The 72,089-nt window shown below is 48.1% G+C and overlaps 2 protein-coding genes and 1 long non-coding RNA gene across 3 annotated transcripts; 1 reads left to right on the forward strand and 2 right to left on the reverse strand.

The window, feature by feature from the left end:
• Positions 1-7,287: 7,287 nt before the first annotated feature.
• LOC142570670 (uncharacterized) lies at positions 7,288-52,515 on the forward strand. Its single transcript, XM_075679024.1, has 4 exons — positions 7,288-7,617; positions 15,571-15,699; positions 51,041-51,187; positions 51,809-52,515. The coding sequence occupies exons 1-4, from the start codon at positions 7,288-7,290 to the stop codon at positions 52,397-52,399; spliced, it is 1,197 nt and encodes a 398-aa protein (XP_075535139.1). The 3' UTR covers positions 52,400-52,515.
• Positions 52,516-54,993: 2,478 nt separating this feature from the next.
• Positions 54,994-57,413, reverse strand: LOC142573074 (uncharacterized). The gene has a single exon (XM_075682589.1). It carries the CDS (start codon positions 57,134-57,136, stop codon positions 55,019-55,021), a length of 2,118 nt encoding a protein of 705 aa, XP_075538704.1. The 5' UTR covers positions 57,137-57,413; the 3' UTR covers positions 54,994-55,018.
• Positions 57,414-70,026: 12,613 nt separating this feature from the next.
• LOC142571169 (uncharacterized) lies at positions 70,027-71,186 on the reverse strand. Its single transcript, XR_012825786.1, has 3 exons — positions 71,075-71,186; positions 70,473-70,602; positions 70,027-70,152 (listed from the first exon to the last, which is right to left on the reverse strand). It is a non-coding gene; the product is annotated as an uncharacterized LOC142571169 (long non-coding RNA).
• Between the last annotated feature and the right edge of the window lie 903 nt (positions 71,187-72,089).

A 72,089-nucleotide genomic window follows, 5' to 3' on the forward strand; every position in this document is an offset into this window, starting at 1 on the left:
AAATATCTTAAAGAAAAATGTCTAAGGACAATGAACTTACTTAAAATTCTATCCCGCTCAACATGGAGTAGCGACAGGAAGTGCCTGATGAATGTTTATAAGAGCCTAATTCGATCACGATTGGACTATGGCGCCGTCGTATATAGCTCTGCCGCTCCGAGCGCACTAAAGATCCTAGATCCTGTCCACCATCTAGGTATCCGCTTAGCCACTGGCGCTTTCAGAACAAGCCCCATTGAAAGCTTATACGCGGAATCAAATGAATGGTCCCTCCATCTACAGAGAACTTACATCAGCCTTACATATTTCCTAAATATACACTCCAATCATCAGCATCCATGTTTTAACACTGTTAACGATATGACCTGCACTACACTTTTCCATAATCGCCCCTCTGTAAGAAAGCCTTTCTCGCTTCGAGTGAGGGAGCTTAGTGATGAAATCCGTGTCCCACTCCTCGAGCTTCGCCTAATGCATCCAACGAAGTTGTTACCGCCTTGGGAGTGGCAGGTCATAGAATGTGACATATCCTTTTTAGAAGTAACAAAACACGCACCAGAGATCGAAATCCCAAAGCATTTCCTGGAACTCCAGCACAAGCACAGACGCTTCGAAGTCAAATGCCGGGGTGTCTTACGCTGCCGTCGGCCCATCCTTCTCAGAATCCGATGTACTACATCCGGAAACAAGTATCTTTACGGCCGAGGCCTACGCATTAGTGTCTCCTGTGAAGCATATAAGAAAATCAAAACTTCAAAAGTCAGCAATATATACAGACTCCCTAAGTGCCGTGAAGGCCCTTATGTCACTCTATACACACAAAAATCCAGTACTTAATTAACTATATTCTGTCTTCCGTAAAGCGTAGATATCTAACCAGCATATCATTATATGCTGGGTGCCTGGCCATAGGAGCATTGAGGGTAACGTTCTGGCGGACGAGATGGCCACGTCAATCGCCTCGCAAACTGTTAACCCTACCGTTGAGGTGCATGTCACAGATCTGAGGCCTTCCTTGCGAAGGAGGCTGCGAGACCACTGGCAATGCATGTGGGATGCGGAAACAGATAATAGGCTCCACCTGATAAAGCCACAGTTAGGATTCTGGCCCTCTACTACAAAATGGCGCCGAACAGATGTCCTATTCTGTCGTCTCAGAATAGGACACACATTTGGCACCCATAATTTTCTATTCACCGGAAGTGAGCCTCCATTGTGTGGTAGATGTGGGGAGAGGCTGACCGTGCTCCACGTCCTCCTGGAGTGTCGGGAAGCCGAATCCGAGAGAAAGAGACATTTGTTTAGCATACCGGCAGCACATTCCCCTTCATCCTGCAATGTTTCTCGGTCCAGAAACGCTTTTTAATACAGACACAGTCCTGGGTTTTTTCAGGGATGTGGTCTTACATGTTATTAGTCCCATGCATTCGTAGCGCCTCGTCTCTTTAGAAGATGCCGCTGGGATAGTTGTACTGTATAGCACATGCCTCCAGGCCCTTGTGTTCCAAAGGCTCTGGTGAGGCAGTTGTGCTGTAGCTAATTTTTGCATCTTACATGTTCTGCATATCATACCATTCTTCCGCAATGCATTGTAAGGCTCATAGTACTGATCATTAGTCATCCCCATAATCTTATTGCAGGTAGAATTTTCGCACTTTACAGGGACTATTTTAGGCTCCTCTACAGCCACATCACATCAACTTCACAGAACTCATCGTTCCTCCGCGAAATCGATAACACTGTCTTGGCGCTCGTTGGCCATAGCTGGCCCTTGCGCCACTAAACAATACACATTCATTCATTGAACAACCCTCTTCTGAAGTTGTTGAATACCATTCTCATTTTCATTTCACTTACCACATTACTTTTCGTTCGCCTTTCTGAAAGCTTCCCTATCTTCTGTGGCATATCTAAGCCTCTTTTTCACGTCCTCAAATTCATCGCTCATAAATTTAACACTGTCCGTGAGAGACTTCATTTCAGCACGAAGTTCTCGGACTTCGCATCGGCTTTTTCTTTCAGTTGTAGATTTGGCCATGTCTTTGCAAAGGAGGAGCAGTAGCAGTGGAAAGAAGATCTAATAAATATACAGTAGATACACAGCAATGCAGAAAGGCAGCAGCGACAGCATAAACTATCTAGTTACAAAGCATGTATAATTTTCATGCCAACCTGCAGTACAGGGATCAAGTGTTCAGCGTTGCGCCGATCAGCTGTAACTGCTTCCAAGTGTCGATCCAGCGAAGGCAGCCGGCTTTTGTAGCGCTTGTCCTGATGACGTCCTCAGCGGAAGAACCGTCAAGGAAGCGACGCAACCTGATTAATGACATGGATGTGATTCATTGTAGAGTATCCCTTCCTGAAGCCAGCCTGTTACCTTGAATGACTAAAGTCCAGTGTTGCCCTTATTTTATTGGAGGTTATTTTAGTAAATAATTGATATAATAGTGGGAGTAAGCTAATGGGCCTATAATTTTTCAATTCTTTAACGTCACCCTTTTTGAGGATGAGTACAACGTTTGCATTCTTCCAGTTTTCTGGGACCCTTGCAGTCGATAGACACTTCGTATAAAGAGCCGCCAGTTTTCCAAGCATTATGTCTCCTCCATCTTTGATTACATCGACTGTTATTCCATCTTCTCCTGCCGCTTTTCCCCGTTTTGTGTCTTGCAAGGCCCTTTTGACCTCATCTCTAGTTACAGGAGGAGTTTCTGTATCCTGTTCATTATCGTTCAGAATGGAGTTCTCCTGGGTCCTCTGGGTACTGTACAGGTCAGTATCGAATTCTTCCGCTTGATTTAATATTGGCGCCGAGGAGTTACGGAGTCGCCATCTATCGGAAGCGCCTCGCTGGCGTAGTATGAGGGATCGCGCGGCGTGCTCTTCATAGGTTTTGCTGTCATCGCTCACTGAAAACACCACGCGGGAGTTCTCCCGGACATTTCTGTAAGTACTTTCGAAACGAGAGAAGTTTTTTACTGTCTAAACAATAATCTTGGGCAAACTGAAAGCACAGAATCGTTTACAGACGCTCTCTCTTTACCGAATACGTACAGTCAACGCCGCTGCGCGCGGTCGCCGCGATAGAGTCTCCCGAAACGGCTTCTTGCGTGAAAGGTAGGTAAACGCTGAGAGCAAACTATGTGAAATATGTTCTTATAGTGTTTGTATAACTAAATTGAGCGTAATCGAATGAAGCCTCAATGCAGCGATCGCACATATTCGCAGCGACCGACTGCGCGTGTGCATGCTTGTCCGCGAACTGTTTCGCTTTCGCCGCGTGCGCGTTTTCGCACCGTGCCATGAACTTTAGGCCGCAGAATATGAGCATTTGACAGTATACAAGTAACCATTGTTGCGTGGGCGCTATCACAGCTCTTCAAAAATGATTTAATTGTAGAGACTTCGACGCCTACGGGGACTGTGATGTGCCGTCGCGACGATTGAATCTTTTTTTTTCTTCTAAATTCTTGGACGTTTCAATATTATTTCTGCACTTCCGTCGCACTGTATTTATCGGTGTTCTCAGCCTGCGATTTACCGCTGCTTCTTTCTTGTAATCCAGTGCATTAATTCATAACAGAAACATGACCATATGCCATGCTTTGTTTTAATGTGCTTCTTACCGCTCCATTTCCACTCCAGTGAACTTGCCAGTATCTATAGCATCGACAAGTTCATAGACCAAGCCGTCATGACGTTAGTCGGGCAGCGGACTCGGGCGAGCGTCTCAGTGCGCGTTTTCCGAACATCGCAGACCCGGCGCCGTGGCAGAAATCTTCCTCGCGCATCTCACACAGACGCCACGGCATGCGAGAGGAGGACACACTCAAGCTGGTCAGAAGCTTGGTCGTCAGCCGAGTGGCATACACCCTTCCATACTACAATCCCATCAAGAGTGAGGTACAACAGGCGGACGCGATTCTACGCAAAGCCTACAAAACCGCACTCCACCTTCCCCACAACACCTCAACCGAAAAGCTCCTAGCCTTAGGTCTACACAACACCTTCGACGAATTGAAAGAGGCGCAACTAGTCTCCCAACAACGCAGACTACAGCAGACCCCATCTGGCAGGGAGCTCCTGAAGAAACTAGGCTGCGCCGATCAACTTCAAGAGATACAGAGGACCGAAAAAATTCCGGACGAGTATCGCAACACACTGAAAGTAGCACCCATACCCCGGAACATGGATCCCAACCTACACAAAGCGCGCAGAGAAGCGAGGGCTGAATACCTACAAAAGACACTAGCACCCCAAGAAACGACAGTATACGTGGACGCATCCACGTACGCCAGAGCAGCGGGGCAGAGCAACAGCAACGCGGTAGCAACGGTGATTGATTCGAACCTACGCGAGATCACCAGCGCATCACTACAAGGCTGTACGATAGTCGAGGCTGAAGAAGCGGCCGTCGCTCTAGCGGCAGCGGAGGGATATCGGTCTAAACGGTCTCTAACAATCCTTACAGACTCGCAAACAGCGTGCCGCAACTACCTACGCGGCAGAATAGGGCACGGAGCGCTCCGCATACTCCGCTCCGGAGACCCCATAACAGAACGACAAACAAAAGAAGAACCAATTAGGCATACGATAGTATGGACGCCGGGACACACGGGAGTGGCAGGGAACCAAGAGGCGGACAGGATAGCTCGAGGGTACACTTATTACCGAGCATCCAACATAGGCGACCTCGAGGAGACCGAACCTGTACCCCAAGACTATTCGGCGATACTAAATTACTACAAGGGCTGCAGAAAGCGGTATCCACCACCGCACAACTCCCTTAGCAGAGAGGACTCTGTCGCGTGGAGGCAGCTACAAACGGGCTCGTACCCGAACCTAAACGTACTCAGCAAAATTTATCCCACACAATACAATGACAAATGCCCCTGGTGCCACGAAACACCCACGCTGTATCACATAACGTGGGCATGCCAGAAGATAGACGTGGTACCCGTTATACCAAACCCGAGTGCGGAGCAATGGGAGGGAGTGCTCTCCAGCGATCGCCAGGTCGACCAAGAAGGTCTGATTCGGCGAGCACAACTGGCAGCAGCATCCAGCGGAGCCCTGGACTAAGGGCAACCGACCGTTGTGCTAGAAGATGGACGATTCCATCTGAAGACCGCAGAAGACCAGTGAATCTAGAGCTGATAAAGTTTTTCACTCACTCCCTCACTCCTCGCGTCTGTGCTTGCTGCATACCCGAGTTGTAGCCGATGACTGCCGGTTTTATGTTTCGCGAGCTAAGCTTCACGCAGCTTCTTGTCCTGCGGCTACGTATGAATAAGGTTGACACCGGGCTCCGTTGCGTGCGTTCGGCACTGCTGCACCGAGCAGTAGCCTACCATGTTGCGCGCCTTCAAAGGCAGCCACTACCTATTGCAGTGCTTTCAAGCGTTTTAAAGGAGACACTCGAAGCGGGAAAATCTCGCCACTAAATGAGGACCGCAGCGTACGAGGGAATTCAAACTCTCGTTTTCAGCTCGCTTCGGCGCTCCCGAAGCAGCTGACGCGGCCGCTATGTCCACGTGATCCCTCATGTCACGTCACGCCGACGGTGGCGCCAGCTTTTCTAGTGGTGGAGCTCGAGGCCAATACCTTCCAGATTGCTGATGATATTACCCTGCTTATCTTTCAGTGCATACATCTTGGTTTGTCCTATGCTAAGTTGCCTCATTGATTTCAGGCTGCGAGGAATGTTACGGCTTCCTCAGTCTTTCTCACGTTATAATTTCGAATATCACTTATTTTCCCCTTGTTGATCAGCTTTGACAGTTCAGCGAATTCTATCTTATCTCTTGAGTCGGACAATTTCATTCTTTGTCGTTTCTTTATTAGGTCCTTCAGAGAGCTTGCCCACTGGGTGCCGTGGTGCCTTACCTCCCACTTCAGTTGCTGTCTCTGAAGCCAGCCTCGTTACGGTTTGATTCATTAGCTCTATGTCATCATCACCATCTCTCTGTTCTAAGGCTGCAAATTTGTTTGCAAGTACCAGCCTAAATTTGTCTGCTTTTACCCGTAATGCCTCTAAGTTGACCTGTTTCTTCTTGACCAATTTTACTCTTTCTCTATTCATATTGAGGTGAATCCTAGCCCTCACTGACCTATGATCACTGCACTTTACCCTGCCTATCACTTCTGCATCCTGCACTATGCTCGGCTAGGCAGACTCTACAGGCGTACCGACGACCTTTCACAGTTGCGAATACATGTTCGTGTTGTAAGGAGTACAAAAGGAAACCCACGAAAACGAATACAATCGCACATGTAGAGTAAATTAATGGACGCGAACTACGACCTCTCGTTTTTCTCACTTGATAAAAATCGGTATGTGAACTTTGCAACTGTTATCGCTACGTTATCTTTCTTACTGTTTGCGTGATACTGCAAACCTTCTCATCACTTCTCTTCCTTTAGCGTTACAACATATTCTTTTCTTTTGGGGGGGGGGGGGGGAGTCTCTCAGCAGAAAATCAGCACCAGGCATGTCGGTAGAGTGAGTTTAAATCAATGTAGTATATCTCAAATGCCTGAAATATGCTTGAATTATCCGCGGTATACGGGTTTTGATGATCGCGGCAGGTGGCACGGCATAGTATTTCTCAATGGTTCTAACATCGTGCTTTCGGAGTCTCCCGTACGGAGGCGGCCATGAACGCGGCTTGCTGCACGATCTATTTTCGGCGAATCTAAACAGCACTTAAATGTTGTGTGAAAAAAAAATGAAAAAAAAAATTTGAGCGCCACAGCCAGATATTCATATGACATGACGAAGTCTAAGGGAATCTTGTTAAGATGCCAACTGCTTGGATTAGAATTAGATATGGACATGTGCATTATTTTACATTTGTTAATTACAAACGGTTCATGTACAGTTTGCATGAAATCCATAACTAGGCCAGCCCTGCACGGTTCTGTGGTGGGACCGCGAGCGGATCGTACACAGCTTCGATGTAGAAGCAGTGTTTAAGATTAGCCTATTTCCCTATTATTAGCTAAATTTCTACCTTACCTTGCCTAAGATTGTAACGTCTGTCTGCTCTCTTCCCTTTGCTACCGGCTCCTTGGCCCTTCCCCCGTAGTGGGCAACCACCATTGAACGAGGAGCAAGGTCGCAAGCCCGTGTGCAGCATCTTTTAAAGCTGGTCACCGCCGAACAGCGGCGATACGGAAGCAAGGCCTTAACATCGACTGACAGCATCAACGGTGAGCTCACTCTCGCAGAAGTTCATTTAATCAACGTAGCCAGTGCTAAAGCAACATCCTGTTAATCAGCCAACTATGAACTCGAGAAAGTACTGCCTTAAGTGGAAAAGAAACCAGCCGTCAGAAACGGGCGTGCCAGTGCAGCTTCGCATCGATGAAGCCACGCAGGACGTGGCGATTCTGTGCGAGAACATGTGCCTAACGGCTCACAAGGCTGTGCTGGCAGCTTTCAGTCCTTTCTTCGAGCAGCAATTTGCATCGAATCCCGGCGGCGACACCGTGGTGATACCGCATGGCGTGCGCTTCGCGGACCTGACAACGGTGGTCGAGTTTATATATCGAGGCGAAGTGGTCGTGCCGCAGCAGCAGCTTTACACGCTTGCCAAGGCGGCCGACACATTCAAGGTAGAGGGACGATTTATGTTCGTTCGCAACGACGGCGCAAATGATGCGCCACTGAGCACCAACCTCAGCTATAGCACGGCCCCGCTCATGGCTTGCGACGGACTTCAAATGCCATGGGAATTTCAGCAAGCTTTTCGTAGCGAGCTCCAAAGCCGCACTGGAAAAGTAAGTGCCTCAGCCGACCAGCTCGCGGTGTCTGCTTCAGGCGCCGTAGAACCCGACGCTGCAGAGAATGCGCACGGTATAAGCTTGGCGCTTGACGCTGTACATGAAGTTCCGATCCCGTCTACGTCGACAGAGACGGCACCTGCGGCTGCAGCGCCTCCATCTGACGCGCCGTCGGCTGACTCCTTCGATTTACTCGCCACTGGCGCGAACCTTCCAGCCACCTTGCATCATGTTCTGGAGTCGGTGAACAACAATGCGAAAGACATTGAAGATTGGCATTCTGATACCGGCGTTAACATACTCGACGCAGCCAATGTGAAAGTCAGCATGCCCACCGAAGCATCAACACCAGCGAGTGAGTCCAGAGTGTTAGATCGGGAAGTATCTAGGTTGGACGGTGCAAAAGTGCTTCCCCTCAACGTTTCTCAAATATCCGACTGTTTCGAGCATGAAGAAGCACCACGAAAGGCGTCGTTCTCGAACATTTGTGACGTAGAGCAGCCTCCAACAAAATTGCCCTCTCTTTTCTCCCTCACCGATAACAAGACTACCATGAACGATGGTTGTGCTTCACGTGACGCTGTATCTAGCGTGGAGTGTTCCTCAAAAGAGTTACTGACACATAAAATTATATCGGATGCACCCGTAATGACACATCTGCGTAATCTTGACTCCATGCAGCAAGAGCCGACGTCATCTCCTGATAGGCCAAGTACTCCAGCGCGCGGGGAGGGTTCAAGCTCTGGTTCTGCAAAGACTTGTGCAGAGTGCGCTGAAAACTTGACGCCTCTGTCAAGTAATGCACAACTCGGCTCTCCTATACCTAAGAATCGAAAATATCGCTCCCTTTCAACAGGCAAAGAACGAATGACATCCACTGACGACCAGACAGAGGAAACATCTTGGAGCGGCCCGATAACACGAAGCAGGGCTGCACGGCTGGCAAAACAGTTGAAATGAGCAAAGGGTTACCAGCCGCTGTACAAAATGCTTCGCTTGGGACGAAGTAGCGCCGAAGTGTAGCACGCAACATTCCGCGTTCGAAAGACACAAAATTTTGGGAAGCAGCATACCCCACTCAACACTGATCGCCTTCCTTGCATTTGATCTGAAAGAATAAAATTCCACTTTCTCCGGTCCTGCGAAGCGCTGATATACTTAACGCACAATACGCAGCACTGCGCAATGTTAACACAGAATGTCTTGTACATTTTCGTGCTGTGTCGGATGGAGTAAACCTTTGGAGGTGCGTACGAGAAATCTGCTTTCGAGAAGCGGAAAACTATATTCATGTAGTTTCCGTTTCTGGAGGCGGCGCTCCCCTGTAGTGGACAAACGACACGGCTAGCTCCTCCTTGTCTTTCTTATCTCGTAACTCGCTTACTGTTGTTGTAGTAGCCACCTTCGACATATGGCATGTACCAAGGAGAAGCTATTTACCATGGCCCTCAACTGAATTTATCGTCACTGTCGTTTAACTTCTTTCACTTAATTCGGCGCTGGTTAAAAGATAAGCTGTCGAGCGCGGCGTCAGCCAAACGTAGCTCTACATCCGTGTTAGAATTTTATCTTTAGCATCGGCGTAATACCAATATAATATGCTGAGTGAATCTAGCGCCGTATTGTGCGTCGTATCGGTTAGAGTAAACGTTCGCAGATGTGCGCTCTACGATACCCTCTTGCGACGAAAACCAATCACTGTGAAGGTGGAGCTCCCCATTAGCAAAATGGGGTGGCTTGGCTATTTCTTGCTGCTGTTTGATTTCCTGCCTTCCCAATTTACAGCTAGCTTGGTTTATGTTCGTTGACCTCGGTGCTGGTTTAAGTGAGCTGCTGAGCGCGGCGTCAGGCCATCGCCGCGCCTAGCGGCGTGAGCGCGCTTTCCAGATGCGGAATCTTTCTCTAATGTAGCACTGGCGCAGTGGCTGAGAAATATTGCGAACTGGAGTCTACTAGACATATTTCTGCATAAATTTTGAAATCTACATTTCACAGTGTAATGGGTGTACAGCCTTCAACAGAATTGTATTCTTTCTTCATTAACGGTTTTAGAAATGAACGTAATATTACCTTTTGGGAAGGATTGAGTGACGGCCCCTTCATCCAAGCTGAGAATATAGGTTGAAAAGATGACCTAGTACAATGTAAGGGCTTGGAAAATTATGTTGTCGTTCCTTCAGGACCTGGTGTTTTCGAAAGCGGTAAGTGATCAGTGTCAATTTCAATTACTCTTTTTCAGTAAAATGTTCACTGATAGAAAAATTATCTTCTGACAGTGGATTTCGAAGGAGAAAGAATTTCTCGGCCACGTTAGCATTGGGGGTACGAATTGAATTGAATTGAACAGTGACGTGTAAGATCTCTTGAAATGTTAGTGACATTGTTACCGCTAGAATATATTGCTGTAATACACATGAAATTCGCATAGAGGCGCTTCCTCGTTGAATGTGACGTTGGTGTTTTGTATAGTATTCCCCTCGCCTGTGGGAAATGCTATATTGGCCAAACCGGGCGCTGTCTGAATGAACGCCTGCTAGAGCATCGCAGGAATGCCACTTCACTTAGTGGCGCTGGTCATTTAGCTAACCACATTCGCCGTTGCTCGCACAAGCCAGCATGCAAGGCGTTTTTCGAACGAACACGTGTGTTGCGCAAATATAGCAATCAGAAAAACTTGGAAATTTTTGAGGCCTTTTGTATCTCCAATGAAAACGATTACTGGGTCAGTGCTCCTTCTGTTGTACTTGGGAAAAAAGAACGTGATTCATCATCATCATCATCATCATCATCAGCCTGGTTACGCCCACTGCAGGGCAAAGGCCTCTCCCATATTTCTCCAACAGCCCCGGTCATGTACTAATTGTGGCCATGCCGTCCCTGCAAACTTCTTAATCTCATCCGCCCACCTAACTTTCTGCCGCCCCCTGCTACGCTTCCCTTCCCTTGGAATCCAGTCCGTAACCCTTAATGACCATCGGTTATCTTCCCTCCTCATTACATGTCCTGCCCATGCCCATTTCTTTTTCTTGATTTCAACTAAGATGTCATTAACTCGCGTTTGTTCCCTCACCCAATCTACTCTTTTCTTATCCCTTAACGTTACACCTATCATTCTTCTTTCCATAGCTCGTTGCGTCGTCCTCAATTTGAGTAGAACCCTTTTCGTAAGCCTCCATGTTTCTGCCCCGTAGGTGAGTACTGGTAAGACACAGCTATTATACACTTTTCTCTTGAGGGATAATGGCAACCTGCTGTTCATGATCTGAGAATGCCTGCCAAACGCAGCCCAGCCCATTCTTATTCTTCTGATTATTTCCGTCTCATGATCCGGATCCGCAGTCCCTACCTGCCCTAAGTAGATGTATTCCCTTACGACTTCCAGTGCCTCGCTGCCTATTGTAAATTGCTGTTCTCTTCCGAGACTGTTAAACATTACTTTAGTTTTCTGCAGATTAATTTTTAGACCCACTCTTCTGCTTTGCCTCTCCAGGTCAGTGAGCATGCATTGCAGTTGGTCCCCTGAGTTACTATGTAAGGCAATATCATCAGCGAATCGCAAGTTACTAAGGTATTCTCCATTAACTTTTATCCCCATTTCTTCCCAATCCATGTCTCTGAATACCTCCTGTAAACATGCTGTGAATAGCATTGGAGAGATCGTATCTCCCTGCCTGACGCCTTTCTTTATTGGGATTTTGTTGCTTTCTTTATGGAGGACTATGGTGGCTGTGGAGCCGCTATAGATATCTTCCAGTATTTTTACATACGGCTCGTCTACACCCTGATTCCGTAATGCCTCCATGACTGCTGAAGTTTCGACAGAATCAAATGCTTTCTCGTAATCAATGAAAGCTATATATAAGGGTCGGTTATATTCCGCACATTTCTCTATTACCTGATTGATAGTGTGAATATGATCTATTGTTGAGTAGCCTTTACGGAAACCTGCCTGGTCCTTTGGTTGACAGAAGTCTAAGGTGTTCCTGATTCTGTTTGCGATTACCTTAGTAAATAGTTTGTAGGCAACGGACAGTAAGCTGATCGGTCTATAATTTTTCAAGTCTTTGGCGTCCCCTTTCTTATGGATTAGGATTATGTTAGCGTTTTTCCAAGATTGCGGTACGCTCGACGTCATGAGGCATTGCGTATACAGGGTGGCCAGTTTCTCTAGAACAATCTGCCCACCATCCTTCAGCAAATCTGCTGTTACCTAATCCTCCCCAGCTGCCTTCCCCCTTTGCATATCTCCCAAGGCATTCTTTACTTCTTCCGGCGTTACCTGTGGGATTTCGAGTTCCTCTAGACTATTTTCTCTTCCATTATCGTCGTGGGTGCCACTGGTACTGTATAAATCTCTATAGAACTCCTCAGCCACTTGAACTATCTCATCCATATTAGTAATGATATTGCCGGTTTTGTCTCTTAACGCATACATCTGATTCTTGCCAATTCCTAGTTTCTTCTTGACTGTGTTTAGGCTTCCTCCGTTCCTGAGAGCATGTTCAATTCTATCCATATTATACTTCCTTATGTCTGCTGTCTTACGCTTGTTGATTAACTTCGAAAGTTCTGCCAGTTCTATTCTAGCTGTAGGGTTAGAGGCTTTCATACATTGGCGTTTCTTGATCAGATCTTTCGTCTCCTGCGATAGTTTACTGGTATCCTGCCTAACGGAGTTACCACCGACTTCCATTGCACACTCCTTAATGATGCCCACAAGATTGTCATTCATTGCTTCAACACTAAGGTCATCTTCCTGAGTTAAAGCCGAATACCTGTTCTGTAGCTTGATCTGGAATTCCTCTATTTTCCCTCTTACCGCTAACTCATTGATCGGCTTCTTATGTATCAGTTTCTTCCGTTCTCTTCTCAGGTCTAGGCTAATTCGAGTTCTTACCATCCTGTGGTCACTGCAGCGCACCTTGCCGAGCACGTCCACATCTTGTATGATGCCAGGGTTAGCGCAGAGTATGAAATCTATTTCATTTTTAGTCTCGCCGTTCGGGCTCCTCCACGTCCACTTTCGGCTATCTCGCTTGCGGAAGAAGGTATTCATTATCCTCATATTATTCTGTTCCGCAAACTCTACTAATAACTCTCCCCTGATATTCCTAGTGCCTATGCCATATTCCCCCACTGCCTTGTCTCCAGCCTGCTTCTTGCCTACCTTGGCATTAAAGTCCCCCATTAGTATAGTGTATTTAGTTTTCACTCTACCCATCGCCGATTCCACGTCTTCATAGAATCTCTCGACTTCCTGGTCATCATGACTGGATGTAGGGGCGTAGACCTGTACAATCTTCATTTTGTACCTCTTATTAAGTTTGACAACAAGACCTGCCACCCTCTCGTTAATGCTATAGAATTCTTGTATGTTACCAGCATTGTTCTTATTAATCAGGAATCCGACGCCTAGTTCTCTTCTCTCCGCTAAGCCCCGGTAGCACAGGACGTGCCCGCTTTTTAGCACTGTATATGCCTCTTTTGGCCTCCTAACTTCACTGAGCCCTATTATATCCCATTTACTGCCCTCTAATTCCTCCAATAGCACTGCTAGACTCGCCTCACTAGATAACGTTCTAGCGTTAAACGTTGCCAGGTTCATATTCCAATGGCGGCCTGTCCGGAGCCAGTGATTCTTAGCACCCTCTGCTGCGTTGCAGGCCTGACCGCCGCCGTGGTCAGTTGCTTCACAGCTGCTGGGGACTGAGGGCCGGGGTTTGATTGTGTTGTTCATATAGGAGGTTGTGGCCAAGTACTGCACCAGGGTGGCCAATCCTGCTCTGGTGAGGGAGAGTGCGTTACCGGTTCTGGTCATCGGGATTAGGCCACACTCCAGGCCTGTGTATGCAATTTTATCAACACGCGGACTTTCTTTTTTTTGTTTTAAATTAATTAAATTAGTTAATCACGTGATTAACTCAGGACAAACGTTTGTGTCGAATCAGCTATAGTCGGATACAACTTTAGAAAAAAGGGGGCGTTTACTCCTCCGAGGCGCAGGCACACGAGCACCCACCAATGGGCGCTCACTCTGGACTAACGTCATCAGCCGGACGGCCGGTGATGCCGCCGACGGAGAAGATGGCCGCCTGCGCTTCTAACTGGGCGAGGTCGCGCCAGCTGTGGGCTTCAGCCCCACGTGAGAGTGGATTCGAGAACTCTTTGCGATGGTCTATCATGCCGGAAATATTACTGCGAGCTTACGATGCGGCATTTGTGCCACGTGCATTTATTCTGAGCCGTGATCCGGCGAAGGAACATTGCAGCGAGCATCGCTGGCGCTGCGCTACGCTTTGCCTGAAAACAGGATCCCGCGGGCACCGCTACGAACACACATCCTGAGTGTTTGTTCCATGTTGTTTTATTTCGCTCCCGAGTGAAGTTACGACTGGAAAAGTTTTACAAAGACTGGTGCCTGCTGTTGGCGGCGTGTGTATTCGTGTACTGTGTCGCTGCGTTTTTCGTCGGACTGGGTGAAGTGATGGAGCAAAACCATTCTCAGGAGGAATCAGAAAAGTGTGCGCGCATGAAACAAACCTATGAGTGTCTCAACAGAATATATTTGCAGAAGAAGCCTTCAACGCAAAGATTTGTCGCCGTCAATTTAGCGTCAACGATCATTGTCAGCAGTGAGATAGCCGAGCGTCTAGCGACGGTGTTCGAGCGTTGTGTATCGATTGATTGATCGATTGATTGCTGTCCACAAGTGCTCACTGCACGCGCAAGGTGCAGAATGCGTGCTGTGAAATTGTGAAAACTCAAAACCAAAAAATATAAATTTTATACTATTTAAAACCAAGAGTATTTATTTAAAACGAAGAATGAAGCAGTTTTGTACCTTTCTGCCTCGACCGTATTCTCCCCCCAGGTTTGTAATGGTTGCGATAAATGCATTGTTTTACATAAGTACTTTTTCAATAGCAACTGATTCATTTTAGTCTTGAAAAACGAGTAGTAGATACGCCATGCACATGTGAACAAGCGCAAAAGCCTTGCAGAGCTGCTCTTTCTACTTATGTCACTTGCAATGAAGCTAAAGAGCAGACGCTGGGCAGCGTCGCAAAAGGCACGGGGTTATATTTTTTTGTGTTGCTATCCGGCATGTGCTGTAGCACATACGAGCTCTACTAAAGCAGTCATCAAAATAAAGAAGTCTTTATATATACCGAGAATTACGTGTTTCAGGAGCACGACTTCTCGAGCGGGACTATTTTAGTCGCGAAGGCAATCGGCTGTCGCGATTCGGTCAGCTGGGCGGGGCTTCCCCTTTTTTCTAAATTTGTATCTGACTATAGGTAGGGCGGGAGATGAGCAAGATTGTACTGAGTGATGTGAAAAAGAGGGGAAGAAAAGAGAGAGGAAAAGGTTTTTTTCACCTTATTTCACTTTTTGCTTTTATTCATTTATTCTTTTGGTTTCGACACTTCTAATGACTGTTGCCTGTACCAAGGAAATTTATTTGGGTGGTCCTGCGCACTAGCAGCCTCCCCCCTCTCCCTGTGTACATAAAGCCCTGTTTTCCATGAATAAAATTCAGTTGGAGTCCGGCGTTCGTGTTGTCTTTCTCTTGTCGTCCGTGTTCAATTGTGCGCTGGAATCGATGTTTCATAATGTTAGAAAATGGCCAAACATGAATAAATCTAGCGCTGCCGCTGGTGTAGGAAATGACAAAGACGCAACAACGACGTCTTCATGGCGACGGAAAGACGAGAATGGCATGACGCGGAAGGCATTGGGACGATATGTTTGCGACGAGCACATGACGACAACGGAATGACGAAGATGGCAGGGAAATACAATAATAATAATAATAATAATAATAATAATAATAATAATAATAATAATAATAATAATAATAATAATAATAATAATAATAATAAATTATTATTATTCATTTATTTATTTCACAAAGTTAGAAAGAACGCAACGTACATATCAGGCCTGCTAATGTCACATAGGGCTTGAGCGGTAGTGCCTGGCAGGAACCAAACATCTTTTCAATTAACATATTGCTACGGCACAATATGTGCGATCACGAAAGGCGAGCAGTGTGAAGACGACGACGACGATTAGAAGCTAGCGCGGGCTGTTGCCTCTTGGCCAAGCGCAGCGTATTGCCTTGTAGCCTTGTAAATATACTTGTAAATAGCTTTTCGTCGGTGTCTTCCTACGTAACATATCTGGTGGAGGTGGACGTTCCCTGTACCTCGTCACGGAGCTTCGCAGTGGACGGTACGTCGAGCCTTCCTTCATGGCTCACGGCGACGACAACCCGACTCCGCCGGCTCCGACACCTGCTGCCACTTCGACGACCTACATCACTCTCCCCGCTCCCCGTGATCCTGGCGTATTCTCAGGCAAAAATGGGGAAGACGTCGATGACTGGATCAGCCTGTATGAACACGTCAGCCGCAATAACCGGTGGGACCCTACTATTATGCTCGCCAACGTAGTCTTTTACCTCGGTGGCACACCTAGAGTTTGGTATCGCACGCACGAAGATGAGCTCACCAGTTGGGATTCCCTTAAGACACAGCTTCGAGACTTGTTCGGCAACCCCTACGGTCACCAACTTGCCGCGCAGAAGGCGCTTTCCGGCCGTGTGCAGACGTCCACAGAGCCCTATGTCACGTACATTCAGGACGTCTTGGCTCTGTGCCGCAAAGTTGACACCCACATGACTGAGTCAGACAAGGTTTCCCACATCCTCAAAGGCATTGCCGATGACGCCTTCAACTTGCTCGTGTGCAACAACGTAGCGACGGTGGATGCTGTTATAAAAGAGTGCCGCCGCCTGGAACTCGCCAAAAGCCGACGTATTGACCAGAAGTTTGCCCGTCTGCCCAACACCCCAGCGACATCTTCCTGTGCCGACGCTCCTCGTCCCAACAACACTGCTGATGGTACCAGGATCGTCCGGCGTGAAATCGAGGCCGCCTATCCGGCTGCCTTCGACTCCAGTCCCACTAACACATTTGCAGTCACGGTCTCACTGATCCAGGCAGTTGTTCGCCAGGAGTTCGAAAACATGGGTCTTCACACCATCTGCTCGGCCTATCGCCATGATACCCGCCCGGCTTCTTCCATTCCGCCCCGTCCCGCGTCTTCTTACCCACCACGTTTCCGCAACCCATCTGAATGGCGCACTGCTGACGACAAGTCCATTTGTTTCTACTGCCATCGAATCGGGCACATTTCTCGGCACTGTCGCAGTCGCTGGAGTTCCCCGATCCGGTCTACTTACACTGCCTACTCTCGCTCCCCAGGTGGCCCTTCCCGTCCCTATGCCGCACGCTCCGATAATGCCGCCACTGATTCTCCTGCAACGAGCCGCCCCTATTCTCGTTCGCCTTCGCCCCAACGACGACAATCTCGCTCTCCCCAGCCCCGTCGCTCCTATTTGCCGACTCCCTTCGGACGCCGCTCCCAGCCGGAAAACTAGACGATGCAGCGCCTCGAGGTGACGCCGCCAAATCCTCTCCTGACGTTGCCCACTCATCTGAACCTTCTTGACGTGCAAGTCGACGGTGTTTCTGTGTCTGCACTCATAGACACTGGGGCGCATTTGTCCGTAATGAGCGCTGACCTTCGTAACCCGCTCAAGAAACTTATCACGCCCGCCACGACGCCTGTTGTCCGTGTCGCCGATGGCGGAACAGCCCCCGTTATTGGTATGTGTACCGCCCGCGTCTCCTTCGCCGATCGCTCAACAATCGTGCTATTCACAGTCATCGCCCACTGTCCCCACGACATCATCCTCGGCTTAGACTTCCTCTCCGCACATTCTGCTCTCATCGATTGTTCCGCCAGTACTCTCCGCCTTGACCTGCCTGTTCTCGATCCTGCTGAACCTCAACCCAGTCGCCTCAGTTCCGCCGACTTCGTTCGCTTGCCACCTTCGGCACTGACCTACGTTGACCTAGTGTCATCCCCACCAGTCCCCGACGGTCACTACATCGCGGCTCCTATGCAAGACGTCCTCCTTACACACGGGATCACAGTACCTCATACAGTTTTATCTGTCACGGAGAATTGCGTCTGCCTGCCAGTGCTCAACTTTGGCTTGACGACACAAGTGCTGCCACGTGGGATGTCTCTGGCCCACCTTTGCTCCTTCGAAGATCACTCAGTAGCATCCATTGCAGTTGACGACACTTCATCCGATACTCCTCTACCATCGCAGTCGGCAAATTGTACCATCGCCGACTTCCAGAAAATGATTGCCCCCGACTTGCCGTCCGAGCACGCTCGTGAACTCTACCGCGTTCTGTTTTCCTACCACGATATTTTTGACTTTAACGATCGTCCTTTGGCCCAAACTACAGCTGTCAAACATCGCATTCATACCGGCGATGCCCCTCCTATTCATCGCCGCCCGTATCGAGTGTCACCACCTGAGCGTCAAGTTATTCACGCAGAAGTTCGCAAAATGCTTGCCAAGAACATTATTGAACCATCATATAGTCCATGGGCGTCACCTGTAGTACTGGTCAAAAATAAGGATGGCTCATGACGCTTTTGCGTGGATTATCGGCACCTTAATCGGGTTACCAAAAAGGACATGTATCCCCTACCTCGGATTGATGACGCCCTTGACTGCCTCCACGGTGCTCGCTATTTCTCCTCTATTGACCTTCGCTCCGGCTACTGGCAGATTGCCGTGGACGATCTCGACCGCGAGAAGACTGCTTTTGTCACACCCGACGGTCTTTATCAATTCAAAGTGATGCCGTTCGGTCTATGTAACGCCCCTGCCACTTTTGAACGCATGATGGACTCCCTTCTTCACGGATTCAAATGGTCCACGTGCCTGTGCTACCTGGACGACGTCATCGTGTTCTCCCCAACGTTCGCTACGCACCTCGAGCGCCTCTCAGCAGTCCTGGACGTTTTTCGTCGAGCCGGTCTGCAACTCAACGCATCCAAGTGCCAATTCGGCCGTGGCGAGATTACCGTCCTTGGACATCTCGTTGACGCGACCGGAGTGCAACCGGACCCAGGCAAGATCCATGCTGTTGCGCACTTCCCTGTTCCGAAGTGTGTCAAGGATGTGCGCAGCTTCATCGGCCTTTGTTCGTACTTCCGCCGTTTCGTGAGAAATTTCGCCGCCATAGCACGACCACTAACCGAGCTTTTGAAAAAGGACGCCCCTTTCCAGTGGGGCGATACCGAGGCCTCTGCATTCTCACATCTAATCGACATTCTCACAACGCCTCCGGTTCTGGCCCATTTCGAACCTTCTGCGCCTACCGAAGTCCGTACTGATGCCAGCGGTCACGGAATTGGTGCGGTACTGGCACAACGCCAGCGTGGCCACGACCGGGTTATCGCTTACGCCAGCAGGCTCCTCTCACCCGCGGAGCGCAACTATTCCATCACTGAGCGTGGGTGTCTGGCCCTAGTTTGGGCGGTTGCGAAATTCCGCCCATACTTATATGGCCGATCCTTTTCCGTTGTCACCGACCATCACGCGCTTTGCTGGTTATGCTCACTGAAAGATCCTACAGGAAGACTTGGTCGCTGGGCCTTACGCCTCCAAGAATATTCGTATACTGTCACCTATAAATCTGGCCGACTACACAAGGACGCTGACTGCCTGTCTCGCTACCCGGTCGACGAGCCTGACGACGCCGACAGTAGTAGCGCCAACGGCATTTTCTCTGTGTCTGCCTTCGCTAACATCGCCGATGAGCAGTACCGAGACCTATCGCTGCGAGCACTTATCGAGCGTCTGCGCTCTACACCTACCGACGCATCCGTTCGCCGATATGTCCTCCAGGGCGGCATTCTGTATCGAAGGAACTTCCTCCCTGACGGCTCTGACCTTCTTCTTGTCGTGCCAAAACAGCTACGACAGACTGTGCTCTTTGAGATGCATGACGCACCCACTGCAGGACATCTTGGGGTAACCCGCACGTACGACCGCGTCCGCCGCCGCTTCTATTGGCCTGGTCTCGCTCGCTCCGTTCGACGCTATGTTGCTGCCTGTGATCCCTGCCAGCGTCGGAAAACATCTCAGGTGCTACCTGCCGGTCATCTCCAGCCGATCACCATTCCCGTGGAACCGTTCTTTCGTGTTGGATTAGACCTCCTCGGTCCCTTTCCCACGTCATCCTCTGGGAACAAATGGGTAGCCGTCGCGACTGATTACGCCACCCGATACGCTATCACTCGGGCTCTCCCTACCAGTTGCGCCACTGACGTCGCGGACTTTCTCTTGCGTGACATTATCTTGCTTCATGGCGCCCCGCGACAGCTCCTTACTGACCGTGGTCGAAACTTTCTCTCGAAAGTTATCGCTGACATTGTGCGTTCCTGCTCCATTCAACACAGACTGACTACCTCATACCATCCTCAACCCAATCGCCTGACAGAGCGGTTAAACCGTACTCTTACCGATATGCTGGCCAAGTACGTTTCCACGGACCACCACGACTGGGACATTGCCCTTCCTTACGTAACATTTGCGTACAATTCTTCCCGGCACGACACCGCTGGATTTTCTCCCTTTTATCTACTGTACGGTCGCGAACCTACCTTGCCCTTAGACACGGCACTTCCTCCTGCTGCGGTCTCAACAAGCGAGTATGCGCGCGACGCCATCGCCCTCGCCGACCAAGCACGCCAGCTTGCCCGTGCTCGACTGACGGCCTCACAAACCACTCAGCAGTGCCAGTACAACGCCCGCCATCGTGACGTACAGTTTTCGCCTGGGGCGCTCGTGCTCCTGTGGTCGCCCACTCGTCACGTCGGACTCTCCGAGAAGCTCCTTTCGCGATACACAGGGCCCTACCGCGTGCTGCGCCAGGTGACGCCTGTGACTTACGAAATTGCTCCTGTGGGTTCAACCTCGTCCTCTCCTCTGGCATCTAGTGATGTCGTACACGTCAGTAGGCTCAAGGCCTACTACACTGCTTCCGAGTCCGATCTTTAGTCACTCCGGGACGGCGCTTTTGCCGCCGGGGGTAGTGCTACGGCACAATATGTGCGATCACGAAAGGCGAGCAATGTGAAGACGACGACGACGATTAGAAGCTAGCGCGGGCTGTTGCCTCTTGGCCAAGCGCAGCGTATTGCCTCGTAGCCTTGTAAATATACTTGTAAATAGCTTTTCGTCGGTGTCTTCCTACGTAACAATATTTTCACAAAAAAAGGAACGAGTATTTTCCTGAGGCGACTAGTTGTCGATTTGCCTGAGTCCCTTTCTTAACTTGTATTTGGTTGGAGCGCGCAAGACAGTTTGAGACAATTTGTTAAAGTATACAGGAACACAGTAGTCTCGTATTCTGTTGCTATATATTGTACAACGCCTGGTTACGAGGTAAAGATTCCTCGGCCGCAAAAAACGTGCGGGAACGTACTTGACCTTGAAATCACTTTGCCAGAGATGCATGCCCAACAGTTTCCAGTAGTAGTTGATTGAAGTCTGGCATAAATACGGTTTTGAAAACGTCACTTTTGTTATTAACATTTAAATCATAGCTGATGTTCTTTAGAATATAACGGAGAATACAGTTGACCCTAGTTTGCCAACGAATTGTTCAATGACCATAAACTGTTATGCCGTACCTTAATACACTATAACACAGCGCATGTACAACAACTTTTCGAACAGAGAGGGGCGTATGATATCTCAAACTGTATAGCACACCAGATACCGCACGAAGTCGTTTGCATACATAATCTAAGTTGGAGTTCTAGGAAAGATCACTGTCGAAGTGCAAACCAGGGTATTTCACAGAAGTCACATAATCTAAACGTTTATACAGACGTGGAAAACACTTTGAATTGTGTAGCACAAACGGGTAATCGATGTCTAGTTTTTCTCAGAGGATTGTGAAAACAAATAAGTTTTGTCTTTGATGTATTAATATTGATAAAGTTAGCAAAAAACCAGTCCACAGTCTTAGTCGCCATTGCTCTTAAGGAAGTAATAGCTTGCATAAAGTTTGTTCATTGAGCTATAATGACAGTATCATCTGCATACTGATACAATCCAACAGGCACCATATCAGCAAGGTCATTCACATAAATATTATGTAACAGTGGAATGAGTATAGACCCCTGGGGGACACCAGATTTTATTACAACGAAATCGCTCTTAGCCTGCCCTAGTGATGATGATGATGAAGATGATGAAAAACTTTATTTATCCCTCTTTAAAGGGTAGGGGGCAATGGAATAGAGGGTGGGGGGAGGAACTACTTGAAGTAGGCCTCCTTTATCCTCTCAGCCCACTCCAGGATGGCCTCCTGAAGATCGGGCGTGGAGCTGCGCAAGGCAGCCTCCCACTGCTCCTCACTAGATATTAATTGCTTGAGGAAAGGGGGAAGGGGGTGCTTAGGGCACCCCCACATGATATGGTTTAAGTCTGCTCTGGGAGATACACAGAATTTACAAGAGGGAGAAAGGTAAATGGCGGGATGAATGCGGTGGAGGAGGTAAGGGGACGGAAAGGTGCGAGTCTGCAGCTGTCGCCACAGAACTTCACACCTACGCGGGGATTTGCCCATGAGTGGCGGAAAGGTTAAGGGGTCTAATCGGTAGTGTGTGCAGATTTCGTGGTAAGTAATAAGTCGATCCCGCGCTGTAAACGGTGCCTCCTCCGTGGCGAGGTCCGACGCATCTGATGCCTGAGCCCGGACTGTAAATCCTCGGGCACTGGCATGAGCCGCCTCGTTTCCGGCAAGGCCCGCATGCGCGGGAGTCCAGATTAATGCCACAGTTTGATTGAAAGGATGAGCCAAGAGGAGAGAAAAAGCTGGCTTAGAGACCCTACCCGCTCCGAAGTTATGTATGGCTGCTTTGGAGTCGCTAACGATAACTGATGAATTCGGAATTGTGAGGGCCAGGGCTATGGCCGCTTCCTCCGCCTCCTCCGAGGAAGAGCCAGGAATGGAGGCGGCCGCAGCGACCTGCCCGTAAGAGTTAATGACTGATATTGCGTAATGATTTCTGTTCCCATATTCGGCTGCATCAACATAGAGCACGTCTTTAGAGGTGGAGAATTATTTTTCGAGAGCCTTTGCTCGCTGCCTCTTGCGCTGTTTGTGATGCACAGGGTGCATGTTTTTAGGAAGTGGGGGGATGCAGAGGTTCTCGTGTATGTGATGTGGAATGGTGTATTTAGTCTTGATGATGGGTGCCGGAGTGATAGAAAGAGTTTGTAGAATGTGTCGACCTGTTGCGGTGTTAGAAAGTCTGCTATATTGGGATGTGAGGTGGGCTTCTGTGAGTTCAGAAAGTGTGTTGAAAGTTCCAGTAAGCATTAGCCTTTCAGTGGAGGTACGTATGGGGACCCCGAGAGCGAATTTATATATTTTGCGTAAAAGAGTGTCGATCTTATCTGATTCTGATTTAAGGAAATATAGATATGGTGTTGCGAATGTAATCTTACTGATAACGAAGGCCTGAATCAAGCGGAGAAGTTCGGTCTCCTTTAGTCCGCCATGTTTATTGGCGACTCGCCCTAGAAGACACAGGGTGTGATCGACTATGGTCTGGAGTGTATGTAGAGTATATGTGTTGAGCCGGTTGCTTTGAATGTGTAAACCGAGCACCCGGAGCCTGTCCACTCTAGTAACGGGGATGTGGTTTAGGATTACCTCTATGCTAGACATGTGTTTTCCGGTCCCCCGGTGGGATGGCAGAAGTAGCAGCTCGGATTTTTGAGGGGAGCATGTGAGATTCATAGCCCCGGCATGAGCCACGACGGCGTCTGCTGCGGCCTGTAGAGTGTCTTGAATCTTTCCGTCGGAGCCGCCAGTCGTCCAAAGAGTGATGTCATCGGCATAGAGTGAAAACTTGAGATCGGGAATAGACCGCAATGCTTGCGCCATCGGCATCATAGAAAGATTAAAAAGAAAAGGGGACAGCACTGAGCCTTGGGGCGTGCCGTAGCTACCTAAAGCGTATGAAAGGGATTGCTCTGTGCCTATGTGTATCGTTGCGGTACGGTTGGATAAAAAGGTACATATGTAGTCATATGTCTTTCCGCCAACCCCAATGAGATTAAGCTCTCGGAGGATGGCGGAATGTGAAACGTTATTGAAGGCGCCGTGGAGGTCCAGACTGAGAATTGCTTGCGTATCTAGACTGCTATTGGGTGTAATGATGTCATACTTCATTCGAAGCATGATATCTTGGCATGAGAGAGATTTTTGAAAACCTACCATTTCTGATAGATAAAGATTGTTGTCCTCCATGTATTTACTGAGTCCGTTGAGGATGACGTGTTCGAGTGTTTTTCCTAGACAAGAGGTTAGTGATATAGGCCTGAGATTAGAAGTGTTGAGGGGTTTGTTTGGCTTTGGGATAAAAATTACCCTGGCATCTTTCCACGAACTAGGGAGGGTGCCAGTGTCAAAGCAGTTATTGAAGTATGCCGTGATGGCTGTGACAGAGTTGTCGTCTAGATTGCGGAGTATTTTATTGTTAATAAGGTCGGGGCCTGGTGCTGACATTGTGCGCAGGGTGGCGAGGGCATGGCGAACCTCTGCTTCCGTGATAGCGGCGCTAAGTAGGTCGTTGGGTTCGCCAGTATCTTTTGGCATGTCATACTTCTGAGCGGGAGGCAGATGTTTTTGGCGGAGGTCTTCGAAGAATCCGTTGAGATTGTTTTTGTGTGCATGTAGCAGTTTGTTTATGCTATGGTTGTGGTGTGCGCGCGATGTGGTAGGGTCTAATAAGTGTCGCAAGAGTTGCCATGTGCGGTTGTTATCGAGGTTGTCATGCATGCTTTCACATACCTGGCCCCACTGCTGGCAGGCCAGTTGTGTGGCGTACTCCTGGATCTGGAGGTCTAATTTGCCAATTCTGAGTCTTAGTTTTCGGTTGAACCGTTGCCTCTTCCACCGTTTGAGAAGAGACTGTTTGGCTTCCCACATGTGTAGAAGCTTGGAATCAACCGTAGTGAGAGCGGTTTCGGGGGGCAGAGTGGTAGTGCGCGTCTGGGCGTCTGCGTGTAGTTGCTGAACCCATTCTGAAATGTCTTGAATGTTTGTGGGAGCTGATATCTGGCGGGCCTCTCGAAAATTGTCCCAATTGGTAAGGCTGGGGCGTTTGGGTGCAAAGGGTTTGTGTTTGAATTGTAGTGTGATGGTAATGATGTAATGGTCGCTGCCGAGGTTAACTTGTGAGTTGTGCCATGTGACGTGTTGGATTCTGTGTGTAAGCGTAAGATCGGGGGAGGTGTCCTTAGCTACGCTATTGCCTAGCCTGGTTGGTGCATCGATGTCGTTATGTAATGTGAGTCTGTGGTCTTGCATGTGGATCCATAGGGCTCTGCCCTTAGGAGTAGAAACGGAGTGACCCCACAAATGGTTGGGTGCGTTGAAATCACCAAGGATTAGGAGGGGGTGGTGGGTGGCAGCGGCAATAGCTTGAGCGAAAAGGGAGTCAAAGCGGTGATGTTTGTCTTGTGGACGACTATAGATATTGAGAATGTAAAGGCCAGGTGCATTATTTTTGCGAGGAATAATTTCTAGAAAATCGTGCTCTATATCGACGCTGTCGAATTGGGAGTGATTGGCAGTGAGGTGCTTTTACATAAGAATTGCCGTATCGGGCCGGGAGACCTTATTGTTCTGATAGACATTATAACCTGGCAAGCTGATTAGTCCGTGAGTTTCCTGAAGCGCAATGACAGCTGGGAGATTAGAAGAGGAGGCTAGAAACTGCTGGAGGTGTGCTTTCTTTTTTCGAAACCCCCTACAGTTCCACTGCCACACTTCAAACTCGGACCGGGTCGGGTTATTGGCCATTGTTAAGCGGAGCTGGTGGGGAGGCGGAACGAGCAGATGCAACTATGTTAGGATGATTCGCGGTGACTTCAGCTATCCAACTTGTAGTTTGTTGGATGTGTGCTTGTACGAATTCAATAAATTTGTCGAGCTTTTCATTCCTGGCTGTGTACTCTGTATTGATTTTTGCAATTGCAGTGAGTATATTATGGAATTTAGTCTCCAAAGCGGTTAGTCTGTCGTTATAATTTAAGATTGTCTCGTCTAGGGTGTCCTCTGATCGCGGAGTGCTGGGAGTTTTACGTTTGCTGGGGGGAGGGTGAGGCGGTTCCCGTTCAGTGGAGGGGCTAGTGTCCATGGGGCGGTGTGAAGAGGTTTCAGGTAGGGCTGATGGATGATGTCGAAAGGGTCGTGTTAAAGAGAGGGGCTTCAGAGGTTCAAGTAGAGGGGTGACGAGATTGGAGTTCTAACTTAAGTCTTTGAATTTCGGCTTTTAGAATTGTATTTTCTTCAAGGAGGGATTCATTATTAGCAGTCTGGTTTGAGGAGCAGCTGGAGGAGGCTACCTTAGCCCAGCTTACCTGGGGTGGGTTACGCGAGGAGTTGGCGAGAGTAGGGCTTGATGATAGAGCTGGCCAGGCGACGTCTTGGGTTGCATAGCCAGGCCCGCGGTCCTTGCTTTTGCTCCGACTTCTTCGCCGGCTTGAGTAGCCAGTGCGGTCGAGACTGGGAGTTCGGTTGGTGGGTGAAGTGTCTTGTTTGTGCCTGGGACGTTTAGGGCGCGGTTTGAACCTTTGTTTGCACAGTGAGGAGCCGGTTTGATGGTTTCCGTTGCACACAACATATATCGGGTCACATTCGTGGTCCATGGGTGCGTCTTTCATTCCACACTTGGGGCAGAGTGTGTCCGTGGCATTAGTGCAGACGTCCTGGCGATGACCAATCCCGCGGCATCGGGTGCAGGCTTCTACCTTCTGCCTGAAGGGGCGGCATCGAAGTGAACAGCCGTCGTAGTTGACGTAGAAAGGGATGATTTCGCCTTGGAATATGACCATGATGGTTTCAGTATTGCCCAGGCGTCGTGCACCCCCAATAATCAATGTTGGGTTGCATCTGCGGAGGGTTGAGGCGATGTCATCTTCTGAGTAATCTGGGGGCAAGTGAATGCATCCTCTGCAGGTATCGATGGGATCGGCCACATGGGTGGCGACTTCGTAAGGGTTACCATTGAATTGCAGACTCTGGATGTTGTGGTAGAGATCTGCACGTCCCATGTCTGGTGTGCTGATTAGAACGGTATTGTTGATGGTGTTGACACGAATTTGGTCAGAACTGGTGCGGTCGGTGATGGGAAGCCCGGCAGCCTTGAGGATGACTTGTCTGAGGATGCATGCATGGATTCCAGCGCAGTTGAGGCCCCCACGAACTCTTAGGATGATTTTATAATCGCTGCGCGGCAGCGGCGGGGGCTTCGGTTCTGCTCTTGATTGAGTCCTATGAGCCACTGTGGATTATGCTGGTGGCGAAGGATGCTGACGCTGTTTCGCGAGGTTATTGTGAATCTCGCGCCAGGTGCGCGCGCCATCGCGCTCCGTTCCTGCGCCCATGCTAGGCGGAGCTAGGCCCAGCAGCGAGACGGTCAGCCGAGAGCCCTAAAAAGGGCTGCGGCTCGCGTAAGGGACGTCGGAGTTGCTAAAGGAACTGTCAAGAAGTGCAAAAATGCAGGAGCCGAGGCAACATGCGACCGCTCGCACCGTCGTCGTCTTCTTCCTCCTACCCTAGTGAAACCTGCTGGCGCCTGTGACGCAAAAAGTTTTCCAGGAGCGTCAAAAATGTTCCATGAAATCCTAATATTGAAAGCTTGGTTAACAGAATACCATGACTCACGCTATCGAAAGCATTGCTTACGTCAAGGAGGACGGCACGTACGATCTGTGTACGTTCGAAAGACAAGTTCAACACGTCAGAGAGATCTTCAAGAAACGATTGGGTATCTTTTTCGGGAAGGAAACCATACTGGGAAGAGGATAAAATTCCATATTTATCCAAGAAACTTGTCATTGTCAGTAATAAATGATTTTCCAATACTTGAGATAAGCATGGCAACACTGAAATTGGGCGATAGTTTTCTGTTCGATTATGTGCTCCTCCCTTATAATGTTGAATTACTATAGCAGTTTTCAAATTTAATGTGGCTGTACGACTGGAAATGATATTGTTAAAAAGCGACAGCAACACATCGTTGATGAGGCCAAAGATGGCTCGCAGGTTATTTACATAACTTACATCGATACCAGGTAATTTGTTATACTTTAGGCTAAAGATAGGTGACCTAAGTTCGTTATCAGCTAGCAAAGGCAAATGCGCGGACTCCAGTGTACTATTATGCAAAGTACACGACGGTGGAAGCGGTGATGCGTTACCCGACGCTCGAGAAAATAAAGTATTAAAATTATTAGCAAGACTACGGTCATCAGTACTGAAAGAAGTGAAATCACATTCGCGATTGCGGTGCTTTTTAGCGCCTCTAAGGTTATTTATTAAGGGGCATGTTTTTCTGATGTCTGTCCGAGTGGACTTAAATTCATTCAGTAAATGTATTCGCTTGGCGCGACGAGTAATCGCATTTGCCCTATTTCTGGCTTCTTTGAATTTTGACCGCTTAGCTTCAGAGGCAGGATACTGCTTAGTTTGCGCCCAAAGAAGCTCCTTTTCTCTTAATGCAGCCAGAATTTTTGACGTCAACCGTTTATTTTCCTTGTGACGCTGTTTGACGAGTACGATGCGTGTGGCTGTCTTTTTAAGCCAGTGTAATGCATCAACAAGCTTTTCGTAGATATCAGCTGGTGCAACATCTTTTTAAAAACGCGTTCCAGTCATAGTTTTATACTAGCGTGTAAAAGGTTTTTGAATCACAGATGGAAGCTTCTTTCTTACTGGAGGCCACCGGGGTGGGGGGGGGGGGGGGCAGGTAAGCTAGATTGCCTAATCAACGAGCAACAAACAAAGTAATGATCGGAGAGTTTTGTTTCCACAACCGCGGATTGCAAGATCAAAGCTTGAGCATGAATATTTATGTTGTCAAGGCAGGAACCGGTAAGCCGGCGAGATACGTATTCCTCACGCGTTGCTTCTTGAACAGTAGTCCGCAGTCGCCATATTTACACCGCATCAAGGTAATATGCGACCAAGCCAACTGGAGGGCGTAGTATATCGATCTTGATGCCGCTTATTAGACAGACGTAATCTTTGTGTGACTGAGTCGAGAGTGCGTGATCGAGTTTGGATAAGAACAATCGAATCGACCTTTGAAACAAGGAGGCCGATAAACAGCGAACATAACGAATGACAAAGTAGGCGTGTTTAGTCGGAGGGCAACAACTTCAGCGTGGTGAAAGCTCACATTTAGCTTTGTCACGATCAAGGTTTCTCTAACAAATACTGCAACTCCCCGACCCCGTTTTATTTGGGGCTTGCAGGAATATAACCTGTAACCTGGCAACGTGTAATGCTTCAGGCTGTCTGCTGTGACATCCATTTCTGTTATTACAAAGACATCATAGTCGGAACGAGTAGATGCCGTGATTACACAATATTCCTCCCAGTGTTTTTGAAGGCTGCGAATGTTAACATGTGTAGCACGAAAAGCATCACCTTTGCAAGTATTGAAAAACTTCGAAACCTCTACAAAATTATTGCAAGTCAGAGAGCCAGTGTCTGCCATCGTAGCTTATCTTATCCAGGTAAGACTCCTTTTCTACACGGATGAGGGATGTGCGCTCACATTTCTTGGCGAAAATCTTGCCATTCCTTGTCCAAATGAACTTAAAGCTCTTTTACCTCCCTTTCAGACGAGCCAGTCTGAACAGATCCTTGTTGTGGCGCGTGAGATTTTCATTGAAATAAAGCCGCGGCAAAGACCCTGCTTGAACCAAGCCCGGGAGATGCCCTCTTGAGCTAAGCCATTTGTCTTTTGTTGCATCATCGCAAGTCTGGACCAGTATGGGCGGAATACAATCCGTTCTATTGGGCAGGCGATATATAGTAGTGGTCATATTAGGTCTAAAGTCTGTTATCCTTAATTAAAAGATGGGCCAATTCACCCATAAAAGACCTCAAATTCTCATAATGTCGGTGGTCGGTACACCATGCAATTCAATATTGCACTTCCTATTAAACTATATTACTTCCTACTACTATACTGTACCTCAGTTTGTCCATCAAGTCAGCCTGAGTGACAGCAGTTGAAGACAATAATGCCACTTGAGAGTGTAGATAGGTTATCGCCGCTTGGTTAGCTTCCATGGTGGAAACCACGGTATCATACTTATTCGAAAGAAATTCAACTGACGACTGAATCTCACTGACTTATTCAGCCATCTTTTCCCCCGTAGCTTTAAATCTAAGCAATTCTTCTACCTTAGTAGCAAGTGCCACAACCGTTGTCATCTGTTGATCTAGTTTAGCATTTACTGCAGAAAAGTTATTGGCAAATGAAACGCCGTCACGGTTTGAGCCTGTGTCTGGCTGACTGTTTTCGACACATTTGTAAGAACAAGTCCAAGTCTCAGGCTTCGTAACTGACATCTTTGTGTATGCGTTGTCAGTTACTGAGGAACTGTTGTTTCCAAGGTGATAACTCCCCTCGCAATCAAGAGAAGACAAACACGTCATTTTCAAAATAGTGGTACAGGCAGAACAAACAGAAGACATTGTTGTAGTCAGCGGCACAACACACTATATGTATGTATGAGTATGGATGGCAGAGAACTCACCTGCCAAGAATGAAAACAGAGTTTAGATTGACGAAACGGCTTGCCGCTGACTGCACCGTTCCTTGAGAATGCCAGGCTCTATATGGTCGGCATGAGGTACCGCGTGATCATCAGTCGCGATGATAGCGCCCAGGCCCTCCGGTGGTTGATTGCCGGTGGTTGAGACAGCCGTCCAGGTGTACGCATGCGCGATAGAGCACTCCAGAGGATTGCATTCAGCAGCAGTAATGCCGCGATCCTGTTCAGCAATACACCAGTCAGGCCTGCCAATAATGAAAACAGAGTTTTGATTGACAGAGCGGCTTGTCGCCGACCTCCGACTGAAAGAATGACGATTGAATGAAGGCGCCAAAATGACGACCGTGAGCCTGCGTTTTAGCAAATGCCTGAGCTTGCGTACAACCCCCTCCGTTGCTGGAAACCGCGGTTCGCCCTATCCAGTACCAGTAGGCACAATCTCCGGGACTGTCCAATCGTGCAAGGGAGTAGCCAGCGCCCGAAAACTGGGGGGAAGAGGCGAATAAAGCTTCTCCTTATTATTACACAAACGATAGCAAGGAAATGGGTGGGTGGGGGGTAATAAATATGAGTCCCAATAAAAAGAAACACGGTGGAATCAGATGTCTAGGAAAGAAGGAAAACAAGAGGTGAAAGGCAGAGACATTAGCCAGACTAAGTGTCCAATTGGCTGCTGTGGACAAGGGGATTGGGTGAGGGCAGAAAAGATAACGAGACAAGATTAGAAAAAAGGAAAATGAGCGTATCAATTCGCACACTGTACACTTTTTCAACAAGTCCCGTTTTTTTAACACGCACACTAGCCCTTTTAAAGCAGTTTGTGCCAACGTCAGCTGGAACCAGGGACCAAGGATTCTGGCTTTCATAAGGGGATGGCTGTCAATCTTGTCGAGCGTGGTGCTGTGGACATTTTTCTGCATTGAAAGGGCGACAATCAAACAGAAGATCTTTGCACGCACAAGCTTCACAATCTGGGCTTGTAGCCATTTCACTGAGGTAGGAGTATCCATTGGTAAAAGCTATTCGAAGCGATAGGCGACAATTGAGAGTTACCTCCTGTCGTGGTAAGCCATGTGAAGGCGAAGCTTCAGATCAGGATCCAGGGGACAAATGCGCTGGTTTTCGGAGTCTGGCGAATTTCATTGGGCCAGTGTAAGCTCGTGAGCAAGCGCACGGAGATGCCCACCTGCTGCGTCTGTTCTGGACATCGGCCTAGCGACGGTGTTGGCGCTGTTATGTGAGTATCGAGTGGCTGCGTCTGCTTGCTCGTTTCGAAGGATACAACAATGACTTGGCAACCATTCAAATACGATCTCATGCCCTTTCTCAACTGCCCGATGGTAAATTTCTCGTGTGTCCGTGACAAGTCCTTCGTGCGATCCACGACTTAATGCAGAGAGCAACTCTGGATTGCGGCCATGGAATCGCAGAAGATGAACCATATCGGGGGCGTTTTCTTATCAATTCTATTGAATTGCTGCACGGGGAGCCGCAACTTCGACAGCCGTCATTGGTGTTATGAGCGATGTTCCGAATTTTATAATTGTAGATTTTGGTGGTACAAATGTTGCAGCCGCTGAACTGGAGTGCATAACGGGGTGTAAACGTGTAAGCGGTCGCTGTAGATCTTATGTTGTAGCAATGATGCTGCTCGCTTCAATGCTACTGAAGGCATCTGTGCCTTCTCCTTGATGCCTGGAATGGTGGAATACTGAATACATGAATACATAGGTAATACGAATACGTGAATACATTCATGTGGAATACTCCACGTGAATTCAAAAACCACAGTGGCAACGAAGGCCATGCTGCTGGGACGTAATTTGATGGCTCTGTGAGTAGTCAGGAGACGACTACAACTCGTATGCGGCCGTGATTTTGGCAGGCAATCAAGGTGAGAGGGTGTTCCTTGTGACGTGTAGAATATGCACTCTTGGAGCGTTTAGTGCAATAGACGTTGCTATAGGTTGGTGACGCGCCTTGGCGATTGCAGCTGCTGTGGATGCACACAAGCAAACTTTGGGAAACCAAGGCACGTCCGTAGTACTTGGCGTTGTATACTCTAAAGTGCGCGAATGTTTGTTTTGCCGGTGCTTCCCAGCACGGGCTGAATATATCTTAGGAATCCCATAAATAATGTATCGCACAGCTGTAGCATCGATTCCACAGATGCGCTCCAAGACATTCCGCCGGCAAATTTGAATACTTAGGATATATTGCAATAAAACTCTTCATATGTGAAATATGAGGCGTCGAAGACAAATCACGGTCGATGATGACTCCAATGAAACGGTGCTATGTTTCGGAAGCAATTGTCCATTATTTCATATAACTTATGGAGTCTTTGTAATGCGTGTATATGCAACTAATGGGCACTTTTCTGATAATAGTTCTAGGCCTTTCATATGCCGGTAAGAAGACGTTTGTGTTGCCACCTTCTGAATCCTTGCTCATGTCTGCGGACGTGTCACATCGGACACCCAGAAGCATATATCGTCTGCATAGATAGATATCCAGAACGTCTTTGGCAATGATCCGACAAGGCCTAACAGCGCTGCGTTGAAGAGCGTAGGGCTTAACACTGCGCCTTGCTGCACACCTTTGCTGGTTGCTTCGTGGGATGTGACTCCATTCTGTGTAAGCACGAAGAAGGATCTAACCTCCAAGTAGACATGAATCCAGCGCAGTACACCGTCATCAATACCCAGATTAATAAAAGCATGGAGAATTGCTTGCTGTGCTACGTTATTATATGCACCTTCGACATCAAGAAACATCGCCACCGCTAATCGCTTCTTGCTCTTTTGATGTTGAATAGATGCTACCAAATGAATCACGTTATCGTGGATGACGGACCGCGCCCGAAGACCGTCATTGCATTCGGATGTACACTCGCCCGCAAAATATTGCGGGGTGCGCGGGCGCGCGGCGTAACCACCCTCCAGCCCTTCTAAGGGCGAACCTCTGGTGTCAATCGTCAGTTACAGGGCATACATAGATGAGGGACAAGGAAAGGACGACGAAGACAAGCGCATGGTAAGTGACGATTGATACCATGGATTACCAACTAGCCCGTACGCGAACCTCTGGTGTCGAGACCGACGCCTGCGCGCCCCTCCGAAACTGCAAGCGTGCATGTTTCCGGGCTTCCTCCTTGCGCGCCGGCGATATCCTAACGCAGCCGCGAGGTGCCCCTCTTGCGATTGGCGCTGTGGCGGCTTCGACGGGCAAAACAATGTGAAGCGTGTTTAGAAGCGTGAGCTTGCGCACGTCACTGCAGCCGCTTGTGGAGTCACGAGCGCTGACGCATAGGGCGCGGTGGTGAACGCAACGAGTCATTTTTAACGCTACAGCGTTAAGGAACTCGTGTCGCAGGAAAGTCGGTGTCGGCGGCGTGGGCCGTGAGCAAAAAGTGGCGGCAGGCAATTCATAAATAAAAACAACTTCCAAGATGGGCTGGGTGGGAATCGAATAGGGTCTCCTGAGTGTGAGACGGAGACGCTACCACTCAGCCATGAGTTTCTTTTTTATTACCGGCTTGGCAAAAGAAAATACAATGTGAGTATTACATGGCCATAAAAGACAACTAGTCAATGCCGGATCAGTGTGGTGAGATAAGAACGATGTAGGCTAGTCACTTTGTCCAAAGCACTTAGCCAGTCAGGAGGATTACTCTGTGCACAGAAAAATTCGCCTATATATAACACACTTTCAATGAAGTATTCATGTGCTGGGGTCTGAACAATGCGCTCATGCCTAATATCCATACGCGTTCGTCACACACTGCGCATGAATAGAAGCATTAACAGATCGACAGGCACTCCCTCTGGTTCCGCGCATGGCAGGAAGCGTATCCCGAAAGCACTTAACGGCAATTCCTTTTTAAAGCTACGTTTTAGAGTATCCCACAAGAACACTGCGTCATGACAGTCCAAAAAGATATGCTCAATCGTCTCCGGTTTTTTGCATATAAAGCAATTCACAGACCAAGGTACAAAAATGCCTTTGCTTTGCAGCCACGGTTTCACTGGGAGAGTGCCTGTATGTAGTTGAAAAAAGAAAGATTTAACAGAAGCTCTTACCGGCATTCGTTTAACTCTCTTAAGAACATCTCGTTCTGAACCTAAAACAAATACTGTACGATACAACGGTACAGGCAAGAATACATCAACAAGATCTTTGTACAACTTCTTACTAGTAACAGCGGCCACATATTCACTAGGAAATCTTCCTTTTAGTATTCGGAAAGACGCGACCACTTCACGCAAAAAAGCACTTAAAGGCATTGGCCCCGTATACATAGACGACACTACATAATCAGGCAAAGAATCGCGCAGTCTAGCTTGAATCATTGTTCTCAGAAAAGCATCCTTTTGGTCACGCAATAAAAAGAAACCTGCTTACAATCTGTTTGAGGAACAAATGTGACAACCCCAGCCCCCCATTCAACACTCTATGGAACAGATTACTACGACTTGTACGTTCCCATGTTGAGGCCCAAATAAACATCGCAAATACTCTATGCAGCTTTTGCACTGACATCTTCGTCAGACATAACGCTTGCATCATATAAAAGATTTTAGCGACTAAAAACAAATTACACACGGTGGCTCTTGCAAACATTGAAAAATTATGCCCTCCCCATTTGCCGGTCTGGGTTTTCATTCGCACTACTTCATTGTCCCAATATTCTTTGCTATCTCGATAATGTTCGAGGGGGACACCTAGGTAGGTGCCTGGAGTTACCGCCCATTGCATGTTACAAATAGTTTCAGGCTTGTATTGCCAATTCCCATGCCAAAAACCATGACACTTGTTCCAGTTAATAGCACTTCCACTTGCAGTACAAAATTTTACAGCCTCTTGTACAACTGCTTTAACACTGTCATGGTCCGTACAAAACACTGCTGCATCATCAGCATATGCTAAAACTCGAACTTCAGTTTTATGAAAAGTGTAACCCCGGATGTTTGGGTTCTTCAGTAGCCGCAAACAAAAGGGCTCGAGGTAGAGAGCGAAAAGCAGGGGGGATAAAGGGCAGCCCTGTCTCACAGACGACTGCACAGGAATACCATCACTTAACTGACTATTAATTATCAGACTCGCTATACAACCATTGTACATCATTTTAACACCTTCTGTAATAACAGTTCCAACATTGATACGGTCTAGGATCGAGAACAGAACTTCGTGTACGACTTTATCGAACGCCTTGTGCAGATCTAATTGCAACATGGCCACGCGCCCATACATTCCGTCACAGCATTCAAACAGTTCTAGCTGTGTGAACATTTGTAAAGATTGACCCGCCTTTTATGCCGCATGGCTGATGTGGCCCTACAAGTGACTTAATGACACTTGAAGGCGTCGAGCTAAAATCTTCATGAATATATTATAGTCCACGTTTGTTAGACTGATGGGACGGTATGATTCAAAGACGCCGATACCGAGATGCCCGCAGCGTCAAGTGTACCAGTGAAGCGGGCTCACGAGGATTCGGATAGTCAGGAACCGAGATTGGTCGGTGAACGCGGCGAGGAGCCTGCGCCGAAGGCACCTTCAACGCGCCGCGGACCGTTCAAGCTCAAACCGAAATTGCCACCGGAACGCAGTACTGTGTCTGCTCTCCCTCCGCCTTAGCGGAGGCTTCTTTGGCCACAACGGTTGAAGCCCGGTCATTGATCGGGTCAGTCCTAAACTCAAACACCTTAATGGATATGGTTTCACCATGTTTTATGTGTGAGTAGACTGATCGGCGTCTCCCTTTTCCTTAGATGGCTACCAACCTCACGTCCAGCCTACGTGTTGCTACGCTTAATGTAAGGGGCCTGTCGGCGCGCAGAAGGCAACTGCAACTGAACCGCCTTCTGCTAGAAAACGAAATAGACTTGCTCGCGGTTCGGGAAACTAAAATTGAAAACGAAGAACAAACAGACAGAATGGTAGCGGTCTATCGTAGCAGATACAGCGTTTGCGTATGTCATGCTGTTGGAAGAGCGGGTGGATGCGTTATTTTTTTAAGAAATGGTATTGGGGCTGTTGATACTGTGGTCTCGAGTGAAAGTGGTCGTCTTGTAACGTGTGATTTGGAATCGGATGGAGTGGCTTGGAGAGCTGTGTGTGTATAGGCTCCGAATGCAATTGCTGAAAGGGAGAGTTTCTTCCGACAGGTGAAGCCTGTCCTGCTTACTGAAAGGCGGGTGATCTTGCTTGGTGATTTCAATTGCGTCTGTAGACCAGAGGATAGGACAACAAACCGTTCTTTTCGAGATCGGAGCGCCGAGTTACTTTCCGAAATTGTAGGTGAGCACGACCTTGAAGATGTAGGCTTGATATCGACGCATGAAGGCCGGGCAATGTACACTCACTTTCAGGGAGGCAGTCATGCTAGATCGGACCGTATATATGTTCCTGTCGAATGTTTGCTGTTATGTTCTGACTACCAGACGATCTATGTCTCTTTTAGTGATCACTGTCTAGTCATGGTTACAATCGGTACGAAGAGAATAGCTGCGAAATTTAATTGGGACTTGTGGGAGTTTAATGATAAATTACTGGAAGATGAAGAGTACGTGACTAAAGTCAAGGATTATATAGCTAACATGCTGCGATGTAACTCCGGAGGTTTTATGCAAGTATGAGAGCTGTTCAAATGTGATATTAAAATAGCCGCTATTGATAGATCATGTGCCCTTCGGCGAAAAGAAAAACAACGAGCTAAAGAGCTGCAGAGTGCCCTAGATTTTATGCTAAGTACGGAGTGCTACGAGCCGGGATTGTTCACAAAAGAAATTAAAGAGACTAAAACTAAGCCCGAGGCAATAGACGAAGAAATGTACCGGGGCGCAGTGATAAGGGCGCGTAACGAAATACTGTGGTCCGGAGAGACGCCTACAAAACGCGCTAAGTGATGAAAAAAGGCACGCCCTGTCGAAAGAGATAACGGAAATATGCTATCAAAACGAAATCACAAATCGAAGAGAAATAATCAAGCAGGCATTCGTCGAACATTACACAGATATATTCAGCCTTAATACTCCGAACACTGACTACTTCAGAACAGAATTCCTATCACTGATGCCGAGATTAGAGGATGACCTTGCGCATGCTCTAGAAGCCAGTATTACGGCTGAGGAAATTGAATCAGCGATTCTGGAGCTTAGTTCAAACAAGTCGCCTGGGCCAGACGGTCTCGGTGCATCACTGTATGAAGACTCAGCCATGAGTTCCATGCTTGAACGTGGGACAAATGCTCCTCTAATGAATGCTGTGTTGACTTAGAAACGTGCCGTAGAAAGTACCACTGCTGTGTATATCGGTAATTATGTGCATGTAACTTACAAAAGTCGCAGTTAAAGGCGTAGCCAAGTACGTTTCCGCTACGTTTCTTCTGCACTTGCCGCACACGCAGAGCCATCTTGCGGCAAACACAGAAGACCCCCTCCTCGCAATGTACGGCGCTACCCCGACAAGTGGCACGCCACTCGCCCGCTTCTCGCCTTCGTCTCGTTTGAACGCATTGGGGCTGTGCGGGGACCGGTGTGAGGCGCGTCGCGGCCCGGCTGTCCGTGCCGATCACGACATTTGGCTAGCGTAGATCGTTTCCCCCTCCAAGTTCTTTGGTTCGTTCCGCTTGCTCAGGCGCACGTTTCGTTGCCGCGCCGAACGCTGCGTTGTTCGGCGCTCACCGCGTGATTGGTGGCTGCAAAGTCCGATGCGGGGCGCCTCGTAAGTGATCGTTGCGCCGTAGCGCATTGTCTTGCACCCCTTGGTGGGTCGACGGGAACGCTATCGCGTTCCAATCTTGAAGGCGAAGCTTGAGCGTCCTCCATGCTTTTTCTCGCGCTGCACGTTTTCGTGGTTGATCTTCGTTGTTTGTTTTTACGAACGGAGCGGAGCGTTCTTCCGCAGAAGAGCGTGGCATAAAACGCGTTGAATAGAAGGAGACAGGCAAGACGAAAATGAGCTCTTTATTTCCGTTGTATATAAACGAAGTTCTGCCCCTCGAAGCTGCCACAGCGCCAATCGCAAGAGCGGCACCTCGCGACTACATTCGTATATCGCCGGCGCGCAAGGAGGAAGCGCGGAAACCTGCACACTTGTAGTCTCGGAGAGAAGCGCATGCGCGCAGGCGTCGGTCTCGACACCAGGGGTGCGCGGCTAGAAGGGGAGGAGGGCCGTTTCGCCACGCCCTCGTGCACTCCGCAATATTTTGTGGGCGAGTGTACCTCATTATATTCCAAGTACCAATCAAGGCGCGCCAACACCATCCTTTCCATTGGTTTCCCAACGCAACTGGCAAGAGTGATGGGACGGTACGCGTATTTAGAATTGCTCGTAGATACAGCGGGGCGTGCGACTTTTGACGGAGCTCGACGTTTCTGCGCAGGCGCGAGTAAGAGCGGGCGCGAGAAAGAAAATCTGGGGGCTTTTGCTCCTTGAATATATGACTCAGCCTAGGCACTACGGAGGAGGTTTCTTCGAGCGCGTTGTATTCGTTTGTCCCCTAGACATGCCGGCATTGCGGAGTTCGGTCGAGTTGGTTTATACGCTCCGCCGCTGGCTGCCCCCGCGGTGAGGCAGTGGGCGCGGACGCCGCTTGGTGATCACTGTGTCTGAAGGGGCAATGTTCTGACTGGTGTTTTATAAATCGCGGGTCGCTTTTTTCGCTGCGACGATAGACCGGATTTTTTACAAGCACTGCTCCAGAAAGGCACATGTAACCGGCAAACGGAGGCCTCAGGAGAGCGCCTGAGGTTATATTAAAGAAGGCGGCGCAGAATCTCCGGGGCACCCAAGCGGTAGCGGGGGGATCAAAGCTGGAAGCCGGGCGGCCCGTGGGTTGGGGCCGCAGAGGCCGAAGCGTGCCTTTGATATCCCCGTTGCCGCTTTGGTGTCCTGGAGGCGCCGACAATAATGCGAAATAATGACACGTTGTTTTCATTAGTAAAAACATGATCGATTAAATATGATTGCGTCGAGCCGCCAACTTGCGATGCTAAGTTCAGCACAACCGCGCCCCGCGACTTCTGCCGGCACGCCTAGGGACAAGTGCATACACCGCGCGCCAAAAACTCCTCTGTAGTACCTAGGCAGAGTCGTATTTTCAAAGAACAAAACTCCCCACATTTCCTCTCTCGCACCAGCTCTCACTCGCGCGTGCGCGCAAACGTCTGTCGTCTCCGCAAGTTCCACGCCCCGCTGTACCTACGAGCAGTTGGAAATACGCGGACGGTACGATGTCAGTCTAATCGAGATTTAGAACTTAAGTAAAGGTACTATAGGCGGCTGACCTTTAACTCTCAAGGAATCAATGCTTCGCGTCCCGAATCGTTGCATCTCTCTAAGAGTACACTGTGGGCTTTTTGGCCAAGGTTTTCACGCGCCCTGTATGTGACTCCCTCGGGCCTAGGCGATGATGACTTCCTACAAGTCGCCAGGGCAGCTTCCAGCTCTCCCACAGAAAACATGAGATCCTTGCGAGAGTCCTGGGATGCCGCAATATCGCGTGATGTTGATACAGGCAGTGAGGGCAAGCCATCAATTCTTGCGCGAAAGTCGTCAGCCACGTCTACCTCACGTCGTCCTTGGTTCACGGAACGATACTTAAATGGGTGGCGCTGTTGCGGAGTCTATTGTATGCCTCGCAGAGTTCTACATGTATGAGAGAGAGGCATATGAGTATCCAAGGAATCGCAAAAGGATTTCTACTTTTGAGATTTTAACGTATCGATGCGGCGCTGGATTTTCTTTTTTTAATCCGCCTCGCCTCCCTCAATAGTGGATAAATTTGGTGCGCCTATATCTTCTTTCTGTTCGTCGGCGAATCGCCTCGAAGCCTTTCCAATTCACCTTCGTATTCTGTATACGTTGCAGAAGGCCTAAAACTAAATATAGCCGTTTGCAATGCGTTTCGTATCTGATTCTCCAGGTATGACAGGTGGCCTTCTTGGCATCCGTCTTCCATAAGCGACCTGAAGTTCGTCCAGTAAGGTTCTGCGGAGGGCAGTAGACAGAGGCTTGGCCATTCCCTTGATCTTGAAATACGGGGGAACGCGGTCACTTCCGGGGGTTTCTACGTCTTAGAAACACTTTACACTGCTTCGAAGACACCCAGAGCCCAAAGTCAAGACCAGACAGCTGCTGTAGGTCAGGCCCCGTACATATGTCGGCCAGCTGTCATTGAGACAACAAACCTCTTGGTCCGAGGCTAATGCTACTAGATTTCTTCCCTTGGAGTCTGTCTTGAAACTCCAACAGAGCGGGTAGTGTGAGCCAAAAACTGCACTAAGAATCCGAGGGCCAGGTGTTGCGAATGACAAAGCACCTACTCATTGCCTGTCAAAACGACTGGCTGGCGAAATATATGCAGCTACAAGAGTGAATGTGTTTCTTTGATTTTACAGTTAAACGCACGTATTGGTCGTCGTCGTGTCGCATAACTGAATATAGCACGTAAGTGAATTCCCACCGAACATAAACGACGACTTCGCTGAGGACATCGCGGATGACACAGATTCATATCCCGATAGCTGTATTGTAGTTTGAAGATTCGGTTCGCAGATGACGCTGATTGGAAACTTGTTAAAGAAAATGGAAGGTCAAAAATCTGAAATTCTTTATCTGAGGCCTCGAACATTCAGCTGAAAAAGTTATGATTCCTTGACATCTTTATGGAATGACAGCGGTGAATGAGCCATGATGCTGTTCAAGACTTGTACTGGATACATCGCGTCCAGTACCTGCAGTGCGCTGCGAGCATTCGGGGTGTTTAAGTTTGTCAGTGATGTACACATAAAATTCATAATTGACCTCAGGATGGCAAGTCTCGTGATTCTGCGAATTAGCGTGGCTTCGGTAGAGGTGGCCATGCTTCACTTGAGTTGGCCATGGCGGGCGTCCCTCTCTCATCCGTGCTGGTAATGTATGACGTCAGTGGTTCACGACCAGTCTTTCCCCGATTGTGCACATCCTTAAAACTGCCAGTGTGTTTTCTTTACTTGAAGTGACGGGAACGTCGGCGTCTCACTTCAGTTGTGGCTTGCTGATGTACCTAATGGTCTCCAACCATTTGCCTCAAGATCCTCTGTTTATTTTCTGGAGCGGGCATTCTTTCGAAGTCATATCGTACGCACCCCTACAGTTGTAGCACTTGAAGTGCGTTGCACGACAAATGTCAGAGCTGTGTCAGAACACCGTAGGCATATGCCAGGGTTCTTACAGACAACAATCAAGTGTCAAATTCTCTGACAAATCCTGGAGTGTAGGGGTTTGGGCACGAAAGGTCGTACAGTATGACGAAAATGGCCGACCTTCACGTGCGATGGTAGGCAATCACTGTTGACGAGGAACTTCACGCAAGTTGATTTGCCAATACGACCAGCTTGCATTATGACAATGCTGTCTGTCCTTGTTTTGATCAAAATAGGTAGATCACTGCTACAGATTGGGACGTGGTTGTTGTAAAGCATACCTGCAGTGGTTTCTAAGCTCTGTGGAATGTGGCAGCGCACTTTGACGTTATCCAACTACCTAATCTTCATCAACGGATCTAAGGCGTTTCGTTTAGTAACAGTGATCGCGAGGACGTTCTTGCGGTTATTACTTCTGACGTCTTTTATCTCGCCTCGAGCGAGAGCCACCCGATAAAGAGAGATGGCCTGCCTAATTAGTCAGTTGAGATTGTCCACAGCTGCCTCGGGAACAAAGATAATTGTATGCTCTGGAGCTCTCGGCGTAGGAGTCGCAGTCGAATTACTTGGTGCGCAGCACCCACTGATATTTCGTCTTTTTGCTTTCCGGCGTATTTAGACCTCGAAACTTTCAACGTCCGAAGTGGTGCCACTCGAAGGAGAGTGCAGCTGTGTACCATCGCGGTCAGCTAAGCTCCCAGGGCTGTTCCTCTTCCCACATACTCTGGCTGGTCTGAACGGTGCGCGACCGATTCCACTTCCACCGCCGAAAAAGGGAGCGGCGTCTCCCAGCAAACCGGTGAAAACCTATAATTTTCCAAAGAGACCAAAACAGCGATGTTATGCGTGAACTTTGATGTTACGTCTACACGCTAAGAACAGTACTTGCGGACCGCATCGCCCTCTGTATCACGTACGGATGTGATTTTTGCTCAGTCATTTCGCTCCGCTTCTTGTTGAATGAAACTGTCTTAGCTTGCTCTCGGTATATCTACACACCTTTTGTGGGGCCCATTATGTTTTACAGGATTCAGAGGACGCCATTTTAAAAACAACGAATGTAGCAGCTGCGCCCGTGTATATGCTATCCGGCGATTGGTATTGTTTGGCCGTGCCATACGTAAGACGGTGGAAGTCGCTTTTCACCGTTTTACGTTGTTGCTGCAGCTACGTTGTCATCGTCATCATCAAGCCGTCTTCGAGCCATCGTCGTCATTCCATCGTCGACATCGCGTCGTCATCACAGTGTCGCTGCCATGCCGTCGTGGCAGTTCCATCTTCGTCATTTTGTCGTAGGGATGTTGCACTGTGGTGAATCCAATTTCGTCATAGCTTTCTCGTCACGCGATCACTGTGATTCCACTTTTCTAATCCGTTTGTCCTGATGCCATCGTCGACACGCCGTCATTATAGCACTGTCATCATGTCATCGTCGTCATACCTTAGTAATAACTCTACCATTGCCATTCCTTTGTCGTCATTCCAGCTCCGTAATTCCATTCTTCATATCACCGCCATCCTGTTGTCGTTGTAATACCATCGGCACGAATTCAGAGTCGGAATCACGTCGTTGTTACACTATCGGCGTCAATCCAGCATCGACATTACATTGCTACGCCGTCGACCTCACACCAGAGTTGTTAGCTCATGTTTATCAGGCAATCGTCGTCACACCATCGTCGTCTTACCTTGATCGTCAACCCGGCGTCATATCACCATCGTGGTCGTACAGTTGTCGTCATTCCATGGTCGTCATCTGGTCGTCCTCGCACCGTTGTCGTTAAATCATCGTCACCACTCCGCACAGCGTCGTCAATCCATGGTCACGACGCTGGAGACTCGTTCTTGGGTGTTCGATGCAGCCACACGCGACGGAATTGCACTCGGCCTGGTTCTTTTGAACAAAGCTAGATGATATCAAAATCAGCTAGCCAGTGGTTCCTCCATAACATGGTGGAAGTGTTTGGTGCCACCATAAACACCATGAACCGAGTGCCCACTGTGCAACGCGGCAGTATCATCGACGGCGTCTTCACCAAATGGGTTGGACTAGCCCCTTGCCAGCGCGTATCATACTCCAGTGCACATAGGCCGCTACTATCTATAGAGAACCATCTAGCGTTAGCCAAGCTGTCATATGAAATAAAGGAATAAAAAACTACGTGCAAGATAAGATTATGGGACTTACGATGTTCGGTTACCTTAGCTGTGACATACGAAGACCGTAAGCTTTATAATTATATTTTGCAGCGTGTATTTTTCTTCATTTGCTTTTTATTTTAGCAGCTTCGCTAAAGTTAGCCGGGACACGGTATAGTGGTTAGCATCCTTGCAGCTGAAAAAAACATCAGCGAAAGCGCTTACGAAGAGCACGTAGGAAAAAAAAATTGCCCACACATTTGCGTCGTCTATACTTTTCATAAATGCTTCCCATGACATGGATAATTATCAATGATGTTTTAAGCCTTAATGTTCTAGGTACCTCCAAATTCTGTGTCCATGAATACGAATTAAGTCAGTCAGGATTTGAAAGCTCATTATTTCATAACCAAGCAACAACCAAAATAGTTGCGGGAGGAATAACTTATCATCGGTAAAGCAATGCTAATTATCGGTATTAATTTTGCCGAAATTCACTCTCCATTATTCTTCAGTCGATGAACGAACAAGTCACCCACCATACAATAGCCTTCTGCTTAAGCTCGGATGAAAGCTACAGATGACGTTTCTCTTAAATAATGATGTGTGATCATTACAGAGTGTCTGAATAACGTCAAAGAATTGGTGTCAGCGTTCCAAGCTAAAATTCTCAAAATTTCAGGCAGTATCGCAGGATTACGAAAGCTCCGCTGCCTTTCTGATGCGAGCTAATTCCAATACAAAAGTCGCAGTCATTTTTAAACCTCTGATACCATGAACATGACTACAGAATCTTTGGGAAATGGAACTTTTTGCTACTTCGCGCGGTAAAAGCGCCTAAGATGACGTTGGCGGCACTATCATCGTTTTAGTGCCACGTGCTCTTTCAAGAAGCGTCGGAATTCGAAGAAGATGGAAATCTTAACTGGTCAGCAGTCGATATAAGTAAGAGACGACTAGAGTATTGGTGGAAGAAAAGCAGGGAAGATATTGATAGAACTGGAGTCATCGCAAGTGCAAGTAATGGTACAGTACAGGGATAGAGGTTTTAAATACGAAAATTAAGATCGCAATTGCACAGGCGAAAGGCTCGATACCAATCGACGTAATAAAACGTGATAAATTTAAGCAAGCCGTGGGACCATTTCTTCCTGCCCCGTTTGAAAGGGAATGCCAATAAACATCATCATTTTTTCCCATTATTGATCATCATCATCAACATCACGGCTAGAGTTGCCTTCAGAGGCCGTACAGAGAACACATGACGAACCGCTAACACATCTTCAAATGGGTGAAAGAAAAAGCGAAGAAAGCCATGCTCCTGTGCGTGCTTAAGCAGGTTGTAGGAAAAAAAATCAAACTAGCGCCGCAAGAAAGCTGTATCAGTCACCAGGTATGTGCTGTTAGGATTGGTAGGTCGATCCTACCGTTCGTAACCAGTTGTCAAGATTGGAGTCGGGCATGAATTAGAAGGTAGCTGGCCCATGCCGTCGTCCAACTTATCCACGCTGACAACGTTGTTGAAGGGAAGGACTGCTTCTCATCGACAACGAGGAATATGGGTTTATTTACAGTATCTAGATAAGGACGTTGCAGTTCATCAGTCTAGCATGACTGCGAGAGAAAGTACACTGAGCAGCCGCACAACAACGGTTTATAAACACTCGGTCCTCCCTCGATCCCTAGGTGAAGGAAACGTTTGACCAGTAGACGAGCCGCATCTCTGCGGGAGGGCTTACACACACACATACCTCCGCACAGGTTCACGGTCGCCACTGACGTCAGACGGTCTTCGCAGAACTCGGGGCTTACGTCAGGAAAGGTGCATCTTATTCCCCGAGCTGACCCCCGCAGCGTGGCCGCCTGTGCTCCATTGTCTTGCGTCTTGAAAGGCGCGTGGGAAGGGGCCTACGAAGACGTTCCCTCAGCAACTCCCCCGCTCGCGGCAGACCAGGTCGGCGGTGGCGTGTTTAGTCATAAAGCCTGGTTCGTCGAACTCATCTCGGCAATTCCGCGACGAAGGGTGGCGGACGTGGCGTATTGATCTCTGGACACACTAGACTTAGCGACGACGTGTGGCTAGAAGGTTGCGGTGGCGTTCTAGGAAAAGTTGACGCCGCTGTCGCAACTGGCTGGCAAAACGCGCACTTCAGCGGGCCGTTCTTAACAGTGCCGATCCCCCCACGTTCATTAATCGCGACTATCGGCGATCTGTACAGGGCTGACTTACTACTCATCGACACAGCATTTGTAGGCGGCCCAGTAAGAAGAGGCCTCCTCCAACCCTTCGGAAACACCCTGCTTAGAGATAGGCGGTCAGTGCGTAGAGTTTCGCCACCAACCCGGGGCGTGTATTACAGTAAAGACGCACTGGTCATTATAGTCAAGACGCTGGTGAATAGCGCTGTACGTAGGAGGAACCAAACGTTTTTTTAAAAGGAAACATTATTCTCGTCTAAAACAAACTATTCCAATCAATATTTCTAAAATGAATTGTTACGTGTACTTCGATGAAACGCGTAGCTTTTCGTGTTGTTTAGATAGAGATCGTGAATTAACATTAATCGTGAATTAACAGATGAAAACTTTACAGAAATGCCATTTTTACAAATTTGTGATAATTTTCCTGGTACATTCGTCATTGTTGCATGCGCTAATATTTTAGCTAATTGTTTAGACACAAGGCTGTCAAGAACGGTTAAGAAAACAGTATAGATAAATCATTAGTTTTTAAAAATGATTTAGAAAATGCCATAAACGAGCCTTTTGCCCGCATTATTATTATATTGAAAATGAAGCCAGCGTCTATACAATGCACGGTGCATAGTATGACACTCCGTTTTCATGGATACGTCGTTTGAGCTCGATTGCTCAGTGCACTGAACAGAACATCCTTCGCAAAGACGACACCTGTCACACATGCCTGTATGGTATGGTATGAAGAACTTTATTTAGGTCCTGAGGGATCAGTCTGGGAGTGATGCGGGCCGCTCCTACGTCGGGACAGAGAGGTCGAGCCCCCTCTGCCGTCACACGGGCCCTCTGGACAGCCCTGAGTTGGTCCGCCAGCACTTCACTGTGCAGCATCCGCTGCCACCACTGCTCACCTCGAGAACCATCACCGGCCAACGCCAAGCAGCGCCGAAGCATGTGTTCTAAATCGAGCAACCCGGCGTCGTTGCTCAGTGGCTATGGTGTTGGGCTGCTGAGCACGAGGTCGCGGGATCGAATCCCGGCCACGGCGGCCGCATTTCGATGGGGGCGAAATGCGAAAACACCCGTGTGCTTAGACTTAGGTGCACGTTGAAGAACCCCAGGTGGTCGAAATTTCCGGAGTCCTCCACTACGACGTGCCTCATAATCAGAAAGTGGTTTTGGCACGTAAAACCCCATAATGAATTAGTTAAATCGAGCAGACCCCCACACTTACTACAATACACTGAAACCCTGCCGTTGTCGAATTTTTATACTACATTTCCGGCCTAACCTGTGCAAAATATTAAAAAAAACATGTGCAAGTGCCACGTAGCCGGACAATTAATCCATTATAAGGTAATGTTGTTTGCCATCGCTTGGAGCAAGTCAGCCAATTTTTGCATTTGTTCTAATTGCATATTTAGTTATTATTAATGAATGAACTTCATTGTATATATGACATTTCGACCAAAAGTGTCAATGAGAAAATTGTACACCATCGTGAAAAGTTTCCGACTGAGATTTCCGTTGCTCCAAACGGACTGCATAAAAGTTGTTTTTCAAGCCTGAAGGAAAGCCTGCGAAAATGTGTAATGGCAAAATGAATGTCAGAGAGAAAAAAAATTCGGCAGTGCGGCCTTCAATAACAAATCACAGTAAGCATGCGCGCGTGCCTGCGCGCGCCTCAATCGGGTCACAGCGTATTCAAATTTTTCGCATAATGTTGAAGAAGGCAGATATACGTCAGGTCTGTACGCGTCACGTGAGGGTTGAACAACACTGTGTTTCGTTGAAATAGATTTGCGGGTGAGGCCGAAAAACGTTTTCCGAAATATTTTTATTCTCCCTTATTCCGAACTTTTTATGAACCCGTATGAACCGTTTCAAACTGGTTCAGCGGCGGCCGCATTTCTACGGGGGCGAAATGCAAAAACGCCCATGCGACCTTGGCCCATGTACCGTGAATTGGGTGCACGTTGAGGATACCCCGGTGGTCAGAATTAATCCGGAATGCCCCACTACGGCGTCTCTCATAATTAGGTCGTGGTTTTGGCACCTAAAACCCCAGAATTCAATTCGGTTCAAGCCGGTTCGAACCGTTACATCTCTGCCCAGGAGCTGTACCTGAACGGAACCGGAAACTATGCGGAAACCTGAACCCGAACCCGAAAGCTTTTCCGTCCGGCATCCTGGCAGCGAGCAAAGTCGGCGAACTTTGAAATCTGATCCGCGGGTCAAGCACGCCGGTTATTTTGTATATGACTTCTAGAATTTTCCGGAGTAGTCAGTGGTGCTCGTGCGCCTTGCATAATTCACAGCGTTATCGCTTCACGCATGTAATCTGATTCCGCACGCTCAGGGAACAACATAGACAGCAGATAGAAAGGGCAACAACAGTCGAGAATGCTCTGATACATCGAAGCGCGTTTTACGTTGACCGATAACATTAGCAATTGTTATCAGGTGATAAACGGTCGCAGCAAAGAGAAAAAAGCAAGTGTACGCGTGTCACTGTTGTAGAGCAAGCAGCGCCGTTTAGTTCAGATGTTTGCGTGGTATTTTAAATTGAACGCTCGACAATGTCTCTAGCACTGTAAAACGTAATGAGATTATGTTACAAATCATAGAAAGGCGTGCGTTTCGGAACCATCGAAAGGAGCACGGAACGATACTTGACTTCAGGGCTAAAATTTTTTACGGCACGCGCGTCATTCACACTTGAAACATGGGTTGAGAATCGCTTGTGTCGCTCGCAGAGTGATGTTCCCATTTGCTTTGGTGCAGCTTGTACCGAAAGCTGGAAGCTCACTTTCGGATGTGGTCTCTGGAGTGGAGCACATCATCTTTGAAGGTTGACAGACACAATGCCGAAAAGCCGGAAGGACAACATAGTTCGCCATGCGAAACGAAAATGCGAATTCGAAAATATGCGTTCACAGAAAAATCGCGAAAATCAGGAAGCTCGAAAAATTTGACAGCCGAATTGAATAAAGCAGACGCATATTTGATATCTCTATTTCTTTAGGATTACCTCGTATTCATTTTTTTGTATTCTTATCGCCCGGCGTATTGATGGTGCTTGTAATACCTTTGTTTGCATTTATTCTTGAACTCCAATGCTCGTGACTTCACGTCATCCTAAGATCGATAGCAAACACTGCGAGTCATAAAAATACTTTAAAACAGAGTTTATGCAAAGCATACGTTAAGCTGCAGCATGTCTACGTCTAGCCCCTGATCGGCGATAATTGTCGAGAGTTGACGTCGTTTGGTAGATTCTTCGAAGTGAACTGTCATGCTGGCCTGTTTGTACAACATCACAAGCTATTTGGGTAGCACATTCAGGAACACCTGCACAAGAAGACGCAAACACACACGATACATTTTGGCTGTGCGCCAGTCTGATATACTGCGCAGGCACACCTATAACGAAGCTTGTTTGCAATATAGTTCACCACCACATGCAGGGCTCATTGTGCTGCATTGAGCAGTAAATGTAGCAGAATCAAATTTGCTGAGAAAATACTGCACTACATGCTTCAAATTTGGCACCTGTTAGCAAGAAAAAGTACCAGGGCTGATTTACATGAACGCAATGGCTAGAAAGTGGCATAATAGACACAATGAATGCATTGGGCTCTCAAATTCTACCAGTATCTAGAGCAGTAACAGAAGTGCATTATGAAATCAATAACTGATAAAAGATAGGACATTATTAAGCACTCCTTTTTTTTCTGCTTCCGTTCACGAAAAACACATTATGAAAATGCTATTTTGGTTCACTGAGTGTTATCCAGCATCAAAACTAGCTACAGGCACGTGCCCGAAAAACTTACCATATTCACCTTAGGCCTTCATAAAGAAAAATTGCAAAGGTGAAGTCATACAGAAAAAAGCAAGAATACGTTTCGACAGAGGCTGAGACCAAAACAAAGACACAGCGTGGGTGACGCAATGGTACGCCAGCCTTTCTGTGAAATTATTACATCAGCTCCGAAGTGCTTGCAATCACGTTTAACGCCTTCCGCCTAAATGTACGCGCCCATGGAGCGGATGTGAAACGCTTTTCACGTCAAATGCACGTTTTTCGTGATAAACGACCTCAGTCGAAAAAACACAAGACATTGTAGTTCTGCAAGCAGCGGTAGCAACGCGTAAAATGGTAAAAAAAGACAACGGGTTGGAATGTGTGTTACGTGTGCGCATCAAGTGCGCAGGCGTCGTTGACGAGAGTATAAAAGCTAGCTGGGGGCAGCAAGGAGCCAGCAGAAGACATTCGCCATCGCCTCAGCGTCGTTTGGTGGAAAACGTCTCTGGACAGAAGTGGGAGCTTCATAAGACTCGAAATGTTTCCTGCGGTGAGACACAAAGCGGCGCTCTTTATCCGTCAACGAACCCCCTCTGCAGTATTCGCTGATAGCTGTTTTTTTTCTCTTGGTTATCATGCTTTGTCACACGTGGGAGCAGCTACGCAAGGCCATTGTACTTCCTGTAGTTACAGTTCCGTGTTAGGTCAATAGGTTCAGTAATTTAAGTAAGGTGAGGTGCACTGCAAGCTAACCAGAAGTGATTTAGGTCAAATCACCGTCGGTATTCTTTCTTAAGTTCTCTGCTCGGCGATAGCACGCTAACGTGTTTTTTGTATTGCCTAAAGGGAACACGTGTGGAAGTACACTGGAAGGCTGCAAGGCGATAATGGGAATTTCAGACTTGCATGAGCGTGCTAATCTCTTATCGCAATTAGCTATTATATCCTACGTTATGCTACACTTGCAACGTGTGCATTCTCGATGATATTTTAGAACAAAATGGCTTGTGCAAGCCCTTTCTTTAGCGTATCATGGCTACGCGACTAAGACGATTCCGCGAGAATAGCCGTCCCTCATCTACGTCTTCCGGCTATTCTTGGTATGTCAGCTGTCATGTAGTTACAGCTGTGTAAGACGGCGTAGTCTTCGCGAAAACAAAACGATGTTCGATGCGCAAAGCCCTTTGTAGGGGTTCGATATATAGAGCGTAAACAAAGCTACTACTTCCTACATAATAAAAGCATCTCTCTTACGCTCTTGCTTCATCTCAAATTGATGAGTCACGCGTATTTATAGTAACAATCAGACAGTTCTCTTCGTTTGAAAAGTACGGATATTTAATGTTGTTGCTGCGCAGCATTAATGTTTCTCTCATACACCAGGTGCAAGTTCTGCTTTACTGGCTCGTTGGTAAAGCCTACGCACAACACTACAACCAGCCGACTCAACCAGGCCAACGAGGCGTTGGCTTTCCAAACTACCCTGCGCCTGCAGCTCCTTACGGAAGAGGATACGATACCTACGCCTCTGTGAGTGCGAACTGTGATACCTATGCAACTACTTCGTAATAGCATTTTGAGGCAACGGTGTCTTTAGATTTGTGAGCTTAGACATTTGCATTTAGATGAGGTGCCGAATGAAAGCAACATTCCAGGTTCGCAAGACCTCTCCGGAAAATCTCTTTAGCACGCCGGTAGCTGTTTTTAATTCTTATTATATGATTGCGAAAGTATTTCATAAACTAAATATACAAATCGTAAAGAGTGCTCACAGGTTATTGTGTGAACGACGAACCGGAGTTGTGTGGCTAGCAGCAATTCACATTTCAAACACATCAAGCACTGGCTAACCATGTCATATTATTCCTTCATTCGCATCTATCTTATATGATGCCAAATATGCGCGAATACCAATTCATTCAGGCTGGTTTTTCAAAGTTTGTTAGAAATTCGACGCCCTTTCGGAATTGTTTGCATTGCCTTTAAAACTAAGCGCATCTTCCTATGCAAGATTACCAACCACGCTCCAAATGCTACAATCATCAATAATTAGGTGAATCAAGGCTTGAATTTTGTTATATGCAATCATAGAAAGAAAGAGAAATTGAATGTGCGGGAAATTGTCGAAGCTATCATTGTTGTCTTCTCTAGCTTTTCCAGACTCCGGCACAGTACGGTTTCGGCTACAATACGGCGGGCGAGTACAACAATCGGCAGTTCGGCGCGGGGCAGGACCGCTCCAACTTTGCCAAGGCCGGCATGTACGGCTACCCGGACGCTGGGGGCCCCTACCGCCAGATGAACTACGCGGACGCCGCACAACGCTTCCAGGCCCCCCCTGGCTCCGTGGGTGCTCACGAGCGGGGCGCTGCCCCTGGCGTCAGCCGTGACGCGGCATTCAACGCGGCGCCCGTCATCCTCCGCGTTCCCCCAGGATCTGCCCAGGACGCTGCAGCTGCAGCGTATGGCGCAAGGCCTGCGGCACCTAACGCCGGAGGTTATGGAGCTTATGGACGGCCAGCATCGGAGGCGTACGCACTCGCTGCTGGCGCTTTCGAGTATGCGCCCGACGGGCGTTACGGCTACGGGTCCGGCGAGGCGGCTGTCGGTGGGCAAGCTTACGGCAGCTTCGCTCCCTATGGTCCCGCCGGCTACGCGGCAGGCTACGCCCCTGGTGTTAATGGTGCACAGACCACGTATGGAAGCCGGCCTGCCGCCCATCGGGGCTACCGCCGTCGTTGAGAAACGAAGCAGGGCCGCTACGAGCTGCACGCGGAACAAGTAGCACTTGAACTGTGGTCAGCTGTCGACCACAGTGTAACTCTGACATAATACTTAAAGGAGAAAATAAAAAAAAACAGTTCAAAGCGGATGCTCATTGTGGAATTGTCGTGGTGGCTCTTGTGAAGCTCCAGGGGCGAATAGTATTCTTTGGCACTTTCGTCCGTTCTTGTGGCTTGTCGGCGGTCGGTGGTCGATGGTCGGACTTGTCATAAGGCGCCGGTGGAAAGGGCGCGTGCTCTCGGGCTACCTATAGTTGCTGGGCGCATAAATTGTTGAAGGCCAACTTTACAGCTATCTGATATACGCGTGCTATGTAGTACTGTTGTACTCTCGCTTGGGACGTCGGACATAGGATAGAGCGAAGCGAACGTGTGCCGGGCCATGTGTATTTACCTCACCGAAACTAATTGTTTCCCATTTGCCCAGATTAGTTTACTTCTGCTTCAATCAATTACAGCATTAAAACACTACAAGGTAACATTTATAACAATAACAACAAGAGAGTTGGAAATATCATTACCATTATTCTGAATTCGAAGTCTTTCCTTTATATAGAACAAGAAGAAGAAACTTTATTAAAAAATGGTGCGGCAGTTTCTGTTGTGGTGGCCTCAGGTGGCGGCTCGAAGTCCTCGGACTCGGGCGGCATCTTCGGCTTGCCGGACGGCCCAGAGCTGGTCGGCGAACTCCGAACTTTTGAGAGCCGCCTCCCAGCGGCAGCGACGCCGACAGAGAAGGTCCCCAGCGGCCTCCGCAGCCGGGGCAGCGTCGGGAAGAAGCGAGCTCGAGGCTTCCCGTACCCTGGCAACGGCTGCGATTATGTGCTTGTCGCGAACGGAGGTGTTCTCATTACCGTGGTTGGCGGCACATTCCCAGAGCATGTCTCTCTGTCCGCAAGCTTTACATAAGAATATGATTATTTTTAGTTCTGTATTGCATCCCTTTTCTGCAAAGCTGATTACTTCATCCGCAATAATTTCATTTGATTTATTATCGGTGTCGTTCATATTTACATTATATGTTCTATCATAACGAGCTGTGGCATATCCATAATCATAACGTAACGTAACGTAATCATATAATAACGTAATAATATAATAACGTAATCATATATCATAACGAGCTGTGGCATATCCCGCACAGTGGGCTAACGCCGTCCTTAAAGAAATCATCATCAGCAGCAAAATCGGCAGCAACCGCTCATGCTGTTGCAACAACCCCAGCCTTGCTATCTGAACAGGCGAAAAGAATTTCACATTCACACCAGGGAACCTGTGTTGCACCACTTCCCTGTGCTAGTCATTGCCTTTATACGCTCGTATACTCATGAGGCGCGGCTTCTTATTAATCTTTCACGAAACTCAAGCAAAAGTGACATCCTTGTCTTCTCCGTTCCCGTGCCGATACAGATGTCCCTAGCAGATGGTCAGAAGGCCGTTTTCCAGATCTGATCGCTTTTAAATACCTCGGCATTACATACGGCGGAAAACCGAACTGGTGTTCTCACGTAGGAGACGTTTCAACTAATGTGACTCGAGCAGTAGGCATTCGGAGCAGAATCAGTGACCAGCGTTTCGGTATGCAAAAAGGCACACTCATTAAGGTTCACCGTAAGTATGTACGACCGCATCTGATATTTCGCGGGGTATTGTTTTTTGGAAGTTCAAAACATAAAATAAGAGCTCCCCTGTTCCCTGACGGAGGGGAGCTCTTTGCCTGTGTTAGGTGTTTCTAAATTTTGTAGCTAATATTTGTAGCTCATAATGTGTTTTACCATGGAGCGTGCCCACATTTTCTTCACGCGATATTTCACACGTTTACGGTTGGAACCTCCTTGAGAGCTTATAAGTCTCCTCTGCGACGTACACAATATGCATTTACTTGGGAACCAAATTCATTTTGCATAAATGCGGCTACGGTGGCATATGCCCACAGATTGTAGATGCGCAGGAACAATAGATACCTTTAAATGTACATGTTGCGGCAGTTGTATCATTCGGTGATTTCACGTCATCATCCAAATGAACTTTACGAATATTTCGGTGAGAATGCTAAATTTCTGCTGGCAGTGTTTCAACGCCCTTTTGCAGGGCTATTTGGCACACCTTCGAGTAAACTGATGCTTCCTCACGAAGAGAAGGCTGGTGTGGGAATATACTTACCGTCTCTTGCATGGGCTATATATATATATATATATATATATATATATATATATATATATATATATATATATATTGAATACACTTCGTGTGACCTCGGAGACACAGCCTTATAGGTGTATTTAAAAGACCACATAGTCGAGGACATTTCAATTTCACAGCCTCGGTCTCCTCACACCACCGAGAGACTGGCATCTCTCGGTTGAGCGATGCTGCAACCGGAGTCAGTTAAACACGTTAGGGAGATAGATGTGTTTTGTGCGTATTAAGTCGCGCAAATACACATCAATGAATAAAGCAATATAACTCCTGGTGAAAGTTTTAATACACGAAGATACAATCAAGAATTTTTTTTTCTGAGAAAATTGGAGGTGAGAAGATAAGTAGTAGTAGTATAAGACTTTTATTCAGCCAAAAATTACAGGCCGAGCATATCGACCGCCTGGGTGGCCAGTCGACGCTGTTCTTCTTCACCTTCAGCGCCAAGCCAGTCGAGCCAGGTGGTGATGGAAAGTGAAGGGGGAGGATAGGAACTTGATTGCTGAGCAGCCGGACAGTAGAATAGGCAATGAGATAGGTCTGCATAAGTAGAGGGGCAGTTGGGACAGGAGGGGTCGGAGCGATAGCGATAGAGAAAGAGGCGGGAAGGGGTTACCAGTGCATTCATTTGGATGTGCCGCAGAAGGCGAGCCTCCGGCACAGTGAGTGATGGATGAGGGGGAGGGTAGAGGCGCTTGTCGAGACGGAGTTGGAGGTAAACTTCCTTGATAGTGCGGCGCAGGGAGAGTCCCCCAGAATCCTGCGAGGGCCCCGACCAGGGGATCAACGGTGCCCGGTTAAAAACGTCACGGGCGAGCTGATGGGCCAGCTCATTGCCGTCAATCCCCGAATGCCCAGGGACCCAGCGGAGGAAAACGGTGGAAGGTTGCAATGCGGAGACCGCTCGTTCGACCTCTTGTTGGAGTGAATGGGGTAGGGTGCGGTTTTGTATGTGGCGAATGGCGGCTTGGGAATCGGTGTATATCGTGTACTCTGGGAGCGAGGGCAGGGAGGGAAATGATTGTAGGGCATGTACAATGGCAAGGACCTCGAGAGATAGTGCATCCGGAGGGTGTAGGTACGGCCCACTCGTGTGAGTTTCAGGTGCTGGGAGGTGGGGATGGTAGATAGCGTAGCCGCAGGAACCTCGAGGGGCTATGAAAGAGGCATCCGTGTAGGCTACTCCCTGGGTAGTAAAGAGGGGGGAATGATGCTGCGCGGCCGCGTGACGACGGCCGGCATGCAGGACAGGGGACATATTGGACGGCAGGGGGAGAATGCGAAGATTGGGCGCCGGGGTGGATTTTGGAGAGGTAAAGGAGGAAACGGGAATGGGAGAGATACCCGCCTGGGCCAGTAACCACTGACCCTGACGGGTAAGAGAAAGCCGGGCAAGCTGGGAGTCACGGTGGAGAGAGAGAAGAGAACGAAGAGGATGGAAGAGGCCTGTGGCAAAGAGCTTAGCAGTGGAGGTGGTGATAGGGAGGTTGAGAGCTGCCTTGTAGAGGCCCACAAGGGCGGTCTCGAGGGTGTTAAGCTGAGTGGGGGTGAAGGAAACGTAAGGCACAAAGTACAGGAACTTGTTGAGGGCGAGCGCATGGGCAACTCGGCACGCATGAGCCTCGTGGAGGCCCGAGCGCCGAGTGACCACGCGCCGTAGGAGGTGAGTTACCGAGTGACAAGTCCTGACAGCATGGTGTAGGGCTTGCACATTCTTGGCTGCATGCAACGGGAAGCCAAGAACTTTGCATTGGGGGACAATAGGAATGGGAGAGCCGGAAAGATGGAGGGAGATTAGGGCGTTGTGGGAGCGCTGGTATGAGGAGTAGTTAAGAAGGAGAAGCTCGGATTTCTCCGGAGCAGGTGACAAGCCAGCAGTGGAGAGAAAGGAGTTGATGAGATCGAGGCCACGTTGCAGGGTGTCCTGTACGTGACCGGGAGAACCAGACGAACACCAGAGGGTGATGTCGTCGGCATAAAAGATGTGCTGGAGGTCAGGAATCTGGGCTAGTTGCGAGGCGAGAGGGGTCATAGCAAGATTAAAAAGGATAGGAGAGAGAACAGCACCTTGAGGAGTGCCACGGGTGAGCGGGTGGGGATCGGACAGATGGGTGTCCACTCGGAAACGAGCCACTCGGTTAGAGAGAAAGGAGCGGAGATAAGAGTACATCCGGTGTCCGCAGTCCAGGGAGGAGAGTTGAGACAGGATATGGTCGTGGCACACACCGTCGAAGGCCTTGCGGACATCAACAGTCACAAGAGCGTGGATCTGGCTGGGATTGGGTGAGAGAAAGGTGTGCTGGAGGATCAGGAACATGTCCTGTGCACAGACGCGCCGTCGAAAGCCGATAAGAGAATGGGGGAAGAACTCTTTCGCTTCAATAAAATCAGAGAGGCGAGTCAAAGCCATTCGCTCAAGGGTCTTGCCAACACACGACGTCAAGGAGATAGGGCGAAGGTTAGAAAGGGAGGGAGGTTTGCCCGGCTTCGGAATCATAGAAATAAGGGAGGATGTCCAAGCGCTCGGCAAGCAGCCGGTGTCCCAGGCATTGTTGAAAGTCTGAAGGAGGAATTCCTTGGAGTGGTCGGGGAGGTTGCGGAGTGTAGTGTATGTGATGGTATCCTCACCGGGAGCCGAGCGAGAAGCATTAGCAGCCAGGGCAGCTTCGAGCTCCCGGAGAGTGAAAGGCCGGTCGAGGTCTGGGTTAGGATCACCAGAGTAGGTTGGGTAGGAAGGTGTGAGAGGGGGTGGGAGATACAAAGAAGTGAGCTTGTCAAAGACATCGGAGGGAGTCCCCTGAGCGAGGGCTTTTGCTAGAGTGGGAGCAAGGGCAGGCTTCGTACCTAAGAAAGATTTAAAAAGGGACCACGTGGATCGCGAGTGTAGTGCAGAATCGAGGCCGTCACAAAGCGCACTCCAACGAGAATGCTCGAGGGACGTGCCATGGGCAACTATCTCGGCCCGCAGAGCAGCAATCCGGGAGGAAAGTTGGGTATTTTGGGGTTGGGAGCGCAAGGAACGTTGGAGACGTTTCAGCCGACGCCATAAACGGAGAAAGTGAGGATCCGGGTCTGGGATAGGGCGACGTGAGCGAACGCGACGGCTACTGGTCGAAAGCGCTGCGGAGATGCGCGACGTCCAGTCGTCGTAAGATTCAAAGGAGGCGGAAAGGAGATTAGTGCGAAATGCGTGCCAGTCAGTGTGAGTGGTTGAGTGCGATCGAGGGATGTGGGAAAGAGAAGCGCTAATATGAATGAGGAAATGGTCGCTGAGGAGCGTTTCAGCTGTGACCTGCCAGTGAAAGGAAAGGGAGCCCCGAGAGAAAGAGAGGTCGGGTGTCGTGGAGCGCTGTGAGACAGTGCCCGCTCGAGTAGGGGAGCCAGGGGTATTAAGAAGGGTGAGGTGGCGCTCCTGGGCAAGACAGTGGAGCAGGCGGCCGGGCTTGAGGGTCTGGGAGTAGCCCCAGAGCGTGTGAGGGGCGTTAAAATCGCCACCAAGGAAGAGATGGGTGGTGGCGGGAACAGAATGAAGGAACTTGCCCAAGGCAGTGAACAAAGAGGATGTGGCAGGGGGATTATAGAAAGACATAAAGGCGAGTGAGATGCGCGATGAAGGTTGGTAATACACCACACCAACTAAATATTTTCGGAGGCTGGAGGGGATATCAAGTGGCTCGACGAGGACTTCGCTGCGTACATAAATGGACGCAAGCGGCGCGCCCGTCGTGGCATGGTAGGCGCGGTAACCTGGGACGGTGCGGGCCGTCCGCGTCTCCTGGAGAAGGAGAAAATGGGGCAGGGAAGGGCGGGTGAGGAGATACTGGTGGAGGGGGGTCTTATTGTGGCGAAGGTTTCGACAGTTCCACTGTACAATCTCGAGGTCCTCTCCACGCGCCATGTTTACGATAGATTAGAGGTAGAAGAGTTTGCGGGGACACGTTCCTTCTTTTTGGCCGGGGGCAGTGACTCCTGGAGGGAGCCCAGCATAGAAGCGAATGATTCCAATTGCTTGGATTGGGTTTGGAGGGTGGTGAGGATCTGGACAATCGAAGTTTCGAGCTGAAGCAAGCGAGTGTGGTGTGCAGTGGTGGTGGTTTCCACCAGGTCAGCCAATGGGGCGACCTGGGCGTTAGGGGACGGGGTGATGAACGTGGCAAGGTGCTCATTTAGCTTGCTAAGCTGGGATGTAAGAGAGGAGGTGGTTGTCTTTAGGGTTTGTGTCAATGCGTGGATTTGCTGTTGTAAATCTTTGGATATGCGCTGTTGTTCGCGCTGGTGACGCTCAAGCATTGTGAGCCGGAGATCGAAGGAGCGGTTCTCGTCAATCAGGGATGGCGAGGGTATAGTAGAGGAAGAAAGGGATGCTTGCACCGAGGGCCCTTTCACTGTAGCGGCGTAGGAGCCTGGAGGTGATGGAGTCTGAGTTGAAGGAGATGCATGAATAGCGAAAGAGGCGGAAGAAGGGGTGGGCTGCGTGGCCCTGCGCAAAGCTGTGCGACGGAGAAACGCGGCTTTGGCACACTCGCGTTGTTTAGCGAGGAGGAAGGGGCAGGTGGGGTCGAGAGAGGGATGTGTGTTTACTTGGCAATGAATGCACCATGGTTGGGCACACGCGTGAGCGGTAGGATCTGCGGGTAGGGAGCAGCACAGCGGCGGCACTTGGCCGGAACGTTGTGCTGAGGGCATTGGTGAGCACGGTGTCCCAGAGCAAGACAACGGGTGCATGTGGGGGGCTTAGGCTTATGAGGGCGGCATCGGAAAGCGACGCGTTTAAAATATACGAAGTGGGGTATGACGGTGCCAGCGAAGGTTATGAGCACTGATTCTGTGCTGCCCATCATACGAGCAGCGAGAATATCAGTCGTGTATGATTCAAGGTCATGCATGAGCTGAGCAGGAGTAAAGTGACCACCGACGTTATGGATGACGCCGAGGCAGGAAATGGGAGGATTGGGGGCATATGTTTTGACGGTGATTGGCTTACCGTGGAGCTGAAGATGCGTGAGAGAAAGTAGGAGTTGGGCGGTGAGAGGGGAGTGTGTTTTCAGAAATACAAGGCTCTGAGCTGGCTTGGCCTGAAGGGTGATCTCTGCACTGGTTTTGGAGGAGAGATGTGCGGCGGAGATGATGGCGGCAAGCAAGTCGTAAAGAGGCAGCTTGGGAGTGAGGGTACCGGGCGGAAGTTGGATCCCAACTGAGATGAGCTCGGTGCGAGGGCGGGCGGCGGAGGCAGGCTTACGGCTGGTACTGACGGTGCTCCAGCCGCTTTCTAATGATGGCGTATTATGGTCGTTGTCTGGGGACGACGTGAAATCCATCTCCGCCGACGAGTCGTCAGCCGGGTACACGGTGGTCAAGGAGGTAGGCGCGACAGAAACACATCTCGAAACATTGGGAATGACATCGGCGGGCATAGAGTTTGCAGTGTCCAGCACGGCAGATGTGGTGGAACCGGTGGGAGCGGCTGCAACAAGCGCGTTCAGCTGCGATTCTGATGTCTGATTGCGGCTCTTTACAACAGGCGCCAATGTGGCCGGAATTGACGCGGCGGCATCCGCGGCGGCGACGGTGAACGCTGCTGGCTGCGACACGTTTAGTGGTCCGAGACTCTTGGCGCCGCTGACAGCATGGACCTTGGTCGTAGGAGACATTGAGGCGACAAACGCCGACTGCGACGCGGCGGTCGAGTCAGAGCTCTCAGCGTTGCTCACAGCGTTGAACGTGGCCGGAATATGCACGGTGGCGTGCGCGGAGTGCAGGAACGCAGCCGGTTGAGGCAGGGCTGCCGGCGTAGAATTAGTCACGTCGCTGGTAACATTCAGCGTTGACAGAGTAGGCACAGTGGCACCGGCGGCGGTAGAAGAGGAGGCCAGCGGGGCATTGGTGGCTGTCGGCTACCGGGTCTTCGTGAGACGCTGCATTTCAGAGGTGCAGGCGCGGCGAGTTAGGGTTAGCGCGGCGCCGCGCCGCTTCGTAGATTTGAAGGGGCCTGGAGGGCTAGCCTGGCGTCGGACCGGGAGTCGTATGGTGCCCACTTGTGGCGGAAGTCTTCGTGAAAAGATGAAGAGTAGACCCAGGGGCGGGCAAGGCCCTGGACCGGGCCAAGGACAGGTGAAAACGGAGCACGATATGCAGCCAGATAACCAGAGTGGCGCCACCTATCATATATATCCTGAGAAGATAATACATAACATATATAAAAATTACACAAGAAACAAGGATTTCTGAACACAACTTATAACTGCCATTAATAGCATAAAGGAATGTGACTCCATAACGCAATAGCTTAATTACTTGCCAAAACATGCCCTATGCCAGTGGTTTCATTTATTTTAATTATTAGAGTAATAAATTATCAGTTGCACAAGTCAACAACCTTGTTAACAAATAAATAAAATAAGTAAGACAGCGATATCTCAAAAGCGCGAAAGATCACGAGAGCCAGTAGGAACAGCGTGGATTACGTTATTGAGCAGCTAATAGCGCATATGACGAATAAAAATTAGTAAGGAAAATACGCAGCATAGACTAGGGAGTTTTACAAATAGCGCAAGCAAGCGTCTTTGCGTACCGAAAACACCTCACCCTGCTTGCGCTGTTATGTACCCCATTTCCGTTCCTTGCTATAACTTTTTGCGTTGTTTTCTAAGCCAGGTGGTTTCCTTTGACTTGTAAGTTTGCGCCTTTCTTTTTCCTATTGAAAACATTAGTTCGTTGTATAATACGAAGGTTTCACCATGAGTGAAAAAGTGTTCATCTGGACATTTGTTCTCGCAATAAAGTCGTCGGCAATCTTATTCATATTGATTTTGCGTTAAAGTTCTTTGTAAGTGTGCAAAACTGTCCGATGGTTCAAACGCTCTTGACCAATCGTCGACCCCAAGTACGTATTCAGTCGCCGAAGACAAAAAAAGGACCTGATGGATAGGCTCTACAAGACTGGTATAGTCAACCTAATTTTTGTTAGCTTGGTCATTTCCGGCAAAAGGTCTCGCAGGTGTTCGCCCTTGTCCCCCGCAAAAATATTGCACGACGTCCTGAAATGTATGCAATGGTGCCGACTTCTGCTGGCTTACAATGTCAGTCACCATATCCCTGTGCAAAATCTGGCATCTCGGTTGAAAGTCGTCACCGTAGAACTTCATTAAATAAGCTTATTCTTTGTTCCCTATGGCAAACTGCTCAATGTGTGACATATGCTGCCACATCTCGGGTGGATACCTGTTGCTCAACGAAGACAGCACGGTGTCAAGCACTTTGAAGTACCTCTGGCGGTACGTCCTGCGCCGATGGGGAACATGTGAGCTGAGGAACCTTTTTGATAGCGGCGTGGCGTCTTCTTTCGCCTAGCAGGTGGAACACGCGCCTCCTCAACTCCTGCTTTTCCTGCCTCTGCCAACACTTCTTCCCCAATCTCGGGAAAGCTCTGCCTCAGTTCAGCGACGCTTTCAGTGACGGATCTCATCATCTTCTCGCCTTGGTCAAGCCTGAGCATTCCTTCCTGCAAGGTGGTATTCATTGCTTCCTTTCGTGAAAACACCGTTTTCAGCAGCGCCAAAATGAAAACCGATTCAAACGTAAGCGGCATCCTTAAATATCCGCCTGCTTTCGCTCCAGCCTCACTTCGCTATTCCGATGCTGTCTCATGCAGAAATGTTATGAGATTGCTATAATTTTAATGAACTGATCGCAGTAACGAAGCCTTTAGCGTCCACCTTGTCGGGCAGAATTGTCGCAAGTTCATATACTCTTCGGCCTGAAGCTCTTGAAAAGAAGCGACGCACTTTGGAGATCATGTCTCAAAGTTTATCCGTTCAGTGACGGCGTAAAGCAAATCACGGCACATGTCCACTTTCTGGCCAACATTGTGCAATACCAAATCCAGCATGTGCGCTAGGCAGTGTACATATAGCACGCGGAGTTGTTGTTCTTGCATGATAGATTGTACTCCTTGGTGCTTTCCCCTCATGTTTGCCGCACCATCATAGCACTGCCCGCAGCACTCTTCAACTGGTAGATTAAATCTACAAAGAATGTCTTTCAATGTAGCAAACACTCTGGTTGCTGTAGTCTCCGTCGTGTTAAAAAATCCGCACAGTAGTTCTACTCCCAGGCTTTCTGTGACTGCCCAAAAACAAACTGAAAGGTGTTCTTTGACGGAGATGTCTGCTGTCTCGTCCATAATGACGGCGTATAGTGCTCTGCCGCACGAACTTCGACTTGAGTGAACGAAGGATGTCATGTGCCATGAGTTCCACCACCTCGTTTAAGATCTGGTGAGAAATCTATTCATATTTTGTTCTTAAAAGCCATGATCGCAATGAAGCAATATCATTGGCCCAGAGTTCCAGCAGCTGCCTCGAATTACTAATGTATCTTCGAGGCCACGTGTTTCTAAGCCTTAAGCCGAGACCACACGTACGCTTGCGGACGCGCGCAAGCTCGCGTTTAACGCGCCCACGCATGCGCAGACAGTGCGGCGGGGCGCGTACGCGTCGAAACGCGGCGTGATCTCGGGGAACAGCTCCGCTCTGTTATCACGCGCTCGGCCCGCCTCGCGTCGGCGCGCCTGGCCAGCCTGGCTACGCGGCTATGGGTTGGTACATGCAACTCTCAGTGAGGCCGATTTATGTCATGCAAGAAAGTGCTTCTTTTTCGATTTTGCAATGATATAACAGCTCTCAAAACAAAACAATTACCTTTACAAATATTGAGGCTTCAGCGTGGTACAGAAAGGCTTTCTTCTGCTAGATTTTGTTTGCTTGACCGGAAGTAAATTTTTCCGCAGGGACCAATCACGAGGTGCTGCTTCCTAACCATCCGACAGGTTGTAACTTTTGGCGCCAGTTTTGATAGCACCGCAATCGATTCGCGTACAAGTTGGTTCTTTATTTTGTGCGCGTATTACACAATAATGGCAGCAGCGGAAGATATATACATCGATAACGAGCACCTAATCTCCACTGTAGAGGCCCGGCCGTCCTTGTGGCTCTCTCGCTACAGGGACCACAAAAATCGACAGAAGAAAGCTGCCCTGTGGAGGGAAGTGGCAGCGATAGTTCTGCCCAGTGTGCAAGGTAAGCTTGCTTGTATTCTGCGCTGTTGCTTGAGAAATTTTCGTAAAATGGAACTACTCTTTTGCACAGACTGTGTCATTGCCGTACAAAAACGGTGGAAGTCGCATCGCGACAAATTCCGTCGCTGTTACAATGACGCGACATCCCAGAAGAGTGGAGCAGGAGCCGAGGAAGAGAGCGAATGCTCGTGGCCCTTCTTCGAGCTCCTGATGTTTCTCCGCGACACAATGGAAACGAGAGCGTAAGTTTAATGGCGTGTTATTTTGTCGCTTAGAGGAGGAGAACTCGTGCATCGCCTCACTATGTTAAACTGTCCTATTGGACTGCCGTTGTTGCGAGATTCACAATTTCATAAAAACTACGTGGATGATGATCAACGTAGTGTTATTCGGTCCGCAAAACTCAGACGAATTTCTAGCTCGCGTGTAGTTTATAAGCATGGCGAACCGTGCATTTCCCTGATTGCCAAGAAATTCAAAACACCATCCACGGCCTTCTAACATGAATTCTTCCATATGGTGCTTCTCACTCAGCCCAGTAGCTCTAGCTAGTGCCCACATTCAGTCCACTGGTGCTACAGCTGCAACACTGTAAGCAGTCGCGCAGACTCTTGGAAATCTCCCGAATTCCACACCTAGTGTGGAGAATGTCATTTGACTCGCTTCCCTAGCCAAATGTTTTTCTACGACGAGCCAATCTTTTAAAGTGTGATGAATTCCATGTATTTTGTAACATCAGCTGTTAATGGATCAATTAACCTCAATGGATGGGACCTGTGGCTATAGCTAGTTTGTAAAGCCTATATTTTCATCAAATGGCACTGTAATATTTGTTTATCATGAATAAAATAATTCAATGTACCATTTTCAGATACAAATGTTACTGCACACAGCACATTTCTAAAAATTCAAAGACTTAGGTCACTCTAACATCGCATTTGCCAGCAGTGTAATATGGCTTATTTATGGGATAACAAACATTAGTTCTAAAGGATTAACTTTTTTCAGTAAGGGAAGAGTCTTGTGTTCAGTGAAATGTAGAATGTGCTACTATATGGAATGGCAATGTAAACTAGAATAAAAGTAAATGATGACGCTAAAGTGTTATGTGTATCCATGTGTTATTGATATCTTTGGGTTACCAGTTCAGATAAGGAGCACTTGTACAATTTAATTAATGAACTTTATTTTCACATTGCTTTTTGCATTATTTGAAATATTTACAGCCAAAAGTATCTACAATGAACATTTCTTTCTTCAAATGTATCAGCACATCAGGGAACTTCCAAATGCTGAGCCAGCAGGAACCTGTTGCAGCAAGCCATAACAACCTGGAGGAAGGGCCCACTGCTGCAGAGCGCTTTGACGACATGTGCCACTTTGGCAATGAGGAGTACGTGCACGCGTACGAGTTGGAGGGGCAGGAGAAGGAGGATGTGGTGGTGACAGAGGTGTCGGTGCCGCCAGCGGCAGCGCCTGCACCTCGTGCACAGGCGTCTTCAGTGACGTCGTCCGGCACGCCTACAAGCAGAAAAAGAAAAGCAAATGCAGACGATTTGTTGGCGCAGCAGCTTCAGCGTGTCACGAGTGCTCTCGAAGCAACAAAGCCGACAGATTATATAGAGCAGTTTGCAATGGCACTTGTTCCGCTAATGAAACGAGTGAGAACGGAAAGACAAACGGACATGTATATCAAGATTTTGAATGTCATTAGGGAATTAACTGATTAATTTTTTTTCCTTTTGTCATACTCAGCACCTTCTCACTGCAGCTTCAGAGTGCCGATCGCACATCGGCAAAGAAAAGAAACAAAGGAGCAATGTTTATGCTATCTGTTCATTTTGCTCGTCCATGTGCTGTCTGCACCATGAAGGCACAGTGATACTACAAACCAGCACATCAAGGCAGCATGTTTTCCGAGTATGTTTGTTTTCTTACTTTTGTATATACACTTTTACTTTTAAATTTGATGTGTTGTCGACCCGTGCAATAAACTTCTCAATAGCCAAGTTATGGAAACCAAGTAAATGTCAGCAGTTGCTCATACTGCATTCCACCTGGTACTCATACTATTATTCTTTATTTTCTTTTTCAATGTGTTCAATTCTATATTACAGTATGTTGATCTCTCACCTCTCATATATTCACTCTTTATGTTCCGTCTTTTATTGTGATGCTGCATACATTAACACATTGGATGCTTGTCACTGATACTTCATAATTTTTTTTAGTTTTCATGTGTTCACTTTGCACTTATTTCTGTGCTTTTGATGTTTATTGTTTACTTTTATTTTCTTGTTTCTAGTCGTCCTTACATAATGTGATACATTTTAACTCGTCAATGATTGCGTGTGCCTTTCACCTGTGCAGTACTCTTTTTGATAGCCCAGTTGTGGAAACCAAGAAAAATGTGTACCTCCAGATACTCGTACAACCATAGTTATCCTATTGAATTGTGTATTACTGTACTTTGATGCCTAATGTCTTATATGCTTGCTTTTATGTCCTGTTTTTCACTGCTTTATTCTGATGCTGCATTATGCATTTTTAACACGCTAGCTGCTTGTCACTGATACTTTTATTTCAAAAAATTAAATTATGGGGTTTTTCGTGCCAAAACCACTTTCTGAATATTAGGCACGCCGTAGTGGAGAACTCCAGAAATTGTGACCACCTGGGGTTCTTTAATGTGCGCCTAAAGCTAAGTACACGGGTGTTTTTGCATTTTGCCCCCATAGAAATGCGGACGCCGTAGCCGGGATTCGATCCCGCGACCTCGTGCTCAGCAGCCCAACACCATAGCCACTGAGCAACCACGGCGGGTACTTGTATTTCGGCTTTTTTATGTTCTGGATAATTTTTCATGTGTTCAATGAGCACTGGTCAGTGTTCAACTTTTATTTTCCCATTCCTAGTCATCCGTACATGATGTGATACATTTTTAGCTTTTCAATGCATGCACGTTCCTTTCACCTGTGCAATACTCTTCTTGACAGCCAAGTTGCGGAAACCAAGAAAAATGCGTACCTCCAGATACTCGTACGGCTGTTTTTACCATGGTCCTTTGTGTATTACTGTACTTTGATGCCTCACCTCTCATTTGTTTGCTTTTTATGTCCTGTTTTTTACTGCTTTACGCTGCATTCTCCATTCTTTAACATGCACGTTGCTTGCCACTGATACTTTTATGTCGTTGTTTTGTGTTCAATTTGCACTTATTTATAGGTGCTTTTATTTTCCTATTAGAAGCCCTCCTTACATAATGTGATATGTTCTACCTCATCAATGCTTGCACATGCAATACTCTTTGCAACAGCATAGTTGGTGCCTGCCACTTCAGGCAAACTGCAATGGAGCGAATGGGGAGTGACAGTTGCATTCGCGGGCATTTAATATACTAAAGCAAATAAACAAAGACAAAATCGCCGCAAGCTTCGTGGACGCAGCTGCATACCGAGACGGCAAGGCTTTTGCGGTTTCCGTCATTGACACGCTGGGCAAAGTCATCAACTGTGCTTCCGTCCGGGCTACGAACCCAGAGGTGGCCGAGCAAGTGGCCATTGCACTCGCCATGCAAGACGGTCGGAGAGACAGGGTGTATAGCGATTCGAAAGCCGCCATCAGGGCATTCCAGAAAGGCCGGGTAGCCCGGCAGGTAGTTAAAATTCTGAAAGGCGCCAAACAGGGCAACACCTCCATGCACTCGATCGTTTGGTTCCCTGCACACGTCGGGGCGATTGAGGGGGTTCCTCTGAACCTCAACGAGTCTGCCCACGAGGCTGCGCGTGGCTTTACCGACCGCGCTGCCCTCGGATCGGGCGACTCTCTCCCCGGACACAGAGACGCTCCTCTCACACACAACGAAATCACGAAATTCTTTTACTTAGAGAGAAGGATTTTCCCCCCGCCTCACTCCAAGCTAAGCAGGCCGCAGGCGGTCACACTAAGACTTCTGCAAACGAACTCGTACCCAAATCCGGCGTCCCTTCATAGCATATATCCAGAGATTTATCCAAATTGTTCTTGCGTGGCCTGTGGTGAGGTAGCTACGTTGCCTCATATGCTCTGGGAGAGCGGGTCGCTGGGCCCGAAGTTCACCAAGGAAGAGTGGGACGCGCTCCTGCGTAGTCCTGTCTTTGAGGATCAAATCCTGGCCGTCCAGCGCGCCCGCGATCGGGCCGGCAGACTAGATCTGTCAGTCCCGTCTTGGGATTAGCCGGGTGCGCGTTTTATCGCGCTTTGCTTAACCAAATAAAAGTTTATTCACTCAGTTGCATTCGCGGCAGCTTGGCTGGCCAGAACGGCCCTACCTGTCGAGCCAGCAGTAGCTGGGTATGCTTAAATAAATGTAGTTGTATTTTTTTTTGTGCTTGGAAATAAAGTGTTTACGGTTTCGATGGTCATGAATACCACAGTTCAAGTCTATTTCTACTCCACATCAAACATCCAGTTACCATCAAGTAAGTGGACTACACACTTCACAACATGGATGAACAAATTAATAACACAAACATTTTTTTCTTGCACAGGTGCCACAAAATTGATACGTAAACAGCATGATTGGTAAGCCACAGTGAACAGCAATTATGAATGACTGTTATGAAGTTACATTATGTGGCTTTTGCTCGTTCGAGGAAATGCTCACCATAATTGCAGCTGGTAGAACTGCTGCTCACGTAGACGCTTCAGAGCGCCTTCTTTGGAAACACCTAGTTGGTGCCACTGCCATAGAACTTCACCTACTTTGCTGAAAAAATAGGCATCGAAGAGGTTCCTGGCATGTGCAGCTTCACTGTCATAATTCCTTGATCGTGTTGACTGAAGGGGGGGAAACTGCTGCATTATGTCGTCTCCCAACGCAGCTTGGATGCTTCACGCCAGCGTCCTGCTACAAAGTTTCCAAACTTGTCCTCTTGATCTCTGTAATTGTCAGACTGTGGATTGAGTACATTGTCAGACTGTGGATTGAGTACAGTTAGGAAGTTATGCAAGACACAGGCAGCCTTGGCAACAAAGTCCACGTTTGTGGGGAGCAAGTTAATGGTCCGCAGTAGGATCCGCCACCTTGCTGCTGTGATCCCGAACGCCTTTTCAGCACACCGTCTGTCGGAATATAGCAAACATTGAAATTCGAACTTTAGAAACATGTATTTTTAAAAAAATGATTAGAAGAACCTGTTCCCTTAGTCTGCTTTTTTGAGAAGACATGTTTACAGTAATGATACAAACAGACTGCAAGAAACCCAGAGTCAGAAGTACTATACGTCTATTTTTCTTGCGATATATTCATTCTTTGCGCAGTACTTGTGCCCTTTAAAGGGACACCAGAGAGAAGCTCTGAAGCAGTTCAGATTGTTGAAATATTCTTGAAGACCTCTACTTTCATTGATTTTGCAAGAAAATGTTGATTATTAAAAGAGAGAAAGACTGTCAGTGTCTCATTTTTGAATTTCACTATCTCAGTGCACCAAATAATCAGAATGACACCATACCTTGCTCGGCTGAACCTGTAGTTGAAGACTCTTCTTTCATCCTCAAGGTGCTTGAAGGAAATGGGCGCATGAAGTCTTTTCTTAACTCAAAAGCTTGATCCCCAACGAAGACGTGGGGTACAGCTGTTGTAGTCCCTGAGAGCAGGCCAAGTGAGAGTATGTTGAGGTCTCCATTGACAAGGGCCTTGCCAAATTCAGAGTGTTTAAATACGCCTCCGTCGCTCACGCGACCTTCAGCCCCCACATCAACAAGCACATACTTGCAACTGCTGTCAACGACAGCCATGAGGACAATTGAATATGTTCCCTGAAATAAAGCATGCATGAGGATAATTGAATATGTTCCCTGAAATAAAGCATCAGAGCAAGTGTCGATATTCACATGCAAACAGCAAATTTACGGCCACTGCCAGGCAATTTGAGTGGCCTGTTTAGCAAGCAAGGCTTCGTATTATTGTCACCTGCGTACTATCGTATAAGAAATTTTACTGAAATGGCTGCAGAATGCAGGCAACTGCAAAAGCATCAAAGGATGCTGTGGATGTCAGTGAGTTGTCAATAATTAAACTCAATAGTGTCCTTTCATACTCATACCCCTCATATGCTTGAAGGTTAAGGAACCACAATACCTCATTTTATAATCATATGCCCATTTGCATTTCAGTTTTTTTTGTACAGCACTACTTTTACTGCATGTAAATTGTACCATCTACAAACCATCTTCATGGCAGAATTGCAATTACCAAAAGAAACAGCATCCTTAGTACATAAAGCAAATAACATGAAAACATAGCAGTTTACCTTGTAGTTGAAGTAATTACTCCCAGAGTTTGGTGGGCATGTGATTGCTACATGTTTTCCATCGACAGCCCCCAAGCAATTAGGGAATTGCCATCGAGCTTAATATCCTTCAGCAATCTTCTCCCACTCCTCTTGGGTTGGTGTCTAGAATAGTACGGAACTTGCCATTACTACTGACTGGAAAAATCAGTGGCACACAATGCCCATATTGCTAGAAAGTGTGCAGTGTCATTTCAAGTGATAAACATAATTGCTATGTCCACAGGACCAAGCTCGGTGTAACACACATTTATGCCGTAGAAGAAATGCTTTGCCTCTAATGTACCAAGGCAAAGTTGATTACCTAGTGTTTTGGTACTGCTTGAAGGCTGATCATTCTTTAATTAATTGGCAAACATTTTGCCCGCACTACCAGCAATCATCACAGTGCAGCAGTTAAAAGTGAAGTGTAATGGAATACTTACTTGCATGAAATGATCCTTGAGGCATGCCCATATTGCTCGACATGTGCCGTGTATGCATTGCCTGGCAGTTTCAAGACCTACACGATATAACAGCGCTACTTGGCATATCTCCTGCCCTGATGCCAGGTAACTGTAACATGACAAACAAAACGAAAATTGCCCTCACGCAAAACTCTAATTGAATTGAGGGGTTTTACGGGCCAGAACCATCATTTCATTATGGCCACGTGCCCCCAATGCACTGGACATCAGCATTTTTACAGTTTACCCCTCATGAACCAATACAAATAAAAATCATCCCATTTCTGCAAGCAACCACATAGTACATAAGAGATGTAAAATAGCAGGAAATTGCTGTTCCATACACAAACTGTGCGCCAGCATTTCCTAGCCTGAGAGACTGGGCCCTAGCCTGATAACTACCATGCTATGATTAAGTTCTATAACAGAAACACTTCATGGCAGCAGCCTATGCAGTTTCATTAAAATATACAGCAAAGTATAATGTTAAAAATGTAATAGCATTACGACTGTAGCAGCACATACATGGTACTCCACTGGTAAATAATTTTACTCACAATGTAGAATGTACTTCTACGAACCTCAATGTCATCGCCAGTCGCTCTCCAGGCTCCAAGGGCTCCCTGATTAACTGCTGTCGGGTCAGGTCCGCAGCCACAAAGTTTAACAGCTTATCGAAAAGCTGCGGCGTCATTCTGTAGTACTTGCAGAAGAATCTGTGATCTCCTTGTCGCATGCGGCACATCTGCAATTGCCATGAAGAATGTAAACAATCATCCAGACATCACAGAAGTGGCTGCGAAAGGTCGTCTCATGTGTTAATGCATCGTATGTACCTGATCGCCAAGAGGGTGACCAGAGGTCATTTGCATCACTAAAACAACAATGAACTTGCTAAGCGATATAAAGGCGAGCAGAAAGCCTTACAGATTAACGACAATGGGGGCGAAATGACACAAAAAGAGCGCGTGCATATCGTCTTTTCAGCGCTGCACGTGTTTCTCAGCAATTACAAATTCAACCAAAGTCAGATACTGAATAGCGACACGACAAAACACTTCTACGTAAAATGAGCAGAGTACCTACAGCTGTGTGGTAAAATCCTTCTTGCTTTCGGGCCAAAAACACAGGTCGCACCCACCAGCAACGCCGCTACCTGCACCGTCGTTGGTCTCGTCTCCTCTTCATTATCATGAGCAAGAGTATCTGTTTCAGCAACAGTAAAAGCCTCGTACGAGTAGAGACTGCGGGCATAATGTCGACGGGATGCAGCCAGGGAGACAGCGATGACGGCTGACCGCACACACGAAACGCACGAAATCTGAGCACGCCCGGTTCGCGCTATAAAAAACGCAGACGACGCGGAAAGGCGGGAACGCGGCGCCGTTGATAGCGTGCCAGTGCTGCTGCCACTTCATGCGAAGCTGATTATGTCGCGTAAGACAGCGCATTTTCGTTTCTTTTGCGTTGGTTTATTAACTCTAAAATAATAAAAATGACGTTCATCACTATTTAAGCATTTTGGAGCACCTTCAATATTTCTGTACGAAACGATGTCTTCTCAACCGATTATGTGCGAGCGCGCAGGAGCGCGCG

The sequence above is a fragment of the Dermacentor variabilis genome, chromosome 2 (assembly GCF_050947875.1).
Source record: "Dermacentor variabilis isolate Ectoservices chromosome 2, ASM5094787v1, whole genome shotgun sequence".
Classification (NCBI taxonomy): Eukaryota; Metazoa; Arthropoda; class Arachnida; order Ixodida; family Ixodidae; genus Dermacentor; species Dermacentor variabilis.

Coding starts and splice junctions, on each gene's coding strand:
- LOC142570670 (XM_075679024.1), top strand. CDS start 7,288: ATGAACTCGAGAAAGTACTGCCTTAAGTGGAAAAGAAACCAGCCGTCA. Junction 7,618..15,570: donor AGGCGGCCGACACATTCAAG/GTAGAGGGACGA, acceptor GGAATGACGAAG/ATGGCAGGGAAATACAATAA. Junction 51,188..51,808: donor GATACGATACCTACGCCTCT/GTGAGTGCGAAC, acceptor TGTCTTCTCTAG/CTTTTCCAGACTCCGGCACA.
- LOC142573074 (XM_075682589.1), bottom strand. CDS start 57,136: ATGATTCCGAAGCCGGGCAAACCTCCCTCCCTTTCTAACCTTCGCCCT.